We start from the raw sequence: 72,089 nt of genomic DNA, 5'->3' as shown, positions 1-72,089 counted from the left end.
GGCGCGTGGGTTAGTGCGTTGGGTTCCTGGGGGTGCGGTAGGGCTAGTGGTCAAGGTGGCGCGGCCGTTGGGTGGCCGGAGCCTCGTCGGCGACGAGCTCCGCGGCGGCGCGTGCGGGTGAGCTACGTGCAGTCCCTATGGGGCTAGAGAGAGGGAACAGAGAGGATGGGGAGGTAGCTAGGCTCACGGCGGTTGCGACGGAGCTAACGGCGAGGCCGGGGATGAGCCGAAGTGAGCAGGGCGGCGAGGGGGATCTCCGGCGACGGTGGATCGGAACGAGCTCAGTGCAGTGTCTCCGGGGCGAGCGAGCGCTCGGGGATGGGTCAAGGCGAAGCAGTGGACGACGGTGGAGCTTTTTGGCACGGCAAGCAGACGAGTGGATGGCGGTGGCCGCGGCTTTGACGACGATGCGGGCGCGGCTGCGTCGGCCATGGCGTCGGGCGAGCGAGGGAGAGAGCAGGGGGGAGTGTGAGGTGTCCAGGGGGTCGGGGGCGCGACGTGGAGGTCGTCCAGCCCGTCCAGCGGCGAAGTGGAAAGCAGGAGGTGGCGCTCAGCAGTGCGCGCACGTCGGGCACGCGCCCGTGTCCCTCCTCTGCCTACTGGCAGAGGTAGGCGATGACTGGCACGGGCCAGCATAGTGCTAGGCCGGCCAGTGGGCTGGGTGGGCTGCGCCAGGTAAGTTCCTTTCCCTCTCTCTTTTCCTGTTTTTATAAATTTCTATTATTTTTGTAACTTTAGGGCTTTATTAAAAATGCCAGGGCATTTCCAAAAATCATAACATTAATCATGGCTACTGCTTAGAATATATCCAATAGTAAACATTTTAGTTTATGATTATTTGAGCATTCAAAATATTTTATAGCATTTAAATGCCCAAATGCAAATACTATATGAATTAATCCAATGACCTTAAGATGTCCTAGAAAAATGTCCACCATTTTTGTCAAAGGTTTTAACCCAAAACAAAAAGGGTGGGCTTTTCAGAAGGGCATTTCAGGTTCATTGAAAAGTTCTTTTAGTAAACCCTAGTTGTTCCAGGGGGGCTGGGGGTTCTGTCATCCCCATTTCATCTTTCTGGGAAAAATAAACATGATGCAATCACTCTAATGCATGAACTTGCTAGGGTGTGACAACTCACCCCCACTCAAAAGAATCTCGTCCCGAGATTTAGGATCTGTTGGGAAGAAGGTGGGGTACTCGAGTCGAAGACGATCCTCCCTTTCCCAAGTGGCTTCCTTTTCAGAATGGTGTGACCATTGAACCTTGAGAAACTTGATGTTATGGCATCGAGTGGTACGCTCGGCTTGATCAAGGATATGAACGGGATATTCCCGATATGAGAGGTTATCTTGTAGATCAAGCGTTTCGTGGTCCACTCCATGGATAGGATCCGCGAAGCAACGCCTGAGTTGAGAAACGTGGAAGACATTGTGAACTCTGGAAATATGCGGAGGTAGTTCCAATTGGCAGGCAACTTCTCCTCGTTTGGCAAGAATGTGAAAGGGTCCAATGTAACGAGGAGCCAATTTGCCTTTGATACCGAAACGATGGGTTCCCTTTAACGGAGTAACCCGAAGGTAAGCCTTCTCGCCGACTTCATAAGTCATGAGTTTATGTTTATGATCATATTGGCTCTTTTGACGAGATTGGGCTGTTTTCAATTTCTCACGAATAACGCGAACCTGCTCTTCTGCTTCCTGAATCATATCCGGGCCAAAGAGTTGTCTTTCCCCGGTTTCTGACTAGTTAAGAGGCGTTCGACATTTTCGTCCATAAACTTCGAAAGGAGCTTTGCCCAAGCTAGCTTGATAACTATTGTTATAAGCAAACTTCGCGAATGGAAGGCATTTCTCCCAATCCATTTTGAATGAGATGACAGAAGCTCAGAGCATATCTTCCAGAATTTGATTTACTTGCTCTACTTGACCACTTGATTGGGGGTGGAAGGCGGTGCTAAAAGAGAGACGAGTTCCCATAACATTTTGGAAACTTTCCCAAAATCGAGAGGTGAAGAGACTCCCACGGTCTGAGTTAATTTCCAATGGGACACCATGAAGAGACACTATTCGGGAGATGTATAGGTCAGCTAGCTGGCTAGCGGTGATACTCTCACGAACAGGTAGGAAATGGGCTACTTTGGAAAGATGATCGATCACGACGAAGATAGCATTATTCCCTCTCTTGGTCCTGGGGAACCCAGTAATGAAATCCATACTGATTTTATGCCATTCCACTCAGGAATAGCCAAAGGTTGAAGGGTGCTAGCAGGCCATTGATGCTCTGCTTTAACACGACGATAGACGTCGCAACTAGCAATGTATTGAGTAATTTCTCTCTTCATCCTAGTCCACCAAAACCTCTAGCGTAGGTCTTGATACATTTTAGTACTACCGGGATGAATGGTGAGAGGGGATTCATGAGCTTCCTTAAGAATCAACTGACATAGAAGTTGTTTCTTGGGAACCACCAAGCGGTTCTCGAAGAATACAACACCTCGCTCATCCATGGAAAACATTTAGCAACTCCGCTAGCGATGTTTTCCTTGATCCGAGATATCCCCTTGTCATACCGCTGGGCGGTTATGATCTGGTCCATAAGGTTAGGCTTCGCCACCAGGGTGGATAGGAATCCTCGAGGAACTATGTGAAGGTTAAGCTTATGAAATTCCTCGTGGAGAAGTGGTTGACTTTGTTGTAACATCAGGTTGTTACAATAAGATTTATGACTTAGCGCATCAGCCATGACATTGGCTTTGCCCGGGGTGTAAGTTATTCCTAAGTCGTAATCCGAGATCAAATCGACCCAACGTCTTTGCCTGAGATTCAAATCCGGTTGGGTGAACATATATTTCAAACTTTGGTGATCGGTGAAGATCTCGCAACGATTACCGAGAAGGTAATGTCGCCAAGTTTTGAGTGCATGGACTACAACTGCAAGCTCTAGATCATGTGTGGGATAGTTTTCCTCATGGGGGTGTAATTACCATGAAGCATAGGCAATTACCTGACGATCTTGCATGAGTATGCAACCTAGTCCTTGTCGCGAGGCGTCGCAATAGATAATAAAGTCCTTGGAGAAATCTGGTAGTACCAGTACAGGAGCAGATGGCAGGCATCTTTTCAGTTCCTGAAAGCTGAACTCGCACTGTGGGGTCCACTCAAACTTTTTATCTTTCTTGAGGAGTTCAGTTAGGGGTTTAGCGACCTTGGAGAAATTCTCGATGAAGCGACGACAATAACTCGCTAGGCCAAGGAAGCTCCGAACTTGCTTGACTGTCTCAGGTGGAGTCCAATCAAGGATGGCTTGAACTCGCTCGGGATTGACAGCAATACCCTTACCAGAGATTACATGGCCTAGATAGGTCACTTCTGGCAACCAAAATTCACACTTGGAGAATTTGGCATAAAGGCGATGCTCTCGAAGTTTCATCAATACTAGCCTTAGATGTTCGGCATGTTCCTCCTCACTCTTGGAGTAGATGAGTATATCATCGAGGTATACTACGACAAATTTATCCAAATACTCCATGAAGACCGAGTTCATTAACCGAGAGAAGGTGGCTGGGGCATTGGTTAATCCGAAGGACATGACGGTGTACTCATATTGGCCATAGCGGGTAACAAAGGCCATTTTGGGAATGTCCCCGTTTCTGATTTTGATTTGATGGTAGCCCAACCTCAAATCCATCTTGGAAAAGACTGAGGATCCAGCGAGCTGGTCATACAGATCGTTGATCCTGGGAAGCGGATACTTGTTCTTGATAGTGACCAAGTTGACAGGTCGGTAATCTACAACCATCCAATCCGTTCCATCCTTCTTCTTGACGAAGAGGACGGGGCAAGCCCAAGGGGAGGAACTAGGACGGATGAAACCCTTTTTCAAGGACTCGTCGAGTTGGTTCTTAAGCTCGGCTAGTTCTAAGGGTGGCATCTTATAGGGTCTTCTAGAAATTGGAACGGTTCCTGGAACAAGGTCTATCACAAACTCGACATCCCTATCAGGTGGAACACCTGGCAGTTCTTCTGGAAAGACATCCGGAAAGTCCCAGACTACCGGAATATCTCCAAGGTCTGGAAGGGGGTTGGCATTTAGGGAGTAAAGCTGGCACTTGGCCACTCGAGTTAAGACATTGACTGTCTTGCCCGATGGGTGAGTAAGTTGAACGGTTCTAGTGGCACAATCAATCTTAGCATAATGAGCTGACATCCAGTCCATACCCAAGATGATGTTTATGTCCGAGGACTGGAGAGCTATTAAGGATGCAAGGAAGACGAGTCTATCGACAAGAATTTCATTCCCATGGCTTACTCTAGAGGTTTGCCATCTAGAGCCAGCGGTTTCAATTTCCATGGTAGTGGGCATGTCACAGAATGTCGTGTTATGCAATCGAGCATAGCTCTCAGATATGAATGAATGAGATGCTCCAGTATCGAAAAGAACAGATGTCAGATGTCAATTAACAAGGAGCGTACCAAGGACGATGTTCGGATCCTCATGAGCCTCCTCAGCTGAGACATAGTTGACATGGCCACGTGCAGTGGTGGCTGGTTTGGCGTAGAAGGTCTTTCCCGCTGGCTTACCACGGCCAACGGACTTTCCAGACTGATTGGGGTTGTTGTTCTGGGGACACTCTCGACTATAGTGACCCGGCTCTCCACACTTGAAACATGTCACAACATTGGGGCATGGAGCAGCATTAGTAGCGGGGCCACCATAGGGCTTAGACGGTGCAAAGTGTTGGTTCGGGCGAGGCGCCTCAAAGGATGGCCTCGGAATGAACCTGGGTGGCAGCGCTGTGCTTGGGATCCACACCCGGCGCTTCTGAGATCCAGAGCTGTATGAAGAACCAAAAATCACGAGAGTGCTTGCATGAAGCGTCATAGTCAGACTGTCCTGTCTTAGCACTGATGGCTTTATTGACCAACTTCTGAAAGGAGGCGCACTCGTGCAGACAAAGATCGCGGCGAAGCTCGGGGCTAAGTCCCTTGTGGAACCTTGCCTGCTTCTTAGCGTCGGTGGATACCTCTTCAGGAGCATATCATGCTAGATTCCCAAATTCACGACTATATGCATCCACAGTCAGTCTTCCTTGGGTGAAATTGCAGAACTCTTCCCTCTTGCGATCTATGAGACCTTCCAGGATGTGATGCTCATGGAAAGCCTCACTGAATTCAGCCCAAGTAGTGATTTAGCCGACCGGGCGCATAGCCTCAAAGTTTTCCCACCAAAGGCTAGCAGGGCCTTCGAGGTGATAGGCAGCATAGGTAACCTTATTAGCTTCGGCTACGTTGGCAGAACGTAGCTTGTGTGTGATGCTACGGAGCCAGTCATCCGCGTCGAGGGGCTCGACGGAATGATTAAAATTTGGTGGGTACAACTTGATGAAGTCATTGATTGACACCAAGTCGTTTCGTTGATGGCGTGCAGTGTTCTGCTCAATCCGCTCTAGCAAGCGGTTAGTCTCATGCTTGTTTCTTTCCGCCTCCAGCATAACTTCGGCCAGAGAAGGCGGGCGAGGCAGATTTTCACCCCTAGTTGCACTGGCTTCCCCCTGCTCCGGGGCAGCAGGGTTGCTGCGGGTGTTGACCACCCTAGGAAAAAAACAAGACAACGGTTTAGATAAGGATGGCACAAACTTGGCAAGGAAGTGCAGAATGTAATGGATAACATCGAATGCTAAGATGTTCATTGCACGACATGGTAATATAGAAACTGCCATATATATACCATTGGTCATACACACCGTACATAGTTTAGTACAAGCCCATGCTAGAGTACAACTACGGTGAAAGACATTACATCTCATCGGAGGCATTCCAAGCTCCTATACATTATTTTTCTACACCTCTGGAGCGTGATACACACCAAGTCGTATCCCACGGTCACGCAGGACTGTGGAGAATACAACTATTACAATACTAGTGAAACTACTACTAGCTCAGACGGCTCCGTAGTAATCCTCATAAAAGTCGCCACCAAAGCCTGGAAGTGGAACATGATCATCTGGGAACAGACGGTCCTGTGGAGCCTATGGACCATAGGGACTCGGATGTAGCCTTGGTCCCATAGGCGGTGGCAGACGGGGACCACGAGGAGGGGTGATGCCTCCTACATCACGCCACTCCATACAATCTGGCAATCCAGACCGTACAGGGTACACGTCCCTCGTGTCCATGTATCCTGCCTGCACCGCAGGTGCAAACCGAGTCAAAGTGGCCCAATGATCAGAACGAGTGTGGAAAAGCTCCATACGCAAGGCCTGATTTTCGTGGTCCTTATCCTCGAGCATCTCAGCAGTGGTGCGGAGTAATGACTCCTCATGTGTAGAGTCATAGTACAAAGCCTGATAGTACCCCTGTGCTCCAGGGAGTGAGGCTGGCATGTAATGGAAGTCGGTGTTCTGAAGCAAGGCAATCCTGGCTCGAATGATAGTCATCATTGAGTAAGCTGCATCCTGCACAGACATCTCAATAGTGACCCCAAGTCCATAGGAACAGTGAAGGGGATCAGTGGCTACAAGATAAGAGGGATATATCCTGACGGTAAAAGGTACTGGCTCTGGTTGAAGTCTCTGAACTGCTCCTCGACGGTATATTCTGGATACCACCGATAGCCTGACTCAACCATCACTCGAACCAACATGGCCATGTCGCCGGGCACATCGAGGCACCGGGTCAGACGAACCACTTGGTTCTGGGAACGGGTGGCCATCTGAAAGCACAGAATAATGCAAAGGCATTAGAATTTTCTAGGGGAAATCGGACAGCATAACGGCTGTAAATGCTCAGAAAAAGATTTGAGACATCCACAACAGTTTGCAATACCACTCAACAACATCATATCAAGGTTCTGATTCAACTGACAACATACTAAAAGTAATAGAAACTGTACCGAGGCTTGTAACAACAATCATATAAGCTACTACGGATTAGTAACACGTGAACCTGATAGAAAGAAGAGAGCCTAGTCCTTAACCCACGTAGAATGAGAAGAGAATGACTCAGATCAAAGGGCATAAGGTAAAGGAGTAAAAGAGCCTTACGTTCCCTCCCATAATCAATTCCCCTGCATATAACTAAAGCATTTCTAGACTCGACATCGACCAGTTTGGCTCAACAAACCTACATGCAGTCCGACTCTGATGCCAACGCTGTCAGGACCCCGATTCCAAGTCACATCGATCTAGCTGGTAACACCTCATATCACATTGCGGCCTCATGCACGGTATCCTCACGGGTGTCGCCTTACCATGGCCCGGGACCGTTTGCGCCTTTTGGCTCACGTATATGATAGTGTCGCTAGCATCCATATGACAGAGAACCTGGGCCGACATGGCTAGTCGTGAACCCAAAGCGGCACCGACCTATGGAGACAGGCATACATGAATCATATCGAGCATGTAGGTCAACAGCGTGTGAATACGGGCTGTAGCACTGGGCTAACAGGACTCCGGGTAACCTGGGCTGTAGCAGGCTAGGCAGGACTCCGGATGTCACCGCGTGACATTTCCCCGAAGGGACAAACATAGGAACGAAGTGAAACACATGCCGGCCAGTCAAGTGTCCTGAGCAGTAGTGCTGGGCTAGCAGGACTTAGCGGACTACTATGGCTCGAGGAGCACTAGACTACATTTCCCCATAAGAGAGGCTGCCAAGGATAAACAACTAGATTGTCGGATCCCACACATACCAAGCATTTCAATCATACACACAATATGCTCGATATGTGCAAATACAACATGGCATCACAACAAAACTCTACAACTCAAGTACTTTATTTAAAGGCTCCAGAGAGCCATACATAACATGTTCATATAGGTAGGGGTCACATGACCCGACACTCAAGTCATACAAGCGTACAAGCACAAGGGGAAGCAAATAGTCTCAGTACAGACACTAGAAAGAATGAAGGCTTGTCGAAGCCTGTCTATCTACATAGGCCCTCCATGGCCAGGATCACCACCTGGGTGGCAAGTTACCCATCGACGTCGAGGTCTACATAGAACCCATCGGAGGGGGCGGTGTTGTCGTCTGAAAACAGTAATTAAAGCAAACATGAGTACAAAGGTACTCAGCAAGTCTTACAACATAACCTACTATACATGCTCATTCTCAAGAAGGTGGTGGAGTTATTGCAGCAAGCCAGCTTTGACTCTTGGCTAAGCTATCCTACAAGACACCACTAGTAAAATAGTTTTCGCACACGAGTCCACTAATCACCAACACAATACTCCACCGGGATCCTCCCTCGTCATCCTACGAGAGGGCCATCCTCAGTACTCACACTTATCTTGAGTCTTTTAGTAGTAACCATTAACTTGTCTATGAACTGTATAGGCAACCAAGTAGTCCTTTACCGCGGATGCGGCTATTCGAATAGATGATGTTAACCCTGCAGGGGTGTACTTCTTCATACACGCTCTCACCACTTACCGTCATTTACATGACATGTACTCGGCAACCTTCAAGTGGAAGCCCAACGAGGGTGTCGGCCACAGCCTACCTAAACACTCAAGTCTCTAGTCCAGGTTTATCGCCTATCCAGGTTCCATCCGCGGGGAGTCCGGCTGAGGTTTCCACATACGACCCCGAACGATGTGAACAGGGTCCCGAGACGCCAAACGGGCGCCCGGCATACCCGCCCATGATGTATCTACCGCATCATAGCCCACCCCTAGGGTCAGCGCTACGCACGGCCGCCAACACATAACCTACAAACACCAGAAACTAATTGCAACTCCTGGACAGAGTACTAGGGTGATTAAGAAGCCGAGAGGGTCAATTAAGGATCCCAATGCATGGTAGTAGCTGATTCTTAAATCACACATACAGATCTTAGTTCTTAGGGACGGCCTCAATGAAACAACCCACCATGTACTCCTACATGGCCTCTCATCGATACCTTTACCATATCATGTTCAACACATCTCTCACATTACCGACATAATCATTTCACTCTAGCCCATCGCCCAGATGAACCAGACCTGACACAACTCTAAGCATAGCAGGCATAGCAAGGTAGGAAACACATACATGGCTCAATCAACTCCTACACATGCTAGTGGGTTTCATCTAGTTACTGTGGCAATGACAGGTCATGCAGAGGATAAGGGTTCAACTACCGTAGCACACAACAGTTTGAAACGTTGTTGTCTTAATGCAGTAAATGAGAGCAGAGGCGAGAACATGGGATTGTATTGATATGATCAATGGGGCTGCTTGCCTGATGGAGTGGTAGTAGGGTACTGCCCTTCAGCTAGATACTCGGAAATATCCTCGGAGGCAGAACCTACCACGAAGAACACCACGGAACACAATCATCACATGGTAATATGCAACAATATGATGCATGCTATGACATGGCAAAATGAGGTGTCCTGCCTAATGCAATGTGAAACAAGTTGAAATGGGTCCATTTGAATCAAATATTCAAATGGGAGCTTAAGTTCTTATGCATTATAAGTGTATTAGCTTGTTTCACCTAAACATCAAGGTTAAACTGTTTTTTCATGCATGAAACCATTACAGATGGAAAGATTGAATTTTTCTGATCATTTTCAGATATAATTTGTTTGATTTGGAGCTATGGTTGATTTTCTACGATTTTTAGAAGTTTTGGTTATTTTCTGGAATTTCCTATATAAGAATAAATCCAGAAAATAAATAACTGCATCAGCACTATGTCACTGTGACGTCAACGGGTCAAAGGCGCCAGCCTAGGTCAAACCTGACTGGGTGGGCCCCATCTGTCAGTGTCTCAGCTAACTAACAGAGTTAGTTAGTGTTTAGTTAGCACTAAACTAGGTTAGTTAGGCCCTGGGCCCACATGTCAGTGAGAGAGAGTTAGTTAACGGGATCATTAACCTCTAACAGAGTGATTAGCACTAATTAAAAACTAATCTAATTTAGTTAGGAGCCGGCCCCACATGTCATTGACTCAGGCGGGGTCAAACTGGGGTTAACCCGGGTCAAAACTCGCCGGAGTTGACCCGGGGCTCATCGCCGGCAAGGCCAGGGACGGCGGAGGGGTGCGGGTTTCCTCCTTCGGCGACCATTTGGCCGGTGGAGGGCATCTACGTGACGCGGGCACTCGTCCGCGTCGAGTGGGGTAGGTGGTTGGGCCTGGGGTGGCCGGAGTTGTCGCTGACGTCGAGTTTGGCGGCGGCCGGAGCTCGGGTGAGCTCGGACTCATCGCTAGGGGGCACGGAGAGGCGCGTGGATTAGTGTGTTGGGTTCCTGGGGGTGCGGTAGGGCTAGTGGTCAAGGTGGCGCGACCATTGGGTGGCCGGAGCCTCGTCGGCGACAAGCTCCACGGCGGCGCGTGCGGGTGAGCTACGTGCAGTCACTACGGGGCTCAAGAGAGGGAACGGAGAGGGTGGGGAGGTAGCTAGTCTCACGGCGGTTGCGACAGAGCTGACGGCGAGGTCGGGGACGAGCCAGAGCGAGCAGGGCGGCGAGGGGGATCTCCGGCGATGGCGGATCGGAACGAGCTCGGTGCAGTGTCTCCGGGGTGAGCGAGCGCTCGGGGATGGGTCGAGGCGAAGCAGTGGACGATGCCGGAGCTTTTTGGCATGGCGAGGCGACGAGTGGACGGCGGTGGCCGCAGCTTTCACGACGGCGCGGGCGCAGCTGCGTCGGCCATGGCGTCAGGGGAGCGAGGGAGAGAGCAGGAGGGGAGTGTGAGGTGTCCAGGGGGTCGGGGGCGCGACGTGGAGGTCGTCCAGCCCGTCCAGCGGCGAAGCGACAAGTAGGAGGTGGCGCTCGGCGGTGCGCGTGGGTCGGGCACGTGCCCGTGTCCCTCCTCTGCCTACTGGCAGAGGTAGGCGATGACTGGCACGGGCTAGCATAGTGCTAGGCCGGCCAGTGGGCTGGGTGGGCTGTGCCAGGTAAGTTCCTTTCCCTCTCTCTTTTTCTATTTTTATAAATTTTCTATTATTTCTGTAACTTTAGGGCTTTATTAAAAATGCCAGGGCATTTCCAAAAATCATAACATTAATCATGGCTACTGCTTAGAATATATCCAACAGTAAACATTTTAGTTTATGATTATTTGAGCATTCAAAATATTTTATAGCATTTAAATGCCCAAATGCAAATACTATATGAATTAATCCAATGACCTTAAGATGTCCTAGAAAAATGTCCACCATTTTTGTCAAAGGTTTTATCCCAAAACAAAAAGGGTGGGCTTTTTAGAAGGGCATTTCAGGTTTATTGAATTTTTTTTAGCAAACCCTAGTTGTTCCAGGGGGGCTGGGGGTTCTGTCATCCCCATTTCATCTTTCTAGGAAAAATAAACATGATGCAATCACTCTAATGCATGAACTTGCTAGGGTGTGACAAACCGGTACTAGAGTTTCTTAGTAAGCTAACTTTTAGTCCCACCTCGCGAAGAGAGAGACAGTAGGAGCTGTTTATAAGCCGTGAGTGCAGAGACGATGAAGGAGAGGCGCAATGCTCACCTGCAGGTTGCTTAGCTTCAAGCCTTTCGGAATAGCATAGATTGCACGGAGCTATGTGCAGTGTAGTCTACACTATTCTGAAAGGCTTGAAGCTAACTAACGAGCATTGCGCCTCTTTTTTATTTTTAATAAGTTAATTAGAACTCCGGACTTCTTGTGTTACGGCAAAAACTGGATGCATTTCGTGTACAAAATGGACAATCTCTTTCGAAGTATCAGGGCCGGTTTCGGACGAAAACTCATCTGTTACACTGGCACTTCATTTTTTTAAACTTATTACAACTCCAGACTTGTTTGCATTCAGTACGCACCATTCTAAGCCACATCATCAATTTTCAACCCTTTCTGACATCATTTGCTATTTTTCATTCATTTACCGATTTGTTTTGAGAGCTAAATGACCGTGAAATTGAAAATCACTACAAAATGAACTCTGAAAATGTTGAAACTTGGCATGGTATCTTCATTTCACCTGCATAGCATGTGCGAAAGAGTAGAGAGAGTCACGGCAAAAACTGGATGCACTTCGTGTACAAACTGGACAATCTGTTTCGAAGTATCACGACCGGTTTCGGACAAGAACTCATCTGTTACACCGGCACTTCAATATTTTTTAAACTTATTTAAAATCTAGACTTTTTTGCGTTCAGTATGCAGCATTCAAAGCGACATCATCAATCTCCAACAAGTTCTGACATCATTTGCCGTTTTAGTCATTTACCGATTTGTTTAGAGAGCTAAATGACCATGAAATTGAAAATCACTACAAAATGAACTCTCAAAATGTTGAAACTTGGCATGGTATCATCATTTCACCCGCATAGCATGTGCGAAAGAGTGGAGAGGGTCACGGCAAAAACTGGACGCACTTCGTGTACAAACTGGACAATCTCTTTCGGAGTATTAGGGTTTCAGACGAGAACTCATCTGTTACACGGGCACTTCAATGTTTTTTAAACTTATTTGAACTCCAGACTTTTTTTGCGTTCAGTATGCAGCATTCAAAGCGACATCATCAATTTCCAACAAGTTCTGACATCATTTGCTGTTTTCAGTCATTTACCGATTTGTTTGGAGAGCTAAATGACCGTGAAATTGAAAATCACTACAAAATGAACTCTGAAAATGTTGAAACTTGGCATGATATTATCATTTCACCCGCATAGCATGTGCGAAAGAGTAGAGAGGGTCACGGCAAAAACTGGACGCACTTTGTGTATAAACTGGACATTCTCTTTCGGAGTATCAAGGTTTCGGACAAGAACTCATCTTACACGGACACTTCAATGTTTTTTAAACTTATTTGAACTCCAGACTTTTTTGCGTTCAGTATGCAGCATTCAAAGCCACATCATCAATTTCCAACAAGTTCTGACATCATTTGCTGTTTTTCAGTCATTTACCGATTTGCTTAGAGAGCTAAATGATCGTGAAATTAAAAATCACTACAAAATGAACTCTGAAAATGTTGAAACTTGGCATGGTGTCATCATTTCACCCGCATAGCATGTGCGAAAGAGTAGATAGGGTCACGGCAAAAACTGGACGCACTTCGTGTACAAACTGGACATTCTCTTTCGGAGTATCAGGGTTTCGGACAAGAACTCATCTTACACGGGCACTTCAATGTTTTTTAAACTTATTTGAACTCCAGACTTTTTTTGCATTCAGTATGCAGCATTCAAAAGGACGTCATCAATTTCCAACAAGTTCTGACATCATTTGTTGTTTTTCAGTCATTTACCAATTTGTTTAGAGAGCTAAATGACCGTGAAATTGAAAATCACTACAAAATGAACTTTGAAAATGTTTAGAGAGCTAAAGCAAAAATATTCACAAAGAAACTAAATACAGCAAAAAAAACTAATCAGAAATAAATAGAAGAAAATAAATAAAGTAGAAAAGGAAAAAAATTATATAAAAAATTACTCAAAAATAAATAAAAGAAAATAAATAATGCAGAAAAGAAAAACTATATAAAAAATTACTCAAAAATAAATAGAAGAAAATAAATAATGCAGAAAAGAAAAAACTATATAAAAAATTACTCAAAAATAAATAGAACAAAATAAATAATGCAGAAAAGAAAAAACTATAAAAAAATTGTTGGGGCGCTGCCCAGTGGGCCTGCCAGACCTAGGGTCTACAAATTCAGGCCCAGAAAGTCCAGCAGACTCACAGGGCAGCGCGCCATAGTTAGGCCCAGAAGCCTGCTATATAGAGGTGTTCAAAGGAGCAGCCGCGGCTGGGTTTATAAACCAGTGCGGCTGCCCTTCGCTTGGTGAGGTGGGACTAAAAATTGTGCATCGCGGGTGGTAGCGCAACCCCTTTAGTACCGGTTCATGGCTCCAACCGGTACTAATTGGGGGGCCTTTAGTACCGGTTGGAGCCACGAACCAGTACTAAAGGGGGCCGCTTCCCGCCGCTTGACCTGGCCAAAATTGGCCTTTAGTACCGGTTGGTGGCTCCAACCGGCACTAAAGGCCCCTCCTATATATATGACACTTATGAAAAAATCAGTTTCTTCCGCCGCCCGTCTTCTCCAACTTCATCGCGCGACATTGTCGCCGCCGTGCCGTCGCCCATCGCGCGCCGCCCTCGCCGCCCCCGCCGCGCGCCCTCGCCCCCCGCTGCCCGTCGTCGCCATCCCCGTCGTCCTCGTCACCGCCCCATACTACGTCGCCGTCTGATAAGTCTCCGTCGTATCTATAATTTTTGATTGTTCCATGCCAATGTTCTACAACTTCCATATACTTTTTGGCAACTTTTTATACTATTTTTGGGACTAACATATTGATCTAGAGCCCAGTGCCAATTCCTGTCTGTTGCATGTTTTTGGTTTCACAGAATATCCATATCAAACGGAATCCAAACGGGATAAAAACGGACGAAGAATTATTTTGGAATATTTGTGACTTTTGGGAAGAAAATCAACGCGAGACGGTGCCCGAGGTGACCACGAGGGTGGGGCCCACGACCACTACAAGCAGGCGTGCCCCCACCCTCGTGGGCCACCCGTAAGGCGGTTGATGCTCTACTTTGGCCGCAAGAAAGCTAATTTTTGGAAAAAGATCTGGGCGAAGGTTTCAACCCAATCGGAGTTACGGATCTCCGGATTAAAAGAAATGGTGAAAGGGCAGCAGAAGAGAATGCAAAAACAGAGAGAGACAGAGAGACAGATCCAATCTTGGAGGGGCTCTCGCCCCTCCCACGCCATGGAGGCCAAGGATCAGAGGGAAAACCCTTCTCCCATCTAGGGAGGAGGTCAAGGAAGAAGAAGACGAAGGGGCCCCCTCTCCCCTTCTCTTCCGGTGGCGTCGGAACGCCGCCGTGGCCATCATCATCACCGCAATCTTCACCAACAACTTCACCGCCATCATCACCAACTCTCCCCCCTCTATGCAGCGGTGTAACCTCTCTCTTACCCGCTGTAATCTCTACTTAAACATGGTGCCCAACGCTATATATTATTTCCCAATGATGTTTGGCTATCCACTACTAGGAAAAGGGCCTACTAGTGGCGCACCAGTTTTGCCTACTAATGGCGCACTACTGGTGCGCCACTAGTACCACGCCACTAGTATTTTTTACTAATGGCGCACCAGCCATTAGTATACCAGATACTAATGGCGCACCTATAGTGCGCCATTAGTATGCCTAGAGGTGCGGCGTTACTATCTGACTTAGTAATGTCGCACCACATAGAAGTGCGCCATTAGTAATACTTTTTTTCAAATTTTCTATTTTTTTAATTTTTTCTTAATCTCGGGTCACTATGGCTTAATCTCGGGTCAATATGCTTAATCTTAGGTCAAATTGCACTCCATGGTCAAACTTCCCGAAAGGTTACCCATCCTCACACTACTCCAGCCCAAGCACACTTAACTTCAGAGTTCTATCCAACCCCAGCACCAGCTCACTTCACAGGCACTTGTTGATATATCTAGCATATAAATCCTATTAAACCTTGTTGATGTTTAGGACTTTGTTCATGTTCATGAGTGTGATGAAATTTTGAAAAAATATTTCAAACTTCCGTTCATATTACGTATCATATTTTGAAAAAAAATTCCCGAAAAAAATCAAAACTAATTTTTTTCTGTTACTAGTGGCGCACCTAGCATACGGTGCGCCACTAGTAAGTTTGAAATTTTTTGAATTTTTTTGCCTCCAGATCTTAAAAGCCCCATAACTTTTTTTTCTGTTAGGTTTTTGAGGATTTTGAAAATGTTTAACGGAGTTCCCCCAGTTAAATTCGGATGTAACTTTTTGAGTAGATGATTTTTCATATAGAAAACTTTTTAATCCGAGTTCGTATGCAAAAGTTATGCCCACTTTACAAATTCCAGAGAGATTTTGCAAATAAAGTCGAAATTCATATTTGTAAATTTTCCCAACAACTAGACCACATATCACATAGGAAACTTATTTTCTTTTTTTGACATTTTCATCATTTTCTTTTATTTTTTTTAAAACTTAAAAGGCGGTCCACGGGGGGGGGGGGGTGCATGCGAGGGAATTTTTGGGTTATCAAGACCTTTTTCTGTCGCCGTTGCCGGGGAGCAATAGCGTGGGGTGAATATTCTCGTGTTTGCTTGTTTGCTTTATCACTAAGTAATTTTTATTTGCTGTTCTTAGTTGTTCTTTATCTTTAGTTATGGATATGGAACACGAAATACCAAAAAAATTAGGTGTACTTTCTGCTCATGGAGACGGGGAACCTCCTAAAACCCTCGATGCTGGTTATGTGAAAGATATTATGTATTACTTTAATAATCCTGAGAAAACTACATTCAATTATGTAATGGGAGTAACGTTGGATCAACGTGAATACTTTAGGGATTACCGCTTGACACAAAAAGGGAAACTATTATGGGATCAAATTCATATATTGAATTGGTATGCTAGGCAACTATGCTTGAGATATGATTATACTTGTTGCTCTAGGATGAAGGCTCCACACCTTCCCTTTTTATGCGAATTTAATGATAATAAAACCTTAGCTTCTTATGCTAATGGTATATATGATTACTATGATGTGGAACAAATAGAAGAATTTGTTGCTTTTATGGGTGCTTATGAAATTGAATCTATGTTTAAAGAGTTTGAAGATTTTGATGATCCGGTTTATAGACCTGAAAATTTAGCTATCCTTAAATATTGCTATGAGAATTATGAATACAATTCCGATATTAATGCACTTATTGAGAAAGTCTCCGTTGTCCAAGAAGAGACTAATATTTTGCAGGAACCTATGGAAGAAGAAGTTGATGAAACTGTGAGCTCATTGGATGAAAAAGATGAGGAGGAGAGCGAAGAACAAAAGGAGGAAGAGTGGATTGATCACCCATGCCCACCTTCTAATGAGAGTAAGTCTTCAACTCATACATTGTTTAATTTCCCTTTGTGCTTACCGAAGGATGAATGCTATGATAATTGCTATGATCCTGTTGATTCTTTTGAAATATCCCATTTTGATGATGCTTGCTATGCTTGTGGCTAAGATGCCAATATGAATTATGCTTATGAAGATGAACTTCCTATAGTTCCTTATGATAAACATGAAATTGTTGCTATTGCACCCACACATGATAGTCCTATTATCTTTTTGAATTCTCCAAACTACACTATATCGGAGAAGTTTGTGCTTATTAAGGATTATATTGATGGGTTTCCTTTTACTACTACACATGATGACTTTGATGAGTATAATATGCATGTGCTTGCTGCTCCTACTTGTAATTATTATGAGAGAGGAACTATATCTCCACCTCTCTATGTTTCCAATACGATAAAATTGCAAGAAACTGTTTATACTATGCATTGGCCTTTACTTTCTATGCATGAATTGTTCTTTTATGACATGCTGATGCATAGGAAGAGAGTTAGACTTAGTTGTTGCATGATATATGTTACTTTGTGCTCACTACTAAATTACAAATCATTGTTAATTAAAATTGGCTTTGATATACCTTGGGATCCGGGTGGATTCACTACTTGAGCACTATATGCCTAGCTTAATGGCTTTAAAGAAAGCGCTGCCAGGGAGACAACCCGGAAGTTTTAGAGAGTCATTTATTTCTGTTGAGTGCTTTCATATAGTTTAAAAATAACAAAAATAAAGAGGGGAACCCAAAGGTTTTTCAAAAAGGAAAGTGAAAGTGAGTGTCGGTGTCAAAACCGGCGGATCTCGGGTAGGGGGTCCCGAACTGTGTGTCAAGGCCGGATGGTAACAGGAGACAAGGGACACGATGTTTTTACCCAGGTTTGGGCCCTCTCGATGGAGGTAATACCCTACTCCTGCTTGATTAATATTGATGATATGGGTAGTACAAGAGTAGATCTACCACGAGATCAAGGAGGCTAAACCCTAGAAGCTAGCCTATGGTATGATTGTTGTATATGGAGTTGATGTCCTACGGACTGCAACCCTCCGGTTTATATAGACACCGGATAGGGTTAGGGTTACACAGAGTCGGTTACAATGGTAGGAGATCTTGAATATCTGCATCGCCAAGCTTGCCTTCCACGCCAAGGAAAGTCCCATCCGGACACGGGACGAAGTCTTCAATCTTGTATCTTCATAGTCCTGGAGTCCGGCTGAAGGTATAGTCCGGCTACCCGAACACCCCCTAATCCAGGACTCCCTCAGTAGCCCCTGAACCAGGCTTCAATGATGACGAGTCCGGCGCGCAGATTGTCTTTGGCATTGGAAGGCGGGTTCCTCCTCCAAGTCCTTCATAGAAGATTGTAAACACCAAGAGTAGTGTCCGGCTCTGCAAAATAAGTTTCCACATATTGCCATAGAGAGAATAATATTAACACAAATCAAATCTGTTGACGTATTCCGCAGTGCGTCATCACACTACAACCAAGTCCTTTACTTGAATCATTTTTACTTTTCCACCTCAGCACGTTTTGCGAGGCGGATTCCTTGGCACGTCTTGTCGAAGCAGAGATCGTGTACCCCTTTTACGGGATTCTCATCAATACGGACGTGGGTAACCCAACCGCGCCATTTATCATGGCACTTGGGAGGCAAGCGAGTTTTACTAGGCTGGTGGGGACACACAACCGCATCCGCCCATATAAGGGGATAAGGATCCACCTTTTTACCTATGCCTTCTTCCTCCTTTGCCTATCCATCTCCTGCGCACTCGAGCTCCAGCGCCCAAGCCTGCACTTTCCACCTCAACCTTCTCCAGCAATGTCCGGAGCGGGAGGCAAGTGGATGGTCTCCTCCACCACGGAGGGCCAAGTCAAGAAGCTAAGGAAGGCCGGATACCTGTCTAAGGACATCGCGCACCGGCTTCCCGAAAAGGGGCAGCTTCTCCCCACCCCAAGGCCCCATGAGAGGGTAGTATTTCTTCCCCACTTCCTCCGCGGACTAGGTTTTCCACTCCACCCATTTTTCCGGGGGCTCATGTTCTACTACGGCCTGGATTTCCATGATCTGGCCCCGAACTTCATACTCAACATCTCGGTGTTCATCGTCGTGTGCGAGGCTTTCCTCCGCGTCTGCCCTCATTTCGGCCTCTGGCTCAGGACCTTCAACGTCAAGCCCAAGGTGGTGTGCGGCAGCCAGGCGGAGTGCGGAGGCGCCATGGCGGGCAAGATGGCCAACGTCCTATGGTTCAAGGGCTCTTTTGTGGAGACCCTAAAGGGGTGGCAATCCGGGTGGTTTTACATCACCGAGCCACGCGATCCGAAATGGATCGCAGCCCCCGAGTTCCTATCCGGACCCCCCACGCGGCTTATGTCCTGGAAAGAGACGGGCCTGTCGTGGGGTGACAAAAAAGAGGTGACCGGATTGCAAACATGCATCCAGTCCCTGGTGAACAAGCCAATCCATCTTGTTAATGTAATCCAGGTTATGCTCGTCCGCCGGATCCTCCCGTGCCAACAACGGGATTTTAATCTGTGGGAGTTTGACCCGGCGCAGCACCAAACCCTTAGCGGGCTCTTCGACACAATGTACGAAGATGCCTGGAAGGTGCTATTCAAGGGCGCCGAGGCTCCCGCATCCGCTTCCGAGGACCACGGATACAGCTCGCAGCGTCACGCTAGCGAGGTAAGCTATCTTCACCTTTTACAGAATGTTAAGCTTTTTCCATAGTTTGACTCTATGCGGGATCTAAACTCCCTTACCTTTGACAGGCCTGGCGGGCGATATCCAGACCGATTAATTGTCCGGCTCTGCTGCCCGAAGACCCAGCCCCAGCTTTACTAGTGAAGCTGCTGGTTCCGGCGCCTTATGTGGTGCCGGAGAAGAAGGCCAAGAAGAAGAAGACCACGGGGACTCGAAAGAGTGCCCGTAATGTGGTGGTGTCGGACTCGTCATCCGACGAGTCCGAGACGCCCTCTTCCCGTGAAAACAAGGAGGAAGAAGAAAACTCTCCCCCCCCCCAGCAGAGGGAGGAGAGAAGAGGAAGGCCGCCCCAACGGGGGAGGCCGAGGGGTCTAGGAAAAGGAAGACCCCTCCGCCGGACTACACCCCGATGCTGAAGAGGGCGAAGAGGAGTGGCCAAACAGGGCCAAGCATCCGGCGAAATCGTAAGTTCGGATATCAGAGTAACTCATGATGTTCCTTTGTTGCACAGCTTTCCCTAATGTCGAACATAATTATGCAGCCCGCCCCGGGCCGAATTCAATGAATCGTCGGGCGGCTCCCTGGACTCATCGGACGTGAACTCAGTTCTGCCCGCTGTCTCCCCCCGCACTGCAGACGACGCCGAAGTGGCGTCGCGACAAGCTCCGGGGCAGGAGGAGGTGGTCCCGGAGGAGCCGCAAGGCAACCTCCCGGACTCCAGGAGTGAAGGGGATAAGGCCCCCCAGGGCTCCAAGTCTGGCTTTGTGCCGGACGCCGCGCCAGAATCTTCCACAGTTCCGGACCGCGGTAGGCGAACTCCTTCCAAGAGGAGCAAGCCTTCTGAGCCGGCGGCCTCCGTCCAACCGGAGGTGCCGGACAATCTGCTGTAGGCGCTTGACGGCGCCTCCATCGACGAGGGGCACCGTACTATTATGAGTACGGTGATCCAGAAGGTTCGGTCCGCCAAGAGCGGACTGACTGAAGCTTGCGCTAGCCTTGTAACAGGCTTCGAGGTAAGTAAAAATATGTAAAAATATGACCGCATAGACAGTAGCCCCTGATACTCTGTTTGGCGTTCGGAAAGAAAAGCCGAATAGAGGATCTATTAAATTTCGCAGGAGTCTAACAAAAAAAGAGTCAATATGCGTATGCAGGCTTCGCTGCTATCCACCGCTGCACTGACTGCGGAGGTGGGTGTCCTGAAGCAGGACCTCGAGCGGACCAAGCAAGAGCTCGGTCTTGCCAAGCGGCGGCTCGAGGAGAAAGAAGGTAAGAAATACCTTACAGAAAAAGTGCCTATAAAAAGGCGCGATTGCAAAAAAAATAACAGGATTGTACTGCTTATTGTAGGGGCCACGACTGAGGTGGCGACCCTTAAGCAGGCGCTGTCTGAGGCCGAAAAGAAAACAGCCGCGGAGCACACCGAGCGAGACAGACTTGGGGCTCAGGTCGGCGAGGTGCAGCAAGAGCTTCAGGCTCTCATGAAAAAACATGAGAGTTTGGAGCTTGAGTCAAAGGCGCAAGCATCCGAGCTCGCGACGGCCCTTGAGACTGCCAAGTCTGCCAAGGCCGAAGCCCAGAAGGCCCTCCAAGAGTTGGAGGAGATGAGGAAGATAGCAGCGGGTAAGGCATTCTTTATGCAAAGCAGAAATATAAAAGTAAACTACTTGTTACTTACCCGAATCCGGAGCTCTGCAGGGGCATTCGCAGATCTTCCCCGCAGCGTATCCGCCGCCGCCGCATTCTACCGAGCTGAAGAGGGCAGCTCAATGGAGAAGGTGTTCTGTCTCAGTATTCTGAGGCCGGACACCCTGTGCCCTTGAGCGACCAGCTGAAATAGCTGGTCGAGCTCCACAAGGCGGCCGAACAGGCCATGAAAGGCTTCATAGTTCGGCTGTGGCCCGGAGAGGCCCTGCCTGGGAGCTATTTCGGGCTGGTGTGGCGGCTGGTGGAGGCCTGTCCGAGGCTCGAGGTCATCAAGCGCTCCGTCTGCATCGAAGGTGCCCGTCGGGCCCTTGCCCGTGCAAAGGTGCACTGGGGTAAGCTGGATGGTGAGAAGCTTGTGAAGGATGGGCCGCCGCCGAGGAAGGAGCATCGCAAGTCCGAGAACTACTACAAGGATGTTCTTGCAGGTGCCCGCCTTGTGGCGGATGAATGTACCAAGGATGTGATTTTTGAATGAACTCGCTCGTGTTTATCCTGTGCGGTGAAAACTTGTTCATATGCACTAAGCAATGCTTATTGAATTTAAAATATTACTTTCTGTGCGGCCCTTTATCAAAAAATTGAGAGATGGCCAGTCGTCGGCTTCTGCCCCCATGCCACTAGTGCTGGGGTGTTCGGGATAAACCTGAGCGCTCTTTTTTCCATAGTTGGGTCCTTCGAGGGAGGCGCTCAGCACAACGAACCAGGCAATCGTACTATAATTCTTGAACACTCTCACTTAGCCATAGAACTCTATAATTTTAAATTTTGGCGAAAGCCCCTAGTTCAGAAGACCGAGTTCAGGGCGCTATCCACGCCTTGGCCGGACAAAGCCAGCTCCTCGCTCGAAGCGGCATAAGTCTTTAGGGACTCGAAAAACCTCTCGAACAGCGACCGGTCTCTCGCCTCATCATGACAGTCAGTTTTAGCTTTCTCCACTGAGGTGCTTAACCCAGCTAAACCGGGGCACAATCGCAGTGGTTCTCCTAGTGCTACCTTAGCCGATATAGCGGAACGTAAGGCACCAAAACATAGGAGCTGGGCAAACCCAACTATTGACCCAAATCATGATTCGGAGCCGATGCATATAGTGCTATAAGTTCGGGGTGCCGCACTTGTGAAAGTGTACGGACTTCTCACACCATAATGAGGGGTACTGAAGCCCCTGGCGTGTTCGCCGTACCATGGTGTACGGGTGCCATCATGTCATTTGATAAACATATATGTGAAAAGAGGATAATGCAGAAAATAGACAAAAAGCTATGCATTGTTTATAGAGGGGATATTTATCAAAGCCAAACGATACAAATAGTGCGATAAGCAAAAACATATTGGACTATTTAACATGTCCTAACCAGGGGCATGCTGCGGAATTGTATTCAAAACAGGTATACTGCTCGTAACAGAGACCACCTGGGAGTTCCATAATGCGGCATGGCTTAGCTGCCTCCCTAGATCTTGCATTGTTTGTGCGGCAGTCGAATTGCCGAATAGGTCGTCCGAAGTATGGAGTCCTGAAAGTAAGAAAAAATTAAAAAAAGAATCTGGCAGCCCCTAGTACGTTTTAAGCCGTATTTTGGGCGTGCCGTTATTGTGCCCCTTCCCCTGTGCCCGTGGTATTTCAAGGGCATAGTTATGTACGCGAGGCACTGGTTTCGCTATGTCGCAAGAGCTGGGGTTGGGGCCGCATTGCTACGCTTGCTCAGAGCGTGCTAGGCGGTCCTGCTGTGGGTTACTCCGGGCGCGCTTGGCAGTGTCTGGCTTTTTAACGGCCGGACTGGAGAATTGCCTAAGAAGGCTACTTTCTACTTCCGCTGCGAGAGCCGCCGTGTGCTCCTCCATACGGAGGGAGCGTTCGGTGTTTCTGTTGACCGTGATTACTCCTCGAGGGCCTGGCATCTTGAGCTTGAGATATGCGTAGTGCGGCACCGCGTTGAACTTTGCGAATGCGGTTCGTCCGAGCAGGGCGTGATAGCCACTGCGAAACGGGACTATATCGAAGATTAACTCTTCGCTTCAGAAATTGTCCGGGGATCCGAAGACCACGTCAAGTGTTACTGAGCCTGTATAGTTGGCTTCTACACCTGGTATAACGCCTTTAAAGGTCGTTTTTGTGGGCCTAATCCTTGAGGGATCTATGCCCATTTTCCACACTGTATCCTGGTAAAGCAGGTTCAGGCTACTGCCGCCGTCCATGAGGACTCTTGTGAGATGAAATCCGTCGATGATTGGGTCGAGAACCAATGCGGCGAAGCCTCCATGAAGGATGCTAGTGGGATGGTCCCTTCGATCAAAAGTGATCGGGCAGGAGGACCATGGGTTGAACTTTGGGGCGACTGGCTCCATCGCGTATACGTCTCGTAGCGCACGCTTCCGCTCCCTCTTGGGAATGTGGGTTGCGTATATCATGTTCACCGTCCGCACTTGTGGGGGAAAGCCCTTCTGTCCATTGTTGTTCGGCGGCCTGGGCTCCTCCTCGTCGTCGCTGTGCAGCCCCTTGTCTTTGTTTTCGGCTCTTAACTTGCCTGCCTGCTTGAACACCCAACAATCCCTGTTAGTGTGATTGGCTGGCCTTTCGGGGGTGCTATGTATCTGGCACAAGCGGTCGAGTATTCGGTCCAAACTAGACGGGCCCTGAGTATTCTTTTTGAATGGCTTTTTCCGCTGACCGGATTTATAGCCTCTGAATCCGGCATTGACTGCCATGTCTTTATTGCTGTCGCTGCTGATGCGGCGTTTTTGCTTATTCCAACATGTCCTGCCACTTTTGTCCTTGGTATCTGAATTACTAGGGTTCTTTGATAAGTTGTTACTGCGAGCTAGCCAGCTGTCTTCTCCCGCGCAGAAGCGGGTCATGAGTGTCGTGAGGGCTGCCATAGATTTTGGCTTTTCCTGTCCCAGGTGCCGGGCAAGCCACTCGTCGCGGATGTTATGCTTGAAGGCTGCTAGGGCCTCTGCGTCCGGACAGTCGACTATCTGGTTTTTCTCTATTAGGAACCATATGTCGATGAAGACAAGAACAGTCTGCGCTCCAAACACCCGGAGCAGTGCGACGACTGAATTACATGTGAACACATCAGGACTTTCAGTAGTTGGTTGGAAACACGTCTCAGAGGTGACAACACTGTTTGTGATGAGTTGTACTTGTTGTCTAGGGGACCATCTTTGACTGTATTGACTTACAAAGGATACGAGATAAATGGGAATACATTTTACACGATCGCCCAAGATCAAAAGAGCACCCACCAAAACAGCGGTGTCCGCTTTGATGCAGCAACCGAGAGCGGAAAGGACACATATTATGGTTACATAATGGACATATGGGAACTTGACTACGGACCTGATTTTAAGGTCCCTTTGTTTAAGTGCAAATGGGTCAATCTGTTAGGCGGCGGGGTACAGGTAGACCCACGGTACGGAATGACAACAGTGGATCTGAAAAATCTTGGGTACACTGACGAACCGTTCGTCCTAGCCAATGATGTGGCACAGGTTATCTATGTGAAGGACATGTCTACCAAACCGAGAAAAAGAAAAGATAAGGAAGCGAATACATCATACGATGAGCCAAAGCGCCACATAGTTCTTTCAAGAAAAAGGGACATCCTGGGAGTGGACGGCAAGACAGACATGTCTGAAGATTATGAGAAGTTTCATGAAATTCCTCCCTTCAATGTCAAGGCTGACCCAAGCATCCTGATAAACAATGAAGATTATCCATGGTTACGGCGCAATAAGCAAATGACACAAGCGAAGAAAAAGTGAAAACTTTGTCCCGCAACTATTATGATGATACCATGCCAACTTTGTAACACACGAACATGCTACCATTGTCCGTTTTGTACATGCACATGCTATGTGGGTGAAATTATGATACCATGCCAACTTTCAAATTTTTCAGAGTTCATTTGAAATGCTTTCATGTCTTATGGTTCGGCCCTCATAATACCATGACCATTAGTCCCTGGCCCATGCCAACTTTTAACTTTCAACTTTCTAAAACTAATGGCACTAACAGAAAGTTTATAATTTTGCTCCTCGCCCCTGGCCCATGACCATTAGTCCCGGTTTGTGCCACAAACCGGGACTAAAGGGTTGGTCCTCATTGCGGGCAGAGTTTAGTCCCACCTCACCAACCGAAGGGGGCTCACACCGGTTTATAAGCCCTTTCCTCTCTGCCTTGTTGAGCTCCTCTCAAAGTGAAAATAGATGCCCTAATAGAGAAAACTTTAACCTAAATTCATAGTGAATTTCTCTGAAATTCATAGAAATTTACTAGGAATTTAGGTTGAATTTTCTCTATAAGCGCATCTATTCTCATTTTTTTAGTAAGTAAATCACAAACTTGTGATTCAAACAATTTTCAAAGAATTCAAATTTTAACTATTCAAATTTGAAAACTAATGGCACTAACAGAAAGTTTATAATTTTTCTAAAACTAATGGCACGAACAGAAAGTTTATAATTTTGCTAACCTAAAAGCAAACCAAATTAAAAACTAAAGCAAAAAACAAAAGAAAATAAATAATGCAAAAAACAAATCAAAAAAACAGGAAAAAAACTATTTTTATAGTAAAGTTAATCACAAAATAAAATAAACAAAGCAACAAAGAAAACTAAAAACTAACAAAAGTGTTTTCAAATTTGAAAACTAATGGCACTAACATAAAGTTTATAATTTTTCTAAAAATAAAAGCAAAAAGAATAAAAAATAAAGCAAAAAACAAAAGAAAATAAATAATGTAGAAAACAAAACAAAAAAACTAGAAAAAAATAGCAACAATAAGTATTTTGTTGTAAGTAGAAACAAAATAAAATAAATAAAGCAACAGAAAGTTTATAATTTTGCTGACCTAAAAGCAAAAAGAATTACAAAATAAAGCAAAAAACAAAAGAAAATAAATAATACAGAAAACAAAACAAAAAAACTGGAAAATAAAAATAAAAATAGCAACAATAAGTATTTTGTTGTAAGTAGAAACAAAATAAAATAAATAAAGCAACAAAGAAAACAAAAAAACAAAAAAAGTGTTTTCAAATTTGAAAACTAATGGCACTAACAGAAAGTTTATAATTTTTCTAAAACTAAAAGCAAAAAAGAATTAAAAAATATAGCAAAAAACAAAATAAAATAAATAATGTAGAAAACAAAACAAAAAACTGGAAAAAAAATTAAATATAGCAACAATAAGTATTTTGTTGTAAGTAGAAACAAAAAAGTGCCAGCGACTGGGCACCCATGGCCTGAATACGACTAGAAACCCTACCATGGGCCAGCATTCAGGCCCGCGGGAGGCCTAGCAGGCCCACAGGCACACATTGCACGGTTAGGCCCGAAAGCCTGCTTTAGAGAGGAGCTCGAGAGGGAAGGCGCACTGCACCTTATAAACAGGTGCGGCTCCCTCTCAACTAGCGAGGTGGGACTAAACATTTGGGCGCGGGGCAGCACAAGGCCTTTGGTCCCGGTTGGTGGCACCAACCGGGACTAAAGGGGGCATTGGTCACGGTCGCACCAACCGTGACCAATGCCCCCTTTAGTCCCGGTTGGTGCCACCAATCGGGACCAAAGGCCACCAACCGTGACCAATGCCCCCTTTAGTCCCGGTTGGTGCCACCAACCGGGACCATAGGCCGCCGCTTCCCGCCCTTTGGGCTGCTAAAAATTGGCCTTTGGTCCCGGTTGGTGGCACCAACCGGGACTAAAGGTGGCATTAGTCCCGGTTGGTTTCACGAACCGGGACCAATGCTCTTGCTATATATACAGCACTTAGCAGTTTTCGACCAAATCACCCACTTCTCCCCTGATGCCCCCTGCTCCTCCTCGTCGCCGTCGCCACCCGACGCCCCTGCTCCTCCTCGTCGCCATCGCCACCGACGCCGTCAGGCTGCTCGCCTTCGCCGTCGCTGCAGCCACCGACGCCGTCAGGCTAATCGCCTTCGCCGTCGCCACCGTTGTCGAGGCCACCCCAAACCCTAGAGAAGCAGCGTCGAGGCCACCCCAAACCCTAGAGAAGCAGCGTCGAGGCCACTAATTAATATTAGTTCTACGTTTGCCACTAATATATCCATCTGTCATGTTTGAATAATAATTGCCATGTTGTCAACATTTGTAGAAACTATGGACACCGCCTGAGACGAAGTACAAGAAGAGTTGTTGGGGGACATAATCGCACGAGGAAGTGATGCCGTCTGCTCGTTGTTTCTCAACGACACCGATGGTCTGGAAGCAGCTGGCTATGATTATGATGGCTCCGGTGACCTAATGCCGGTGCAAGAAGGAGATCGTGAGGACGGCTCCGGTGACCCAATGCTGGTGCAAGAAGGAGACCGTGATGACGTCTCCGGTGACCGAACCGAGTCCGGCCAGGTATATATATTAGTTAAGCTTCTGCTGACTAGCTAATTGATGCATTCATTGATTTGGTATGTACACATATTAATTAAGTCTTTGTTCTTTTTTCTAGCCCTCTGGATCGAGCACAACTTCGGTAAAGAGACGAGGCCCGAGCTCGGATGAAAAGTTTGAGATCATAGCAATTGCGCCCGACGGCCAACCGATTGAACCCCTCCGGACAAAGAGCGCATTTGTTGCTCAGTGCGGGGTTTTGTTTAGGGATAAGATCCCGATCAGCATCCAGCAATGGTTTAAGCCGGCTACAGAAGACCCTGAGGTGTCTTATGTCAATGATATGCAGAAAAATGATCTTTGGACTGAGCTGAAGTCAAATTTCACCCTACCGCCAGAGGATAATCCAGAGAAGCCAGTTAAAGAGCAATTAATCAAGTCTTTTGCTCTTAAGAGGATGGCAGAACTATTCAGGAGGTGGAAGAAAGAGCTGAATAAGTTTGTCGAAAATAATGAGACACCAGAATTCAAGGGCAGATATGAGAAGATCAGAGATCACTGGCCCGCATTTCTGGCCCACAAGACATCGGAAAAGAGTAAGAAGATGTCGGCGACAAACAAGCAAAATGCTGCAAAGAAGAAGCATCACCATCGCACGGGGTCAGGTGGCTACCTCGTAGCCTGGCCTAAGTGGGCCAAGACTGAGAATGATCTGGTTGATAAAGGGATCGAACCAGAGACAATTAACTGGCCAGACCGTTGCCAGACTTGGTTCTTCGGGGCTGGCGGAACCTTGGACCCTGTAACAGGGAAGTGCATTTGGACAAACGATCAAATGGACATACCAATCAGGAAGCTTCAGCAGTATATCGAAGCAGCGCAGTAAGGGACGTTCTTTCCAGACAGAGAGAACGACGAGCTCACAATGGCCCTCGGAAATCCTGAGCACCCTGGACGGACATGAGGCACGCTAGGCTCCATTCCGTGGAAGGTTGGGTTTCCGGACGCAGGCGGTTACAAATCCCATGAGAGGAGGAAAAAAGTTCCACAGACCCAAATGCAGGCGCTGCAAGCAAGGGTACAAGCGATAGAGGAACGAGAAGCAAATCACAGCAAACGTACTCTCGAAGCTTTCCCCGAAGCTACCCCGCCATCTCAGCAGAGAAGCAGCGTGGCTTCCACCGAGCTGCTTTAGCCGGAGCATGCCTTGACGGCTCCTGCCAGCTATCCCGTGGATGCTATCACGGAGTCTCAAAATTGCCACCTTATGACGCAATGGATGAATTTGAAGGTCAAGGCGGCTGTTGGCTCTGTTTATCCTACTGAACCCGGCGCAACTTTTCATTGTCGGCCAATTCCAGAAGGATATGCTAGGGTGATGGTGGATGAAATAACGGAGGGATTTGAGGACCTCCAGCTTGACCACCCTACCGGTGAAGGAGAGACTAGGCTGGGGTCTGCTCTGAAGACTCCATGCCTATGGCGGAAGGAGCTCATCAACCGTCCGAACTGGACGCCTCCGCCTCCTCCTCCTCCTCCGGCAAGTCAGGGCACTCTGCCTCCTCCACCGCCTCCTCCTCTGGCGAGTTAGGGCACTTTGCCTCCTCCACCGCCTCCTCCTCCGGCGAGTGACGATCAGGGCACTCGACCGGCTCCTTCTCCAGCGCGTGGCGGCACTCCGCCTACTTCTCCGCCTGCGCCGACGCGCCCGAGCAGTCAGCCTCCTCCTTCTCCGCCTCGTCAGCAAGGGCGGAAGAGACCTGCCGCCGCTCCGGCTACTCCGGTGCGTCGTAGTCCTTCTCCTCCGCCTCGTAAGCAAGTAAAGAAGACAACCGCTTCGTCTGCTCGGCCGGCGTCTAGCAGTACAGCCAGAGGCGGGAGGACATACAGATTCGGTCCTTCTTTGAAGACTCCAGAGAAGTTACCATACGAGAGGACCCCGGAGGAGAACGCCGAGATCGCGCGAACCGAAGTGGATGACTGGTTTCAAGGGTTGAAATCAAAGAGACATCCACCTCCGGAGGAGAAGGTAGATCCGGTGAAAGCGAAGCGCACTCTGGCTGCCCTGACAAAACCACCCAAGTCTCCGCCGAAAGGAAACTATGAGCGCAATATTGGAAAGGAATTTGCCGAAGCGGAGCGGTCGGGAAGTACTGTCAGTGATCAAAGGCTGAAAGAACGATGAGCTGGGAAACAAATTGCCCAGCTCGGCGAACAAGCGAAGCAATCGTGCCCCCCGCTCAAGGTGCCTAGCGACAACGTCGCTAATGATCCGAGGATGGTGTCCGGTTATAGCAATCTTGTCGATTACCTGCCCGACGATGTACATTATGAATCCATGGAGGTGCAGATACAAAGATACGAGTACGGGAAGCCTCTCATCAAAGATGAAAGATCTCTATCAACGATGATGCGAAGATTGCATGATTGATACTTGAAAATCTGCAGAGACTCTGGGGGGAGGAATACTTTGTATGTGAAAGTTAAAAAGGAGCATGACCTCGTTGGAATTGAACTGTTGCATGTTCCATTTGAGGAGTTCTTTCAGTTTTTCAATCAATTGGCCCTCGATAAAACAACGGTCACCTGCTACTGTCTGTAAGTAGTACTACTTCTGTCATTAAGTCTCTCTATATAGCTCAGCTCTTTCATTGCATGTATTTATAATCATCCTCACTATATTATGCAGATTGAAGATCGTCGAATTGAAGAAAAGACAAGTCGGTGATATTGGGTTCATTAACACATATCTCATAGATGCAACTCAGGTTAAATTTCATGTCGCAGATACCGAGGCCAACTTGCTACGATGGTTGGTAATAAATGAAAACAAAGATATAATACTCTTTCCTTACAACTTCAAGTGAGTGTTACTGTCTTGTGCGTATTCGGTTTCCCTTATATATATATATATATATATATATATATATATATATATATATATATTAGTCAAGGTTATAATAATGTAATTGATGAGTTATGCATGTGTGTGCAGTTACCACTATATTCTCCTAGAGATTAAGCTTGAGCAGGGACTAGTAAGTGTCTTAGACTCAAAACGAAAAGATCCCCAGGACTATGCGGACATGACTCAAATGCTCGAGAAGTAAGTTAAATCGATCATTATCCACCATATCAGCAACTTTGTTCATTTCCTGATACATCAAGTAATTGTTTTCTTTGTCTGGCAGGGTTTGGAAAAAATTCTCCAAAAAAGCTCCAGGACTACCGAAGAAGCTGCAATTTAGACACCCGAAAGTAAGTACTATAGTGGCATATTTCGCGCATCTCCTATTGATTTGGCACTCTTGCTTATCAGTTTGATTGACCTCTATTTCTTGTAAAGTGGTTGTGGCAGGAAAAAGGGAATGATTTCTGTGGATACTACGTTTGCGAGTCCATCCGCCACACAACCTGTGAGCGGGGCTACACTGACGAACAATATGAAGTACGTAAATAACAACATTCACAATTTTATTTTATTACCAACATTTGTGTTGAGTTTCATTCATTCATATATATATATATATATATATATATATATATTGACCCCCTTCTTCAAATTAGATGTTTCGGAAGCGGGATGAACTCCTAGCACCAGCTCGCATGCGAGCAATTCAAGAGGAATTGGCGGCATTCTTTCTTGACCACGTGATCGCTGAAGACGGAGAATACTATGTGGGCCATGAGTCCGTATGACTATATTTGTAAGAGATAATTATTGTATATATGTAGCCGGTAGTGTTGGATAGATATACGAGAACTTGTTGTTCGACCAATCTCTTGGAGAAGGAGAGGTGGTCGATATCACTTCTCTCTGTATGCATTTATGTTCATGATGATTTTCTGTTTCCTTCGTTTGCTTACTAGCTAGCTAGCGTGTCTAGTCCTCTCTATACGTATGTATAGTACGTAGCGTCGACCAAGCACAGACATAAGAGATGACACTTCTCTTTATTAATTATAGCTAGCTAATATAATATATGAAACACCTAAATTAACCCCCCAAAAACCCCCAAACCCTCCCCCCCCTTAAAAAAACAAAAACCCCAGCCATAGAAATGCTGACGCGTGGATGCCTATTGGTCCCGGTTGATGCCACCAACCGAGACCAAAGGGTCTCCTGGCTGGGCTTCGTGCACAGGCCACGTGGAGGCCCATCAGTCCCGGTTCTGGATTGAACCGGGACTAAAGGGACAGGGCATTAGTACCGACCCTTTAGTCCCGGTTCAGAAACCGGGACAAAAGGCCCTTACAAACCGGGACAATAGGCCCTTTTTTCTCTCGGTGATAAGTTATGGCCGTGAAAGCTGCGTGGTACTTGCAGCAGCTAAACGGAACTAATTAGCGGCGCGGCGAGTAAGCCAGCCATGGGGAAGACGCCGGAGAAGGAGAATCCAAAGGAGAAGAAGAAGCTGGAGAAGCTGCGGAGCGCGGCGCAGCGGCAGAAGGCGAAGCTGTACATCGTCGCGGCCTGCATCACCCTGCTCATCTGCGGCTGCCGGAGCAACAACAAGCAACCAACACAAAAGCGTACGTGTGTGCATTATACTATACTTATCCAGCCTGACAGTATATAATGAAGAGCCATGCATGCATACGTACGCACGTACAACACATGAACATCACATCAGAACTCCACAAGCATCAGTGCTATGATAGCTTTATCGAAAAAGGCTTTCGTCCCGCTTTATATTATAAAGCACATGTCCAAGCCAACAATCCACATAGGTTCAAACACACACACACGCCAAGTTCATACAAAACACAGGATCCATAAGCGTTAATGCTGAGGGCACAGCTCAACAAGCCCTAGAACAGAGATAAACGACTGCATCTAGTCGGGCTCCGGGGAGGGAGGGGACGGAAGCGGTGGCGCCAGGCGGAAGGCGAGCGATCGAAGGTCGGCGAGGAAAGTGTTGATGACGTCCCGATCCTGAGGAGCCGCCAAAGCTGCAGGTACCCACACATTTTAAAAATGGCGTCAGTAGCACGTCTGAGAGTGACCTTTTGGATGACAAGCTTATTGCGGACAGTCCACAGCGTCCAGGCGAGGACCCCTACGCAGAGCCAACGGATATGTCGGTAGCAAGGGGGGGAGGCATGGATCTCTGCGAGAAGGTCGGGGAAATTGGAATTGCACCACTGTCCACCAACCGTCTCGCGGAAACTGGACCAAAGAAACTGGGCCGTGGAGCACGCGAAGAAGATGTGGTTAGCGTCCTCCACCGTGCCGCACAGGGGGCAAAGCCCATCTCCAGGTCCGTTACGCTTGAGGACTTCGACTCCGGAGGGGAGGCGTCCACGGATCCATTGCCAAAGGAAGATCCTAATCTTCAGTGGCAGGCGGATATCCCAGATCAAACTGAAGGGCTCGGGGGCGGGCGAAGGCGCGATGGCCGCGTATAGGGACTTAGTAGAGAAGCGTCCGGAAGATTCTAGGCGCCAAGAGATGGCGTCCGGGGTGTCGATGACGTTCATCGGGAGAAGGGCGATGTCCTCAAGGAGGGCATCCCAGGCGGCCACTTCGGGCGGGACAAAAGGGCGGCGAAACGCGAGGTGCCCTAAGTCAATAAGGGCCGTCTCAACAGAGACCCGCGGGTCAACAGCAATGGCAAAGAGCTCAGGAAAGCGGGCGGCCAGAGGGGTGTCGCTGATCCACCGATCAAACCAGAACAGGGTCATGGACCCAGACCCAACCAAGATGGACGTGCCAATGCGAAGCACAGGGAGCAGCTGAATGACGGCCTGCCAAAACTGGGATCCGCCCGAACGCTGACAGAAAGCCAGAGGCTGTCCACGGAGGTACTTGTTCCGGATGATGGTGAGCCAAAGCCCTCCGTTACCATTAGCAATACGCCATATCCACCGGGTCAGGAGGGCGATGTTCATGCGTCGGGAGGACAAAATCCCCAGACCCCCCCTGGTCCTTGGGTTTACATATGTCCGGCCAACTGACCATATGGTACTTCTGTCTGTCATCCTCGCCAGCCCAGTAGAACCTGGATTGGTACTTGGCAATTTCCGTGTGCAGCGTTTCATGGAGGCTATAAAAGCTCATGAGGTACCAAAGAAGGCTGGCGAGAGAGGAGTTGATGAGAATCACACGCGCAGCCTTCGATAGCCAGCGCCCTTTCCAAGGCTTGACGCGATGTTGCATACGGGTCACCGTGAGGCGGAGGTCCGCCACGGTGAGGCGCGAATCACTAATGGGGATCCCCAGGTAGGTCGTGGGGAAAGTACCCAGCCAACAGTTAAGTCAGTCAGCGATAGCCTGAGCTTCCACCAGAGGGTAACCAAGAACCATCACTTCGCTCTTATCGAAGTTGATCGTTAGGCCCGACATCTGCTGGAAGCACAGGAGGAGGAACTTCAGGTTAGCCACGTCCTGAGTAGAACCTTCAACCATTATTATGGTGTCATCCGCGTATTGAAGGAGGGAGACCCCTCCCCCTCCGACTAGGTGGGGGACAATGCCGTGAATATGGCCGGCACCCTTGGCTTTGTCCAGGATGGCGGCTAGAGCATCGACCACCATGTTGAACAGGAACGGCGAGAACGGGTCCCCCTGACGCACCCCACAGAGAGTGGGGAAGTATGGCCCAATCTCGCCGTTGATGTTCACCGCGGTCCGCCCACAGGAGACTAATTGCATCACGCGAGTCACCCATCGGTCGTCAAAGCCCTTACGCAGCAACACTTCCCGAAGGAAAGGCCAGTGCACAGTATCATAAGCTTTATGAAAGTCCAGCTTCAGGAAGACAGTGCGATGTTGTTTCACCCGAACTTCATGAAGGACTTCATGGAAGACCAACACGCCATCTAAAATAAACCGGCCTTGGATGAAGGCCGATTGGTTCGGGTGAGTGATCGAGTTAGCAAGCAGGGTCACCCTATTGGCGTACCCTTTGGCCAGGATCCGGAATATCACGTTAATCACGATGATGGAACGGAACTGGCGAATATCAGAGACGCCCGGAACCTTTGGGATGAGGGTAATGATCCCATAATTGAGGCGTCCAAGGTCCATAGAGCCCGAATAGAACTCCTCGAAGAAGGTCATGACCTCAGGTTTGACTGTCTGCCAGAACGTAACGGGCAAGCCATCCGGACCCGGGGCCGAGGAGGGGTTCATTCCTTTAATGGCCGCGAGTACCTCTTCTTCGGTGAAGGGGGCAACAAGGGCCGCGTTGGCCTCGTCGGAAACCAACTCCACCCCCGTCCAAGTGTTGGGGGCGACACTAGCCCCACCCCGAGGGGTGGGGGTAAAGAGGGCTTTGTAGAAGCCGTCTACATGAGCCCGAATGGCCGCGGGGCGGACAAGGGGGGCGTCATCCTCCCACAAGCAGTGGATGGAATTTCTACGGCGTCGGCCATTCGCAACCGCCTGGAAATATGCAGTGTTCGCATCGCCGCGGAGCACCCATCTTTGGGTACCACGCAACCTCCAGTATGCCTCCTCATCTGTGTAGATGGAGGAGAGTTGATCCTCAAGATCATATCTCAGCATCCACTCATCTGGGGAGAGCCCGGAGGAGTCGGCCCGGGCGTCCAGAGCCTGAATAGCCAACAGGAGAAATCTTTTACGTTCGCGGAGGTCACGGCCAAGATTAGCGCCCCAGCCCTTCATGAATTGGTGGGCAAGCTTGGCGTAGAAGTGCCACGAGTCAACGGCGGACATGGAGCGATGGGGAGAGGCGCGAGCAAGAGTCCAACGAGCAAAGACCGCATGCCGAAAGCCGGCCTGGTTGAGCCAAAAGGACTCAAACCTAAACCGCGGCGGGAGGGGGGGGGGCTCGTCCGTAGAGGATAGGAGGAGAGGGACGTGGTCAGAACCAATTCGGGTAATCGCCCAGAGCGAGGTCAGGGGGCACCTCAATTCCCACTCCCGGGAAACTAGGACACGATCCAAGACGGATCGCGTCGGGTCGGCCTGGCGGTTAGTCCAGGTGAATCGCGCCCCCGTCCGCTCGATCTCCCGGAGGCCGAGCTCCACGATCCAGTCGTTGAACAACTGCATCCGGGGGAGGTTAATCCTATCATTATTCTTCTCGTCCGGAGAACAGATGAGGTTAAAATCTCCGCCCACAACTACTGGGAGGAGGGAGGCGGAGATCTTTTGGTGGAGCTCCGCAAGGAAGGTCGGGGAACGGCGGTGATCCGCCGGACCATAGACAATCACGACCTCCCATTTGAAGTTCAGAGCTCACTCAAGAATCTCCATACTAACGAAGAATTCGTCCCGGTCCAGAGATAGCTTTAGCAGCCTGAAAGTACATTTTTCTTCAGTTCAGAGATTTAATTATTTGGTGACAACAGTTCATGAGCTTCAACCAGTTAGGGGTGTGAGTCTAGTGATCTGTTGTATCTCGGTATCCAGCAAGGCCAGTTGCTCAGTTCAACCTGCATTTTTTTTTTGTACCGACATTTCAGTTGTAAACTCGTCCGACTCCTGCGATTATGAAATGCGCTCGAAAGCTGCTATCATCGATCTGCATAGCGGTCACGGACTGATCGATTCAATTTAATCATGGAGCTACAGGCTTTACTTATTACATTACATGATTGCAGGTCAGAAACGGGATAGGAAGAAGTAGCGGGCAGAAAACCGCAAATCGGCAAAAAAATAATACCACCATCATAATATATCTACTGAACTTGATTGGTATACCACAGTTTGAAGTTTGAACACGCCAATACAGTTGGTACTTGCCAATTAATTTGTTCCGCGCTCTGGGTCGCTCGTGGCTCGTGAGACAAAACGAAGAGAAGAGTCGGATGATTCAGGTCATCTCTTGTCTCCGTTCCGTTTCAAGTGACGAACAATGGAACAAAAACGAGAAGAAAAACATGACGAAGTCAGTAATAAGTAACCAAACGTGTGGAAGCCTTGGTTTGCACATGTAAATATACGATGGTGGTGCCTTTTTGCTAGTGTGACGAAATTTGAAGCTAGGCTGGAAGGCCCAAGAAGAGCCAAGACGCACACAATCCAGAATAAGACCATATTTTGCTTTCCCAGGTGATGATGCAGAACCCTACTAGTACTTTTCAAGGATTTGATCGGGGTTAAACGAAAACCACGAATCAGAATAAGATTACTATGTACTGCCCACTATTGGACTGTGAAATGAGTCGACCATTGTAGATTCGCCATGATGTCGATAAACTATCTATGCATGTAGAAGGCCAGCTCTGCCTGCGGCCCCTGAGATTGCCAGCGTTTAAAACTGATCGCTCACAGAGCTCCCTCGTATCGCTCCCTCCAGGGCGATCAGGAAGCCAACCCCAGCGCCCCAGCCGCCGCCCCCTCCCCCCCCTCTCCTCCACCTTGTCGTCTCTAGAGATGTGTGCCAGTTAAGCCCGGGCGCCGCCGGTGATGGGGACGGCGGGGATCTAGGCTGCAGCCCTGCGGTCTGGAGGGACCGGCGGCGCGAGATGGCCCTTCGGTCTTCGTCTTTCCCAGTGGTTCGACGCTGCTCCTATGACTTCATGGGGAGGGCGGATCAGGAGGGGATGTGGCCATGGTTGACTGGTCGGCGGCGCCTACGGTCATATCTGATCTGGCCCGTGCCGCTGGCGGTGGTGGCCATCTCCTCCGTCGGAGGTGGTCAACCTGAGGCTGGATGGTTAGATCTTGAGATCCACCATCTAGTTAGTTTCAGCTGCGAGTCGGGAAGACATAGTTGCCGGTGAAAACCGAGCCGATGACAGGCGATGGCGGCGTTCTGCGTCGTTACCTTGATGAAGGCATCATCGTGTAACTACTGTTGACCCACTCGTGCTGCTCCGGGGGAAACTCTAGGATCTAGTCTTTCAGATCGGACGATGACGGTACTACAGTGTCGTTTTCTCTCTTGGGACACCGTTTGTGAAGCAAAGCTAGAAGACAGAGGTGGAGGTGGAGCAGCTTCATCTTACACTAAGCTTTCAGTGAAGATGTTAAGTCATACCTGGCCGACAGGTGGTGATGCTGTTTTAGGCACCAAAATAAGGCACTGTTTTTCAGAAATTTGCCATGAAAAAAGTTTGATTTGACATGGTCAAATCTGACCTCAGATTTGTGGTGGAGTTATTGTTATTTTGAGATAGCAGATGATGTTAAAGATGGCACTAGGAAAATTTTCTGCCGTACCTGATGATGTAATAGAGCATCCAAATAGGTTTTCTTCTCCACAATTGCATACTATTAAAACTAGTAATATCATACTCATCTCAAATGAATCCAAAACAAATATAGCACAAATACGAATACTTAATTAGTATCTTACAGTTCATCAATCAACAACATCAAATTCAATCGGAACCACCATGCTTTGGCCTCTTGTTCTTGTGCATCATAAGATCAAAGCAATGTCATCCTCTTCGTCCATGTCATATTCCCCTTTGGACGAGGAATTATCCCACTGAGAAGATTCAAATGAGCTCATCTACAACACAATATGTTTCATCACAACTGTCGCACCAACAAAATAAAGAAATGATTTTTTTTATCTTTGAGTCTTTTCCTCGAAAACCCAATGAACACATAGAAGAGATGAATCGTATGTAATGTGATGGAGTAAGCCATCGAAAAAAACGTATAAATTGAATATAGATGGTGTTCTCTTTAATAATGGGTCGGGAGGCGCTGACGTTGTTCTCGAAAATGATAAGGTGGAAGCCTTTGCGGGAGTTTGTTTGCCCCTCCAAAACTTTTTTTATAGAAAATATGCTTGTACTCAAATCACAAATAATACAAAGTCCTTGATCTTTACAAGCACACCGTAACACACACACAAAGAATCGGAATAACAAAGAACACCCTAAAACAACCAATAAAACACAAAGATTTCGGAAGCTTCGTGTCATCATTCCTAAACCTTACGAGAAGACCCCTGCAATACAAGAATCCGTAACCATACCCAAGCAAGTCATCATCTTCAACCATGGTATAATCATCGCCACATTGCTTCCCCTTTTCTTCGCTCTGGCACCGAAAAGACAAGGACACACATGCAGTGGCGGAGCTAGCGAATTGCTAAAGCCCGGGCACATTGTGAGCTAAAGTATATTTTTGGCTTTCCAAAAATCCCAAGTATCACATATCTCACAATATGCTCAATTCTGAAATTTGAACAAATTAATCTAATTTGAATCGACACAACCAATGTTAAATTGCATATTTTTTCATTAAATTGCAGAGAATGACTCACATAATAGTCGCGTGCCGTGATAGCCCTCTCTTACAGTATGGTGCTAGCTGCCTCTTGGTGATCGTGGCTTTGTGTGGCAGTGCTGTTGGCACGCCTGAAGAGCCACCGCCCGCCCGAGCTGGAATGAAATTTCCACGAGGAGCCGCTGCCTGGGCGCTTGCACTTTGGATCGTACATGACCCTCGCCCACCTTGCCCGACGGAGTAGTGGCCCTGCCGCGCGCCAACACTATTGCGGCTCACCCTTCATCTATGCCCTCCGGCAATCCGTCTTCGAGAACGGAGTACCGAGCTAGGGTTTGGGCGTGCCGCGCGAGCGCCCGCTCCCATCTCCCTGATTTCCTCGTCTCTGCTTGACAGGCAACAAATCGATCGAGTGGTCTCCTGATTTTCTCGAGTTTGTTGTAGCCCACGATAGGATAGGGTGCATGACCCCCTCCCTTCTGGTTGTTCTAATAAAAGCCCAATAGACAACAAAATGACCACGCTGGCCGAGTTATAGAGCAGTTTTCCTGTTTGCAACGTATCTTCACGAGTTTTCAGCGTATACGAGCAAGTTTTGCAATTCTTGCGGCTTCCGGAGCTCGCGGACGTTTTGAAAAGTGGTGGCGTCGAGCCCGGGCACGTGCCCAGGGTGCCCGGACGGTAAAATTGCCCCTGCACACATGTGCATCCAATATGCATGCACCAGGCTTCGTCATCTATGACTTTGAGTACCGCTATATGCGCCCCTTCCAGATGGAAGAAAACTAGGATCCGACTCCGGCTCCACGATCAGGCCAACTGCCCGGGCAAAGCAGAATATCCTTCCAGTAGCAACACAAAGAAGGACTATCCGTCTGCACACAACCACCACCCATCCGAGGACCAACCCGGCTAGTCGGTCGACCTCTGGACACCAAGCCTGTGACCTCAACAAGATCTGAGGATTCGCCACCCCGCTTGCTCCTAGACGAACGCAAGAGCTCAGCCTGACCATGAACGACGCTCGAGGAAACTTATTCAGACGCGTCGCCGCCGCAACGGCGTCGATAGTGACTCACGCAACCCTAACCCTACTGAGAACCCACCTGATGCACAGATCCGACGTTCCCCCTCCCTCCCACCGCCGGAGCGGCCGATGGAGGGAGAGGGAACCTGCTGCGGCGCCAGCAGCTCGCAAAGGAAAGCAGTGGTTGCCTCCTTTCTGCCTCGCTACGATCCACTCTTTTCGGAGGCAGTTGGTTCGTCAGGGCAGGTAATAGAAGGCCTTGGGTGTGTTCCTGTTCATTGAATTTGATTCTTTGGAACTTGTTCAAGCTTTCAACGAAATTATCCAATTTTGGAGCCCATACTTAGCAATTCTTGTAGATTATCTCGATTCTTTGGAACTTGTTCAAGCTTTCAACGGAATTATCCAGGTTTGGAGACCATACTCATCAATTCTTGCAGATTGCGTCGATTCTTTGAAAGTTGTTCAAGCTTTCACCGGAATTACCCAAGTTTGGAGCCCATACATACTCATCAATTCTTGCCATTGTTGAGGAAATCGTTAACTGGTAACTGCTCGGTTGGCTGGCGAGTAGGGGATTAATAGGCTAATCGGCAAGTTAATCGGCCATTTAATCAATTAATCGGACGATTTATCAGTTTATCGGCTACTCGGTGACCCTATGAGTAGAGATTAATCGGCAAGTTAACTGGTTAATCGGATGAATTCTTAAACAGGGATTCTTGCAGATTGTTTTCAGCTAGCATAAGCCCATACTCAGTGGTTCTTCCAGATTGTTTTCAGATAGCATACAACATTGGCAAAATATCATTGCACCACTGCAATCTGGAGGCTATTGTATGGCGCACAATTTAGATAGACATATATCTTTTTTGAACTCTTCTATATTTTGGGACAATGACCCCCTAGTTTTATCGTTCCGGATGTAAACGATCTATCTGTATTTAAGTTGCAATAAAGTGCGACATGAAGGCTTTCCCTTAAAAAAAGCAGAATCATTCTTTTTCACATGTAAATGGGCTGCTACATTAGCTGCCCTATGAACAAAACTGAACTGAAAACCAGTAAACCTGCTACTGCTGAGGTCCTCAACTTCCTTCAGGACTGTGCAACTTCCCATATGTCATCACCATCATTGCTCCATAAGTCCAAAGGGACACGGGCATCACTCTCAAGCATTACCTCGGTCATTTTTACATCAACCTCTATCTGAACACCACATCGCAAAGACATTGGCAGCAGTCTTCAGTCTTCCATTTCCATCCGTCATCAGACACCCTGTAGTAGCCTCATAGCCAACTTGTTGAAAACTAGCATCAACATTGATTTTCACATAGTCCGCATCAAGAGGCTTCCACACTACACAAGTACACTAATCTTCTCTGTGTCTTATATATTCTCGACTCCGGCGACCTGTATCTGTTATTTTCCTGAATTTATGAGCGGCATAACTCCAGTGAATAGACACAAAGTTAGTAGGTGATGCATTCCCGTCTTGTTATTCTCTTGTTCTCACAAGGGTTTATCATCTTGTGAAGTTTTAGGTCCAGATTCAGAGCGCAGCTCATGAAACAAAACAGCAAATTCAGTTGCGATAGTTTTATCCACAACCTGGTTTGAATTAACTACTATCCATACTATGTTTTGTAACTTCTTTCCTATCAAGCTAGGGTTTTAAATGGCATCTGAATTTCCGTGATATGACAAAAAATCACAACCATGTCTAAAGAAACAGATTTCCAGAGTGAGGCCACAAGATAGTCTTCTATGCCTACAGGGATGCACTCAGTCAAAGCACGGAAAGAAAAACACATATATTTCTAGTATTATGTCACTTTAATTGAAATCCCTTTAAAATTCAACAGTATTGAAAAGCTAAAGTAAAGGAATATTCCGAAGCGGTTGCACTCAATGCACAAAGCAATAGTGTAAACTAATTGTGCAAATGGATCCGTACGAAAATAATTCTATAGGCTGCAAAACCCCGCAAATAAAAAAAAGGTTCATCCATATAGAAAAAATTAATAGATTTCTTCGGACAGAGAGACAGGAGCAGGACCGACAATAGGTACAAGGCTTTCTTTCTAGATCAGCAAGGGTCGAGCTGTAGCCAATACAGGAAAGGAAATAACAGAAGTTCGTGAGATTACATAGTGAAGTGCATATACAGAAGTAAAAGCAATCAGATCAGCTACAGAGTTATAGCCTCATGAGAAGTACTCCCTCCGTCCCATGGTTGTTGCCCTCTACCAACAGTCTGATCAAAAGAACACTTTACAGCAGTGTATAATATCAACAAAAACTTAACATGATTTGTATTAACTGGCGTTTACTTTTCCTTCAAAATATGGCACCTTAAGATCAAGCTAGAGCCTGAAGTGTCCACATACCTGTCATGTTGTGATGGCGAATACTTTGATCTCATAAGGTCACACCCACGCATTTTTCTTTGTTCAGCCCAGTCATCTCCACTCTCCAGTCTCCACCACGCAACCCAGTCTAAGCAAGTTTTTCGTTGCTGTCAAAGTAAAAAAGGAGTCCAGAATAAGACTGTTGATGCTACACAGTTTTCCACCGGTTTGTATGGTTGTCATGAACTCTTTGACTTTTGGCTCCACCGTGCCTTTTACTGCTATGACCAGGCCATTGAGGCTTGAGCATTTATATCTGCAGTATCTGCATCTTCAGGTTTGCCATCCACTTCAGTTCATCATGCATCTCCTCATAGATTTCACCTTGCTCCTCTTCCTGTGCACCCAAGCAAATTCTGCCGCGACGGACGCCATCTTGGCCGGCCAAGCACTTACTGTCAACGACAAGCTCGTCTCCAAAAATGGCAGGTACGCGCTTGGTTTCTTCAGCACAAGCAGCAGCAAACCCTCCCAAGACACCACCAACTGGTACCTTGGCATATGGTTCAATACAGTCCCCAAGTTTACTTCTGCATGGGTCGCAAATAGGGATACACCAATCAAGAGCACCACCGCACTAGAGCTCACAATCTCCCATGATGGCAACCTTGTCATCTTAAAGCGGTCCACCAAGTCTATAATCTGGAGCACACAAGCAAACATCACAAGAAATAGCACCACTGCTATGCTTTTGAGTAGTGGAAATCTCATCCTGACAGACTCTCCAAACTCAGCAGAGGTTCTGTGGCAGAGCTTTGATCACCCCACAGATACACTTTTCCCTGGGGCAAAGCTTGGATGGGATAAGGTCACTGGCCTGAACCGTAAGCTCGTCTCTTGGAAGAACTTGATTGACCCAGCTACCGGTGTGTACTGTCATAGGTTAGACCCCAGTGGTGTCAATCAGTTATTGCTTACACCATTGAACTCCTCCATACCATATTGGTCGAGCGGTGTATGGAACGGCAAATACTTTCTCTCAATAGCAGAGATGACAAGCAGCAACCAAGTTTCGAACACAACATTTGTCCACAACGACCAAGAGAAGTACACGGTATTTAACTTAGTCGATGAATCTTTGGTTACTCATTTTGCAGTTGACATCTCAGGTCGATTAAAACAATCCATTTGGTTGGAGAGTTCACAGGATTGGACAATGATCTATGCCCAACCAAAACTTCAGTGTGATGTCTATGCAATCTGTGGACCTTTCACAATTTGCAATGATAATGAGCTTCCATATTGCAATTGTATGGAGGGCTTCACCATAACATCCCCCGAGGATTGGGAGCTAGAAGATCGAACCAGTGGCTGCTCAAGAATTACTCCGTTAGAATGCATTAGCAATAAAAGCACAAGTCATACCACAGACAAGTTCTACTCTGTGCCATATGTTGAGTTGCTGCAGAATGCCCCAAAGTCGAAGCTGCTGCAAGCCCGAATGAGTGCGCTCAAATTTGCCTGAATAATTGCTCTTGCACCGCATATTCCTTCAATGATGAAAAATGTTCTATCTGGCATAATGAATTGCTCAACATAAGAGCACTACAATGTAGTGGTAGTACATGTTCAACCGGAGAAACTCTTAATCTTCGTGTTTCTGCTAAAGATTTCCACAGATTGACAAACAACAGAAAGGGGATTGTTATTGGAGTTGCAACTGGTGCAGGCATTTCTGCTCTAGGTTTATGTGCACTTTTTCTCCTGGTAATGATTTGGAGAAACAGACGTAAGAGCTCTAGCCATACACTGGATGGTGTTCAAGGTTGTAACAGAATCATTGCATTTAGATACACTGATTTACAGCGCGCCACAGCAAAATTCAAAGATAAGTTGGGGGCAGGCAGTTTTGGTTCTGTATTTAAGGGTTTTTTAAATGACTCAGTAGCTATAGCAGTGAAAAGGCTTGACGGTGCTTATCAAGGAGAGAAGCAATTCAGAGCTGAAGTGAGCTCAATTGGAGCTATCCAGCACATCAATTTAGTTAAGCTTGTCGGTTTCTGTTGTGAGGGTTCCAAGAGGTTGCTTGTTTATGAACACATGTCAAATCGCTCTCTTGATGTCCATTTATTTCGAAACAATTCGACGATATTGAGTTGGACTATTAGATATCAGATAGCCATAGGGGTTGCTCGAGGTTTAGCCTACTTGCATGAGGGATGTCGAGACTGCATCATGCACTGTGATATTAAGCCAGAAAACATACTTCTCGATGATTCATTCATTCCCAAAGTTGCAGACTTTGGGATGGCAAAGCTTTTGGGAAGGGAATTCAGCCGAGTACTGACTACAATGAGAGGAACTGCAGGGTACCTTGCACCTGAATGGATCAGTGGTGTTGCTGTTACACCAAAAGTCGATGTGTATAGCTATGGGATGATGTTGCTGGAAATTATATCCGGAAAAAGGAACTCAAGTGCATCATGTTCTAGTGGTGGCAATTTTGATGTTTATTTCCCTGTTCATGCCGCACACAAGCTTCTTGAAGGAGATCTTGGGAGTTTGGTAGATCAAATGCTACATGGTGATGTCAATCTGGATGAGGCTGAACTGGCTTGCAAGGTTGCATGTTGGTGCATCCAAGACAATGAGCTTGATAGACCAACAATGGGACAGGTAGTTCAGATTCTTCAAGGACTAGTTGAGATCAGGATGCCCCCGATACCAAGACACCTCGAAGCCATGGCTTAAAGCTCAAATTCAATGTGCTCCTAATCTTTTTGTTTAAGGGAATCTAGATGGATTGCATGTTTAAGAGGTCATGACACAGATGTTTATATTTTAAAATTACAGTTATATTTGCGAATTGTTAGAATGGCAAAGTTCTGTAGGAGTGTGTTGAGTACGGGTGTGTTCACGATGATGTCCTGTCCTGCGTGAGGGACTTGCTCAATTCAACATGCTCCTAATCCTTTTGTTTAAAAGGAATCTACATGGACTGCATATGAGAGATATTATGATATATATATATATATATATATATATATATATATATATATATATGTTTATATCTGAAATCATAGATATATTTGCGCATTGTTAAGATTATCAGGTTTCACAATGTAAGAGTGTAAATTTCTGTAAGAGTGTGTTGAGTATGTGTGTCGAATTATATAAACAGGTTAAAAAAGAGTAAATTACACTTTTTACCCCTATGTTTCATGACAGATTTTACCCATTTTTTGAAAAAAAATCTCAATTTATAGAACCCCGATTGATGCACTTTGTAGTTTCATCCTTCTGGGTGATAGCAAGCTAGGCTCAGCGAAGAGGTTGCAGAAATACTCACCTGAGCACGCGAGACGGCGACGATCTCAATCTCCGATGCGGGGACCTGGAAAATTAAATGAGGAAAGAATTAGATTGAGTCGAATGCGGCACACTGTGACACGACTAGAAATGGGCGAGGCTCACCGGCGGGGAGGGGGGGGGGGGGGGGGGACGGGGGGACGGGACGGACGAGGCGAGTCGGCAGGCTCGTCTGCGGGCGCTGGGCCGGAGCGTCTGTGCAGGCGGCGGCTCGGGTAGATGGGGCAGAGGGGTCGAGCGCGACGGCGCGGGGAGAACTGAAGGAGGCTGCTGGATTTTGAGAAAGAAGCTGACAACTGAAGAAACGGGCAGCTTTCTCAACAGCTAGCTGAAGAACAACAGTGCAGAATATGTAAAACCCAATTGCTTGAATCCAGGTCTTTGATATCTCAGGTTTTATATCCAAACCTGAGCCAAAAGTGTTAGCAGTTTAATTAGGATTACATTAACCACTTGTTCCTTATAAACGGGAATTACATGTGAAACCGTAAAAATCAACACATAGCCCACACTCTGAAGTAGTAACTGAACAAGCGTTCGACTAGTGAATGAAGAATCCAGGTTCCTCACAAGGAGGGTGCGGGCTCTCATCCCGCTGTGCTGCTGACCAGGGCAGGGCGTCGCAGCTTTAAAATGTTCTACTCCCTCCGATCCGTATTAATTGTCGCTGATTTAGTACATTATATTTTTACATTGCTATCTTGACCATATGCCATTTTAGTTCTACATATACGATCTTCTCGTGTGAGCCGGAAAATTTTGTAGCCTTCCAAAAGAGAGAAATTATATACGACTTTGATTGATGTGATATCATAAACTGTATTATGTACTTATAAGGCAGCTTAAGAAAAGAGCACCCCAAGTGTGACATGCCTTTGTTGGTCATACCTTGATGTGAGCCGGCAACCAATTGCCTGGAGCTCATGCTCTCATTCACTCCTCTGCTCTGCACCACACAAACCCAGTCCACAACAAGACCAGACTGCCCTGCCGTGGGTAGCATGCACTAGATCATCACCACATGATAGTATTCGTTCAGCTAATTTGGCTGCTGTGCTTGACTGTTGACTCCACGGTGCTTATCTACTGCCATCACCACTGAGCACCCAACTTAATTACATCTGTGGTCTCTTCTGCAGCTGCAAGCTTGCCCTCCTCTTTAGAACACCATGCCTTTCCTCCCCATTGTTTTCACCTTGCTCTTCTTCCTACGCGCCCCAGCAAGTTCTGCCGCGACGGACACCATCTTCGCCGGCCAAGCACTTGGTGTCAACGAGAACCTCGTCTCCAAGAATGGCAGGTACGCGCTTGGCTTCTTCAACACAAGCAGCAGCAAACCCTCCCAAGACACCACCAACTGGTACCTTGGCATATGGTTCAATACAGTCCCCAAATTTACTTCTGCATGGGTTGCAAATAGGGACACACCAATCAAGAACACCACCTCACTGGAGCTCACAATCTCCCACGATGGGAATCTGGTCATCTTAAACCGGTCCACCAAGTCCATAATCTGGTCTACACAAGCAAACATCACAAGAAATAGCACTACTGCCATGCTGCTGAGTAGTGGAAATTTCATCCTAGTAGACTCTTCAAACTCATCAGAGGTTCTGTGGCAGAGTTTTGATCACCCCACAAATACACTTTTCCCTGGGGCGAAGCTTGGATGGGACAAGCTCACTGGCCTAAACCGTCGTCTAATTTCTTGGAAGAACTTGAACGACCCAACTACTGGTGTGTATTGTGATGGGTTAGACCCCAGTGGTCTCAATCAGTTCTTGCTTACACAATTGAACTTCTCCATACCATATTGGTCGACCGGTGTATGGAATGGCAAATACTTTGCCTCACTTCCAGAGATGACAGCCAGCAACCCAGTTTTCACTGCAACATTTGTCAGCAATGACCAAGAGAAGTATTCGACTGTTAATGTAGTCGATGAATCTATGGTTACTCGTAATGTAATTGACGTCTCAGGTCAAAGAAAAGCGTTCATTTTGTTGGAGGGCTCACAGGATTGGACAATGATCTATGCCCAACCGAAACTTCAGTGTGATGTCTATGCAATATGTGGACCTTTCACAATTTGCAATGATAATGCCCTTCCACATTGCAATTGCATGGAGGGCTTCACCATAACCTCCCCAAAGGATTGGGAGCAAGAAGATCGAACCAGTGGGTGCTTGAGAAATACTCCGTTAGACTGCATTAGCAACAAAAGCACAACTCATACCACAGATAAGTTCTACCCTGTGCCATGTGTTCAGTTGCCCCAGAAAGCCCTAAAAGTAGAAGCTGTGGCAAGTGCGAGTGAGTGCGGACAAGTTTGCCTGAGCAACTGCTCTTGCACTGCATATTCCTTCAGTGACAAAAAATGTTCTATGTGGCGTAATGAATTGCTCAACATAAGAGCACTACAATGTAGTGGCACTACCAATTCAACAGGGGAAACTCTTTACCTTCGTGTTTCAGCAAATGATTTCCACAGACTGAGAAACAACAGAAAGGGGATTGTTATTGGAGTGGCAACTGGTACAGGCGTTTCTGTTCTATGTTTATTTGCACTCATTCTCCTGGTAATGATTCTGAGAAACAAAAGTAAGAGGTCTAGTCATATACTGGATGATGTTCAAGGTTGTAACAGAATCACTGTATTTAGATACACTGATTTACAGCGTGCCACAACAAAATTCACCGATAAGTTAGGGGCAGGCAGTTTTGGTTCTGTATTCAAGGGGGTTTTAACTGACTCGACTGCCGTAGCAGTGAAAAGGCTTGATGGTGCTTATCAAGGAGAGAAGCAATTCAGAGCCGAAGTGAGCTCGATTGGAGCTGTCCGGCACATCAATTTAGTTAAGCTTGTTGGTTTCTGTTGTGAGGGTTCTAAGAGGTTGCTTGTTTACGAACACATGCCAAATCGCTCACTTGATGTGCATCTATTTAGAAACAACTCTACAACGCTGAATTGGTTTGTCAGGTATCACATAGCCGTGGGAGTTGCGAGAGGGTTAGCTTACTTGCATGAGAGCTGTCGAGACTGCATCATACACTGTGATATCAAGCCAGAAAACATACTTCTTGATGCTTCATTCATTCCAAAAGTTGCAGACTTTGGGATGGCAAAGCTCTTAGGAAGAATGTTTAGCCGAGTCTTGACTACAATGAGAGGAACTGCAGGGTACCTTGCACCTGAATGGATTACTGGAGTTGCTATTACACCAAAAGTCGATGTTTATAGCTACGGGATGGTGCTGCTGGAAATTATATCTGGAAAGAGGAACTCATGCGCACCATGTACTAGCGGTGGCAACCTTGATGTTTATTTCCCTCTGTATGCTGCACATAAGCTTCTTGAAGGAGAAGTCGGGAGTTTGGTAGATGAAATGTTACATGGTGATGTTAATCTGGACGAGGCTGAACTGGCTTGCAAGGTTGCATGTTGGTGTATCCAAGATGATGAGTTTGATCGACCAACAATGGGAGAGGTAGTTCGGATTCTCGAAGGGCAAATTGAAATCGGGATGCCCCCGATACCAAGACTGCTTCAAGCTATGGCTGGGAACTCGGATATAGCATGATCCTAATCCTTTTGTGTAAGGTGTTATAGTACATTTGTCTACATTACAAAATTTAGATGTTATATTTGTTACTGTTCAAATGTAGTGCCTACCGCTGGAGACGCAGTTGTATTTCATAAAATAAAATTGTAAAGTTTGAATGTACTCTGTACTATTATACTTTCATGTATGGATCCATATCGAAATAGGTGCCATAGATATTTCGGTTTTTTTTTCTTCCGATTGAAAATTTCTCAATTTTAAGATCCAGTGTCAAAGCTTATTTAAACCTTATTTTTGTAACTAGCATTGTGTGGTATGCGGACATCATCTTCATATATAATGGTAGCTATGCTGCCATCGGGAAAGCTCAGCCATACTGGCATGCTACTGCCAAAATAACGTGTGCAGTTAAATGGTCCAACAGCCTATAGTTAGCAGAAACTAGCAAACCGAAACGCCGAGGCATATGCAGGCGTCGAATTCGACGGCAGCAGTAATCCTTTTCTATACTAGCAAACTAAGATGCACAAAAATGGCAACAGGGTCAATGACAGGGAGTACAACTGTACAAGAGTTCGAGCGAAAAGGTTGCTCCAAAACTTACCAGAGCACGAGAAACATACGGTAGCGGCAGATTGCGCCGGACGTGACGAAGACGGCGACGATGCCGATCACCGGTGAGAGGTCCTGGAAAAATCAAATGTGAGAAAAGAAAATTATATGTAGGCTGATGGCGCACTGTGACGCTAATTGAATCGCCAGGCGCTCGACCGCGGGAGATGGGTCCGAGGCAGCACCATGCCCGCGTGCAGGCGGACAGATCACGCGGGAGGGCGAGAGGAAGCCCTTTCATACTCGGGCGCGTGTAGAGCCGGTAGATCGGGGTCGAGCGCCGGGGAGGGGAGGCGGCCGGGGTGGAGGCACTGGGTGGGACGCGTGGGAGGCTAGGTAGGTCGATGCGACGAGGAACGGAGGAGGGCTACCATCGCGCCGTGATGTTGGTGATTGGCGAGAGCGGCTCTGCTTCGCTGGCGCGGGCAACAGAGAAGGCGAAGCCCGAGGTTGCGGATAGATCTGACGAGCGGGCCCCCGGTGGCAGCGGCGTTGACTCGGCCTCATTAGTTAATAAACTACCTAAAACCTAAAAAGTGTGCGCGCACTAACTAACCGAACCGGGCGGCCGCTTCCTGGCCCGGGTGCACCAGGCGCCACCTGGTCTGGATTGGCCCCGCGCCGCGGGCGTGGGCGGTTTGTCCATATCCAGACGTGGGGAGGCCCACATGTAAGCCGTGGAGGAGGGAGGAGAGGGGGTCGTGGGTGACGGTTTCGAAATCTGTGCCTGAAATCCCTCGCCCACAACGGTGCTCTCTCCCTATTCCATCTTTGTCTTCGTCCTTGCCAGCCTCTCCACCGAACGGGCGCGATACGGGGGAGTCGCGGTAGAGTCTGTATTTACAAGAAAAAGTGAGTAGGAGCTCTGTAGCATTTCCGATATTATATGTGCATGACATATTGTTGATTGGAAATAATATAAATTTTTTAGATAGTATAAAAGGATAGTTGAATAAGAATTTTTTAATGAAAGATCTCGGTGAAGCTGCTTACATATTAGGCATCAAGATCAATAAAGATAGATCAAGACGCTTGATAAGATTTCAATAAGTACATACCTTGACAAGATTTTGAAAAAGTTTAGAATGGGTCAGTCAAAGAAAGAGTTCTTGCCTGTGTAACAAGGTGTGAAGTTGAGTAAGACTCAAAACCTGACCACGGTAGAATATGGAGAGAGAATGAAAGTCATTCCGTATGCCTCAGCCAATGCTAAACAGTAAAAAGGAGCTACTCACGCCCCTCCACAGCGTTTTGAACTCGTCAGCTGTTGGATCCTTATACGTACGCTCCAGATCTACAGATCGCTGAACCTCCCCCACGCATTGCTTTTTTTACCACGTCACAGGCGCAACCAGCTCACCCAACCGTAACCGGGCCGCTGCTCCGCAGGCCGACCTGGACGGTTGCTCCTTAATCGGGCCGAATGGGAAAAGCGTAAACAGGCCCAGATAAGTGGGTACACGAGGCCATTCATGTTTTCCTTCTCTCTTGATTTTCTTCATACAATGGATGCGGTCATCTTCATCCTGGCGGCGGCTGCGCCGGCGGAATAATGGCGAGGCAGCTCGGTTGTCCCCTTTCTGTTAGTTCTGTTCGGCGTGGAGCTGCAGTACTACTCTTTTCACTTGGTTCCTCTATATATGTGTTAGGGTTCCATATCAAAAAAAGAAGTGTTAGGGTTCCATGTTGTTTTCCTTTGATTTCCTTGGCCGCTATTTATTTATCTTTCCTGATTTCCTCGGTCTGGATAGGAACACTTTCTGGGCGGGTTCCAGTTGGGATGGCAGCGGTGTTCTTGTTATTAGATAGTTTCTTTTTACCTCTGTTTCATTGATGGAAAGGTGAGTTCAGTTTTAAATCCCGTGTGAGAAGATCCTTATGAGGATGGCCAAGAACGGGTACTAAAATTACGAATATTCATAGCTATGTGATTTTAGAATTCATGTTTGGATTCATAGAAATATTATGTGATTTTTCTAATCACCTGTTTGCATGAAATTGTCCAAGTGATCATGGATATGATTCCAGTTGTGTGAGATTTATGCCTCATTTGGACCATCTTGGAATTAATTTTTGCGTTGATCAAGTGATGCCGATGTTTTATCCTTTACGGGACTCTCATAAATGTGAACCAAGGTTTGTTTCCATCGCTATTTTTAAGGATTTTTTTAAAGTATCTACTTATTACTTCAGAAAGTATTTATACACACAATTGATTTGTGCAAGTGTTTGTCCCTTTGTTGAGAGTATATATGCACAAGTAATTCCCAAGAATAGATGTTTGTGTTGCTGAGCAAAGTATTGCTGAAAGTACTATATTACGTGGAGCTTTCTTTTTTGCAGATTGCGAACCACTCATGCCAAGCGGTATATTACGTGGAGTTACAAGATGAGTTCCCATGTCTTGGCAATCTTCTTCTTTTCTGCAAGATTTAGGGTTTAATTTTGTTAAGAAAACATGACTGAAGTGTAGATTGCTTGATCCATTGTTTTTTAAGCTTTTGAGCGTCAACGCCGTTTTAGACAAACACTGTAGGACACTGGTGAAGTTGAAATTGGTGGTGATTAGTTCGTTAATGAGGGCCATGTAGATACCTGCAGTACTTAACAAAATGTTGCTTTTGTGTTTGGAGCTAATAATGCCATTAACGTTCTCTGACCAAATTGGAAGGCAAGCATGATGCAATGATTTGGAGCTAAGAATGTATGTTATACTCGCTTCGTCTCAAAATAAGTGTAGGTGATTTAGTATAACTTCAGTACAAAGTTGTACTAAATCACCTGCACTTATTTTGGGACGGAGGGCGTAGTTCATATATCATAGTGGATGATTTTCTTCACTTTAATTTCCAATACCATGGGCCCATGATCATCAAATTTTCTTAACCTTTTGAGTGCTACAGCATAGCAGGTACCGACTCCGGCACTAGATTGAAGAGGAAGACGAAATAAATGGTAGCCATGACATTTCTTTTTGGCAACGACCTTGATCTACATGGTGTGCTAGGTTTTGGTTTGTTTGGTTATTTGATGGAATAATATGCTAGATAAGTATGCCTCGTGATTTTATGAGAGGTTGTAATTTTGAGCTGAACGAGTTGTCCATGATTCCACATTTGTACCTAATCTTACCTTTACCTCTCGAGATGTCCAGATCCTCTCTATGCTCAAATTAGGGTTACCACGGCAGAATAAATCCATATCACGACATTTCGACCTGACTTCCGTTGTGTGGCTGATGCAGTGTGAGGATTAATGTTGTGCTTATATGAGGCGCCAATTAACTCAAAATTTGTTTTTAGTTGATCTATTTTGTTTACTAGTCGGCGGCCCAAATATCAACATTCTGCTTAATAGAATTCAGCTTAGTTGTCCATCTGTGTCGCCTTTGGTATTGTGATTTGTCATGGTCTTACTGCACGAGTGAGGTGCACTGTTAACAACCATTGCTTGCTTGTAAGAACTCGAATTCAAACTGCTATCTTGGAAACATGTATCCCCTATATCTCTAAGATGATTGTTCTCCATCCGGTTTACTTCTAAATAATTTAATTATTTGTGGTCAATGTTGGGCGGGCGCGGCAAAGCGTGCCATCATGTTCTAGTAGGTTCTATAAAGTATGTCATGCTGTGTATCAGACCTGTTGTGTGCCTTGCCATGAGTTTGGTAAGGGGGTACAATATGTTGGGGAACGCAGTATTTCAAAAAAAAATCCTACGATCACGCAAGATCTATCCAGGGGGATGCATAGTAACGAGAGGGAAGAGTGTGTCTACGTACCCTCGTAGACCGAAAGCAGAAGCGTTAAGTAACACGGTTGATGTAGTCGAACGTCTTCGCGATCCAACCGATCAAGTACCGAACGCACGGCATCTTCGCGATCTGCACATGTTCTGCTCGGTGATGTCCCTCGAACTCTAGATCCAGCTGAGGCCGGGGGAGAGTTTCTTCAGCACGATGGCGTGTTGACAGTGATGATGAAGTTACCAACGCAGGGTTCGCCTAAGCTCTACGACAATATGACCGAGGTGGAAATCTATGGAGAGGAGCACCGCACACGGCTAAGAGATCAACTTGTGTGTCTATGGGGTGCCCCCTCCCCCGTATATAAAGGAGTGGAGGAGGGGAGGGCCGACCTCTCTATGTCGCGCCCAAGAGGGTGATTCCTACTCCTAGTAGGAGTAGGTTTTCCCCTTCCCTAGTTGAAGTAGGAGAAGAAGGAAGAGGAAGAGGGAGAGAAGGAAAGGGGGCCCGGCCCCCTCCCAATTCGGATTGGGCTTGGGGGGCGCGCGCCTCCCACTTGGCTGCCTCCTCCTCTCCCCCACCATGGCCCATTAAGGCCCATTAACTTTTCGGGGGGTTCCGATAACCCCCCCCCCCCCGGTATTTCGAAAAAATGCACAAACCTATTCGAAACATTTCTGATGTCTAAACATAGCCTTCCAATATATCAATCTTTATGTCTCTACCATTTCAAGACTCCTCGTCATGTCCGTGATCACATTCGGGACTCCGAACTATCTTCAGTACATCAAATCACATAACTCATAATACATATCATCATCGAACGTTAAGCGTGCGGACCCTACGGGTTCGAGAACTATGTAGACATGCCCGAGACTCATCTCCGGTCAATAACCAATAGTGGAACCTGGATGCTCATATTGGTCCCTACATATTCTACGAAGATCTTGCAACATCCCGCAACTAACTCATTAGTCACATTGCTTGCAAGGCTTATAGTGATGTGCATTACCAAGAGGGCCCAGAGATACCTCTCCGACAATCAGAGTGACAAATCCTAATCTTGATCTATGCCAACTCAACAAACACCATCGGAGACACTTGTAGAGCATCTTCATAATCACCCAGTTATGTTGTGACGTTTGATAGCACACTAAGTGTTCCTCCGGTATTCGGGAGTTGCATAATCTCATAGTCATAGGAACATGTATAAGTTATGGAGAAATCAATAGCAATAAACTAAACGATTATAGTGCTAAGCTAACGGATGGGTCAAGTCAATCACATCATTCTCTAATGATGTGACCCCGTTCATCAAATGACAACTCATGTCTATGGCTAGGAAACTTAACCATCTTTGTTTAACGAGCTAGTCAAGTAGAGGCATACTAGTGACACTCTGTTTGTCTATGTATTCACACATGTACTAAGTTTCCGGTTAATACAATTCTAGCATGAATAATAAACATTTATCACGATATAAGGAAATATAAATAACAACTTTATTATTGCCTCTAGGGCATATTTCCTCCAGTCTCCCATTTGCACTAGAGTCAATAATCTAGATTACATTGTAATGATTCTAACACCCATGGAGTCTTGGTGTTGATCATGTTTTGTTCGTGAGAGAGGCTTAGTCAACGGGTCTGCAACATTCAGATTCATATGTATCTTGCAAATCTCTATGTCTCCCTCCTTGACTTGATCGTGGATGGAATTGAAGCATCTTTTGATGTTCTTGGTTCTCTTGTGAAATCTGGATTTCTTTGCCAAGGCAATTGCTCCCAGATTTTCATTGGACCCGACGCACTAGGTATGACACCTAGATCGGATATGAACTCCTTCATCCAGACTCCTTCATTTGCTGCTTCCGAAGCAGCTATGTATTCCGCTTCACACGTAGATCCCGCCACAACGCTTTGCTTAGAATTGCACCAACTGACAGCTCCACCATTCAATAAAAATACGTATCTGGTTTGTGACTTAGAGTCATCCGGATCAGTGTCAAAGCTTGCATCGACGTAACCGTTTACGACGAGCTCTTTGTCACCTTCATAAACGAGAAACATATCCTTAGTCCTTTTTAGGTATTCCAGGATATTCTTGACCGCTGTCCAGTGATCCACTCCTAGGTTACTTTGGTACCGCCCTACTAAACTAATAGCAAGGTACACATCAGGTCTAGTACACAGCATTGCATACATGATAGAACCTATGGCTGAAGCATAGGGAATGACTTTCATTTTTCTCTCTATCTTCTGCAGTGGTCGGGCATTGAGTCTGACTCAACTTCACACCTTGTTACACATGCAAGAACCCTTTCTTTTCTTGATCCATTGAACTTCTTCAAAACTTTATCAAGGTATGTGCTTTGTGAAAGTCCAATTAAGTGTCTTAATCTATCTCTATAGATCTTGATGCCCAATATATAAGTAGCTTCACCATGGTCTTTCATTGAAAAATTCTTATTCAAGTATCCTTTATGCTATTCAGAAATTTAGTATCATTTCCAATCAAAAATATGTCATCCACATATAATATCAGAAATGCTACAGAGATCCCACTCACTTTCTTGTAAATACAGGCTTCTCCAAAAGTCTGTATAAAACCATATGCTTTGATCACACTATCAAAGCGTATATTTCAACTCCGAGATGCTTGCACCAGTCCATAAATGGATCGCTGGAGTTTACACACTTTGTTAGCACCTTTTGGATCGACAAAACCTTTTGGTTGCATCATATACAACTCTTCTTTAAGATATCCATTAAGGAATGCAATTTTGACCTCCATTTGCCAAATTTCATAATCATAAAATACGGCAATTGCTAACATGATTCGGACGGACTTAAGCATCGCTGCGGGTGAGAAGGTCTCATCGTAGTCAACTCCTTGAACTTGTTGAAAACCTTTCGCAACAAGTCAAGCTTTGTAGACAGTAATATTACCATCAGCGTCAGTCTTCTTTTTGAATATCCATTTATTCTCTATGGCTTGCCGATCATCGGGCAAGTCAACCAAAGTCCACACTTTGTTCTCATACATGGATCCCATCTCAGATTTCATGGCTTCAAGCCATTTTGCGGAATCTGGGCTCATCATCGCTCCCTCATAGTTCATAGGTTCATCATGGTCAAGTAACATGACCTCCAGAACAGGATTACAATACCACTCTGGTGCGGATCTTACTCTGGTTGACCTACGAGGTTCCGTAGTAACTTGATCAGAAGTTTCATGATCATCATCATTAGCTTCCCCACTAATTGGTGTAGGAAATCACTAGAACTAATTTCTGTGATGAACTACTTTCCAATAAGGGAGCAGGTACAATTACCTCATCGAGTTCTACTTTCCTCTCACTCACTTCTTTTGAGAGAAACCCATTCTCTAGAAGGATCCATTCTTAGCAACGAATATCTTGCCTTCGGATCTGTGATAGAAGGTGTACCCAACAGTCTCCTTTGGGTATCCTATGAAGACACATTTATCTGAGTTGGGTTTGAGCTTATCATGTTGAAGCTTTTTCACATAAGCATCGCAGCCCCAAACTTTAAGAAACGACAACTTGGGTTTCTTGCCAAACCATAGTTCACATGGTGTCGTCTCAACGGATTTCGATAGTGCCCTATTTAACGTGATTGCAGCCGTCTCTAAAGCATAACCCCAAAATGATAGCGGTAAATCAGTAAGAGACATCATAGGTCGCACCATATCTAATAAAGTGCGATTACGACGTTCGGACACACCATTACGATGTGGTGTTCTAGGTGGCGTGAGTTGCGAAATTATTCCGCATTGTTTCAAATGAAGACCAAACTCGTAACTCAAATATTCTCCTCCACGATCAGATCATAGAAACTTTATTTTCTTGTTACGATGATTTTCCACTTCACTCTGAAATTCTTTGAACTTTTCAAATGTTTCAGACTTATATTTCATCAAGTAGATATACCCATATCTGCTTAAATCATCTGTGAAGGTCAGAAAATAACGATACCCGCCACGAGCATCAACACTCATTGGACCGCATACATCAGTATGTATTATTTCCAATAAGTTTGTTGCTCGTTCCATTGTTTCGGAGAATGGAATCTTAGTCATCTTGCCCATGAGGCATGGTTCGCAAGAATCAAGTGATTCATAATCAAGTGATTCCAAAAGCCCATCAGCATGGAGTTTCTTCATGCGCTTTACACCAATATGACCTAAACGACAGTGCCATAAATAAGTTGCACTATTATTATTAAATTTATATATTTTGGCTTCAATATTATGAATATGTGTATCACTACTATCAAGATTTAGTAAAAATAGACCACTCATCAAGGGTGCATGACCATAAAAGATATTACTCATATAAATAGAACAACCATTATTCTCTGATTTAAATGAATAACCATCTCGCATCAAACAAGATCCAGATATAATGTTTATGTTTAACGCTGGCACCAAATAACAATTATTCAGGTCTAAAACTAATCCCGAAGGTATATGTAGAGGTAGTGTGCCGACGACGATCACATCGACTTTGGAGCCATTTCCCACGCGCATCGTCACCTCGTCCTTAGCCAATATTCGCTTAATTCGTAACCCTTGTTTCGAGTTGCAAATATTAGCAACAGAACCAGTATCAAATACTCAGGCGCTACTGTGAGCATTAGTAAGGTACACATCAATAACATGTATATCAAATTGAAATATGTATTTGGCAACCCTGTGCCCGATTGCAAAATCGCCACACCACCTGGATGCCGTCCATTTCAAATCCGACGCACGCGACACGTTCCAGCGAGTAGTTTTGTTTTTTCTGTCGCTGGTGTGTGGGCCATTGCTCCACCCCCGCTTTGCTCGAACCGTCTCCCCCGTCGTGCGCGACTTAACTCCCCCCTCCCCCACCACTCGCCTCAATTCCTCTGGTAACGGCGAGCCCGCTTATTTGTCGCTCCGCGCCCGCTCTCTCTCCGTCGACGGCAAGTGGCGGCGCCTTCTCCGGCCGATTCTCGGCGCTGGTCTTCTGTTCCACCGGTGAGTATCGACTCAATCGCCCTCACATCCGCCCCCAGTAGTTCGTGCACCTCAATTCATCTGGTAACCGCGCACCCACTCCTCTGTCGCTCTGCCCCCGCTCTCTCTTTGTCGAGGCAAGCGGCGGCGCCTTCTCCGGCCGATTCTCGATGCTAGTATTCTGTTCCACCGGTGAGTATCGACTCAATCGCCCTCACATCCGCCCCCAATAGTTAGTGCTTTGTTTCTCGACGCCATTAGTGGCGAGATGTTTGTCGGGATGGTCACGTGATAGAACAGACGAGAAATGCGCCCAATGCATTCAATTCATGGTACAGATGCTATTTGTTAGCCCCTGTTTCGCATGCAAATCGTTCCAGTGATTTTTTTGCTGTTTTCGATTTCGTGGCTAATTGCCGTAATTTTTGAACTGATCCCCTCTGCTACACGGCTCGATTCTGAATTCTAGGGTTTTCTCTAGATGCAAAACTATTATGTATCCAATCATGATTCTCCATCAGTGATGTATCCATTCATGATTCCGATTTCTAGGGTTTTCTCTAAATGCTACATGGCTCAATTTCCCTGATTTTTGTTAGCACTATCAGTGGTGTCTCATTTCATGATGCATTTTGTGTTTCTAACTGATGGATGTGCCATCATTTAACTCACATGAACTTTAATTGTGAATATTACCATCAGTGATGTGAATAATTTATCAGGAGTCCACTGTAAAATTTATCATGTCACTGATTTTTTAGTACTTAGTTCTGTGATGTCCAATATATGTGTTTGTGTGTAAGTTGTTGCCATCCCTAATTTGCATAAGTTATCGTGCCCGATACATACATTTTATCGGTGTATTATAAGCAAACAAAAATTCAGGTATTCAATATCTATTAGAAGCACACATGACCTTGTCCTTCTCTGTTGTGGATGAGTTATCTTGTTGTATGTTCACAAGTTACCAATGTATCATAAGAATATGTGTGTGAATATTAATTCAACAGTTGTGCATCCTTTATGCTCACTTTTTTCTCTTTGTTATTCTTGTGTGTCAGGTCACAATGCGAAGGAAGCGCAAATTAGATGATGACTTTGAGGAGGTGAACCCCTTAAAGAAGCATAAGCCTCCCACAGATCGGAACAGGGCTTCTCCTAGTGCTCTTGTGACTGCCTGTAAAGATATGTCAGATGAGAGAATGCCCGCGATCGATGACATGGATTTCACTAGTCTGTGGAATATCAAGTGTGATAATCTGTTCAATCGGCTTTCTCAATGGCTTGCTAGTCTATACGACCTTGATTCCCGTGAGGTTGTTGTACCTGGTCGCGGAAGGTTACCGGTCAGTGAAGAGTTTGTGCATCGTATAATGGGTGTGCCCCGAGGTGATATCGCGGTGGATTTCAAGGTTCCTACAGATGCACAGCTTGAGCTTGCGGGAGATATTTTTGGTGATCTTGGACATGCTCCTTAAACTGTGGATGTATTAAACCTTATCTTGAGCACTAACCGGCATGACGACAATTTCAAGCGCTTGTGGCTTGTGCTTGTTGCCAGCACTGTGATGGCGCCGACGACTTCCAACAAGATCATCACCAGATGGTATCCTGTGTTGGTAAGCACATCTGGCTATCTTTCTAGTTCACGCTTTTTATCTCTTTTCTTTTCTGTTTTCTTACCTGGTAACTTTTTTGCTTCTTAGTCTGATGATTATGCACATATTCACTTTGATAACTTCCCCTGATTTTTGGAGTGTGGTAATTTCTGTCCCTTTGATTTTTCTACGATCTGAAGTGTGGTATTTATGTAGTAATGCACCTGATAACTTTTTATGAAGGTGTAGTAATTATATAGTAATGCACCTGATAACTTTTTATGAAGGTGTAGTAATTACATAGTGATGCACCTGATAACTTTTTCTGAAAGTGTGGTAATTATGAAGTAATGCGCCTGATAACTTTTTCTGAAAGTGTGGTAATTATGTAGTAATGCAGCTAATAATTTATTTATGCCTTGCAATATGGTAATTTTGACTTACTTCTCAATAATGTGGTAATTGTGTGCTTATGTACTTGGTGATTCAATGCTTTAACAGTGTTATAAGTGTCTACTTATGTCCCCTGCTAACTTGTGTGCATACATTCCTCTATGTTTCATGTGTTTTCATTTTTTTCGCAGCAAAATATTGGCAATGTAAAAAACCACAACTGGTGTAAATTTATTGCGGATCAACTTCACAAAGGCCTTTCAAAAGGAAAGCCTACGACGGGCTGCCTCCTATTCTACAATGTTAGTCCCCTATTCTTTTTTTGTTCCCATGATTTTTGGATTGTACATCTTATTCCACCAAATAGCTAGATTGTAATGACCTTTTCTGTTTTTCCAGCTTATGTATATAGATGCTATTGACTTAACTAGCCTTGGTATCATCTTGCCTAATGGTCCTTTTGCAATTAATGTGTGGACGAATGAGTTGGCATCGAAAGTTCTTCGGATGGATGTCCAAAGGGACAAGCTTTCTTATGGGAAACTACCGGTAATTTCCCATTCGTCATTTTTCTTACCTTCTATGTATTGCCATCTTTTTTATCAAGATTTTAATTTGTTTTTTATCATATTTTTTCAGCTTAAGCCCCAATATGGTCAAGATTATTGCTTGTTTGGTGGCTTACAAGGTCTAGATAAATTCATGCGTGTTCATGCACCGCAAAACTGTTCTGAACAGGTATTTTAATCTTTTTTGTGCGTTTGGATATTTTTGTTTTCCTTTTCCTGGTAAATATTGTTATAAAGACCTGGTAACTTGTACTATTTTTAGGATGGTAACTTTTTTTATTTTTTAGATTCTCACTTTGGAATAACTTCATTTGAACTTATCTTTGTGTGGTATTTTTAGTTGTTTTTGCATGGTAATTAATGTCTCTCACAACCTGATTATTTGTTTTTTCATTCATGATTTTCTATTAGAAACTTGCTAAAGCTTCTGCTATTGTGGGTCGCTTTTCGTATGGCATGGTTGGCCTCCTGGGTGGTCTTGTTAATGAGTTCATGTCCTTGGATGATGAAGACAGCTCATGGATGTCCCATGTGTTAGAGATCCAACTAAAGGGTTTATCTTCTACTGCCGGGAAGACTGCAAGCACCCGTCCTGCATCCCGCTCCCGTGAAGTAAAAGTTATTGGCAAGCAAACTGTTGAAGGTTCAGATTCTGATCATGAGGATAGTGATGGTGGCGGTGATGGTCACTCTGACGAAGATCTAGATTTTCACGTTCATTACCATGGTTCTTCAGGTGGACCGAACGCCCATGAGGCTTCAGGTAGTGGGGGTAGTGCTGGACCGAATGCCTATGATGCTTCAGGTAGTGGCGCAGCGAATGCAGATGTGGGTGCAACCATGTTTGCAACTGCCAATGTGTCGGTAAGGTCAGCCGGAATTGATGGAACTGCTACTGCAGGAACTGATCAGCCTCTCGAGTCTTAGATTATGCTTACTGCACGTTCCGGGAATGTATCTAGTGATGGATTGCATAACCAGCCAGATATGACGGATACTCAAAACGAGGCTGCTGTTGATGCTTCTATGAAGAGGTGCGGTTCTTCTCTCGTCCATAACTTGGATAAGAAATATTCTAGGCATCGCAAGAAATTACGCCTACCTTCTCCGCCCATGGCCACTGGTACAACTGTTTCGGACCAGCCGTTGTTGGATGACACACATCGTTGTATCAAGGCAATAGTCATCAATGAGCTTGGCATTGTAGGCCCTGATAAGGGCACTAACTCAGTAATTGCCAATCCCATGCGGAAGAAGCAACATCCTCGCAAGTGAGTTTCTTATCATTTGCTAGTTGATTTCTTTTTATTTTCATTTTTTATATTGCATTTTTGTACATACTTAGTTATCGTTACTCTTTTTGTGTTATAACTTTTCCTAGCACCTAGCTTCTGATAATTAGAAGTAACTATGTCTGGATAGTTTCTATTCCTTAATAAGCCTGTGTTTTTGTCTATAATGAATAGTAATTGTATCATGGTAAGGCTGATAACTTTTAGTAGTTATTTTCACGATAATAACTTTAGTTTTTTATTTGAACAATATGTAGTTTAACTTTTTTGCAAGATAATTGTAGTAATTATATGCTAGTAAGCATGTGTTATTTGTCTACGGTAACATTTTTCTCACGTGCACTATATCCTTTTCAAATAATAATTTGTCAGGTGTTCGAATGCTCCATCTATTAGTGTTTCCGACCTTCAGCAGACGCGGTCTACCAGTGTGGGTGTCACGTCTGAGGAGATACCTAGTAATTCTGCACGTTCTTCGGCAGATGTTGACTCGTCTGAGATGTCACACAGGTGATTATGAATGTTATTTTCCCTCACTATATGATATCTAAATGATTTTCTCTATTTGTTTATTTTTCTTTTGTAAATTAGGTGAATATATACCGGTAATTTAGCTCTTTTATGCGTGGCATCATAATCTGTATGGGAATGACTAGTAGTTTTTATAGTCAAAGCTCTTATAATATTACTGTTATTTTTATCATGATAAATTTGTTGGTAACTTTGTTATCTTCATAGTTACCATCTTCATTAATGATTCATGACGATGTTGATTTTTTGCATTATGTGGATAACCAAGTTGGCCATAAGCTGACAAATAATTTGAATACAAGCTGATAACTAAAGTTATTTTTTAGCTGGTAACTTCTGTCAATATAAGCTGGTAACTAATGTTATATTTAGCTGTTGTATGCAAATATAATCTGATAACTAATGTTAATATAAGCTGGTAACTAATGTTATTATAAGCTGGTAATGTCCATGTTTATTTTTCTTTGTGTGCAGCAAGAAGACCAAGATTATTGTGAGGAAGGTTACGAAGTCTTCTAAAGTTGCAGTTGCAACTAGGTCTTCTCCTCGTGTTGCTTCCAAGGACGCGAAAGATGATTTTAAAGACTCCCCCATGGTCACTTCTCCAATGGCTGTTGTGCAAGATAATGCCCCTGCGAGGAATTCACCAGATGCTGGTTTTGGAGCTGTGGATGAGCTCACGGCAGCAGCCACTATTACTCAAGTGGTAGAAGAAATTGCCAATGTTGTTATTGGCACTAAAGCTGAAACTTCTGCTGATCAACCTAAAGGAATTGCTCCTCCAATGAGTGTTGTTGTAGTTGAAACTTCTGCTGATCAACCTCAAGGAATTGCTCCTTCAATGAGCGTTGCCGTAGCTGAAACTTGTGCTGATCAAGATCAAGGAATTGTTCCTCCAATGAGCGCTATCGTAGCTGAAGATGACCAAGCTCCTGTCAAAATACCATGTGTTGTTCAAGCTCAAGTTGAATCTGCCCAATCCAATTTGGCAGAACCAGTTGAAACTGAAGATGCATTGTTTGTTGAAGCTCAACCTAGGGATGACCAAGTCGCCGCCCAAGAATTCAGCATTAATGCACATGTAGAAGATGTTGTTGCTGATAGGGCCTACTGGGGTTTCACCCCACCATCTTGCTCTCTTGGCCTAGATTTTGGCCCCACACCGCCCGGACCAGATATTAATACGACGGCCGCAGTCCTAGTTGCAGTTCCAACACCGCCCCTAGCGGTTGTTTCGACAACTCAAGCACCAGCAGTGGTCCCAGCGATCAACAATGCTTCGCAAGACTGAGCAGCAGCATCCCAAATTGATCATATGGCGGCAGCACCACGAGATTTAAAGAACGCAGAAGATAATCCTATCGACTCCAATCCGTTTTCATGCTCTCAGCCTGATGGCCTTGGTAAGTGAAGGCATATACGTGTCTTCGCTTTATCACAAAAGAGTGATGGGATGGATGCCTACTTTTCGAAGACCTTTTTTATGCTTTTAGTCTGATCCTTGTGTGCATATTTATGCTCTTTTTATCCTATGTATGGACAACCCCCCCTCTCACATGTAATGACTTCTGCTTTTGTGTGTGTGCTATGTAATGAACTATGTGTTTTCGTTTCACATTCGCGCTCTTTTATTTTTTATGTTGTCTAGTGTGTGGATGTATTATATGTGATTGTTATTGTTCATTATTCCTGGTAACTTTCACTAACATCCGACTGATAATTATTTGCACTCTACTTTTCACTGATAATTATAGCGCTCTATATGAAAGACATTGCACCTTGTTTTCTAGCTTACCATTTTATTTTATGGTAACTTTCACCATGATAACCTTTGCGAATGTTGCGCTGGTATTTTTTGTTCTAACTAGATACCTACATGTTTTCATTTTTTTGCTAACTAGTTACTTAAATGGTAACATTTGTGATCATACCCTGATAACTTCTGCTATCACCATGCTGATAACTTCAACCCTTTGTTTCTTTTTTTCCTGGTAACTTTTACTAGCATCTGACTGATAATTGTAGCGCTCTACTTTTAACTGATAAATACAACACTCTACATGAAAGATATTTGTACCTTGTTTTCCAGCTTACCATTTTATCGTATGGTAACTTTCACCATGATAACTTTTTGTGAATGTTGTGCTAGTATTTTTTGTTATAACTAGATACCTACATGTTTTCATTTTTTTGCTAACTAGTTACTTAAATGGTAACATTTGTGATCATACCCTGGTAACTTCTGCTATCACCATGCTGATAACTTCAACCCTTTGTTTCCCTTATTGATGCTGTAAATACACCCCTCCCCCTTCTTTCCCTGCACGCACACACAAACCATTCTAATACATTTATGCTGCCCCTTTAACTATCCTGACCCCCCTCATTTTCTTCCCTTTTTCTCTCTACAGTAATTATATCATCATTCTGTACTATCTATCACTTTTTTCTTTAGCTGTTTTTCCACATATTTGACATTCCTTTTTTCGGTTCGCAAACTGACCTGATCGCAACTTTTTGAAGAGCGACGATTTCGAGTTTATGATGCGGATGTTGAAGACAATGATGTAATTATTTGGGTTGAAGAAGTTGAACGTTCCACTGTTAGAGCAAAAGCAAATTACGCTTCTGTAAAAGGTACTGATAGGAAGATTTTATTTAACAAACTTTTTCCTACTGCCAACCTTGATAACATCATTATCTTCATGTTGATAATTTAATGTTCTAAACTCTGATAACTTCTTTTCTTTTTGTTTCCCCATAATATTTCTTTCCATCATTCCCAACTCTGATAACTCCCTTCACTTTTCTTCCAGACCACCCCACCAGCCCTGAATTTGCTACACTAGTTATTCAACCTCCCTATGGTAATCATTTAGCCAGTGTGACTCCTAAATCGTACATTCAGAAAGTTAGGGTAAGACGCCCATCGCAGTTCCTTCTGCCTCCATATTGTGGCCTCACAGCATCTGCACTCGAAAAGGTTATTTACGCAGAAGTTATCAAGCACACCACTGGTTCAGCTGACTCCAGGATAAAATAGTAATGACATTTACTATTTTCCTTTTCTCTAGTATTTTGACCCCTCACTGGCAAAACATTGGCTTATATACTTTTTTTCTTTGTTTGCTTTTTATTATTAGGGTTATTGACACCGATGGGCGATGGGTCACATTGGAGGAGCTCGCTATTAGTGTGATAGAAGGTGGTCAAGTTTCGAATAATATTGCAGAGCTCCACCTCCGAACTCTTTGTGATTCTGTACCCCCAGGGAAGATCATCTTTCCATGGTTGCTGTCAGTATATCTTCTCATACATATGATATGACGAGCAAGTTCCTAATCAAACATATCCGTCGTGATGCAAACTACATACTTAGTCACCAAAATCAGGTACAATTTTTTACGTAAACTACATACTTTTCTTCTTTTAAATCCTACAAGCTGTTTTTTAGTTGGTATAATAGGAAATTTTATCAGGCTCTTATTTTGGTTTTGTCAGACATCGTACCACTAAATTTTAGATGGTACCTAGTTATGTTACTTTTCTGTGGTAACTTTCATGTATGCCTACTGGTAACATATGTTGTCAGTGTTCTGATAACTTTGCCTTTTTAACTATAAATGCATTGGTAACTTCTTATGTTCATGTGTTCACATTTTTTTAACAGCTACTGTTTCCAACACTGCAAAAGTTGGGACCTCTACCAAAGGACGGGCATTGGTATGTCTTGTGCCTTAATCTCAAGGGAAAACGATTTGAAGATCTTGATTCTCTTCGTCCACAAGATAGCCCTTCGCTCATCACACATGCGACGAAGCTTATGAATGGCATTAAAAAAGCCTAGTTGATCGCGTACAAGGACTCGAGTAAGCAGATCCAAGACTATGATCTTGTGTACATCGATGCGTTCAAACAGGACAATGGGTTAGTTTTTTTGCTAGTACTCCTTCATTGTTTTCCATCTAAATACCAGGTAACTTAGTAGTGTAGCATTTTAAAAGTTCGTTCACCTTTTTGCATATCTTATTTAGCTTTTTAACACATTTTTTGTTTTTTTCCTTACAACACTGATTGCGGTTTCTTCGCGTTCAAGATCTTGGAGTTCTGGGATGGTAAAATATCCCGAAAATAACTAAGGAGCAGATCCCGGTGCTGAGGAAGATATTGACAAGCATGTGGCTGGACCGTCCTCTTAACAAATGCACGCAATGACGCTATCACTTGCTCAACAAGGAGTAATTGATGTGAGAAATTTGCACCAATATAAGTTTTGATTTTATGTTTAAGAACTATGATAGTTTTATACATTTTTTCTAGGCTAATTACTATCTTTTTTATACATTTTTGTTGATAACTTATGTTAGTCAATGCTGATAACATACTTTATCAGGTGCTGATAACTTTCTATTTCATGGCGTCATAACATTTTGCTCACAAACAAAGAACGATAACTAATCTCATTCTCATTTCTGAAAATCCCCATTACATTCTGGACGATAACTTACATGTTTCAGTGCTGATAACTTTTCATTACATGGTGTCTCGACACCGTTTACACAATAAAATGGGTAAAATTGATAAGTAAAATCGATAACTTGCATTTCAATGCCCATCTAACTTTTTTACGCTTCAAGTTTCTCAGTGTTGGATGGCTGAGGTACATTTGCGTTTATCATGATCTGTCGACCCGCAACTCTACATTTCCTCTCTTTTTTTGGTTTTGCAATGTCAAATGGGTGCTGGAATCTTTTCACTCTTGGACGCACTTTCGTAGTAGACTTTGGTGGGTCTAGTATCACTCTTTTGTTTGATGATTGGGATCCCTCGGCACGTGAGCCCTAGAACTAGAAAATATTGCCAGACACATGCGTGACAGGAATGCTTCCTTGATGCGCTACTGAGATACCTTCAGTGGCACTAGTCCCTGGTGGTGAAGAAAACATTTGTGCTTCTTTTCCCTCATCTTTTTCCTTTCTTGCTTTCTTTATCTGCCTCTTTTTTAGTGCATCCATGTCGTCTCTGAAAAGCATTAACGTGTTTACTTGCCAATGCCATCCCTTCATCAGTAGTGCAAGCGTCTATTGCTTGTTCCTTGAAATCATTTAGAATAGATGTATATCTCATGATATTTTTTCCTTCCTCTGTCATACCCTTCTTAACTGTTGACTATTGGTAATCAGGCTTAACAAGATCCTCTTCTGGATCCCATGTGCACCTATCTAGGATATACCTCCTCAGTATCTCGTAGACTCCAATCTGTTCCATTACTCGTAGTATATGTGCACACAATAGCCCATCGCGATCAAACTTGCAGCAAGTGCATGAGTATACCCCTTCATCCTTGCTCGCCTGCACATGGTAGTCCCTATCCCCATACTTTGGTATTATGCCTCAGAGCGACCACATCCTGAAGGTTCCATCTTGCAAAGTGTCGCATCCGTAAGGAGTCTTTAGCTTCATATCTAACTAGAACTTGGAGAACAGATTTTGTGTGTATATCCCTCGCATCTGTAACTCGATTGGGTTTAATGAATACATGTCTGCCTCTTTGTAAATTGTGTCCACTTTCTCTTTTGCCACAACCACCATTACTTTCTCCTGGATTGCAGTGTATTGAGTTGCGAATTCAATCAATGAGTTGTTGGGGTTCACATACTTCTTCAGCACAGCATTGAATCCCTCGCTCCTTGCAGTTGTCTGCAAGAATGGAAAGAAATACTTCATGTAGTACACTGGGGCCCAACATTTCCTATTTTCCCACAGCCAGTGAAAATGTTCGTTGTCGATCTGGCCATATTCATCCATCATTGCCCACCATTTGTTTTCAAACTCTTCCTTTGTGATACACAAAACATGAGACAATTACAACATCATACACAATCATTGGTAATTAAAGTACAAGTATGCCGGTAACTTTTCTTAGTTGTTAGATGGTAACTTCATTGAACAATTTTTCCAGATCTTTTTTGTTCTTTTTGATATGTGAAAGTTTTCTTTTCATTTTTTTGTTTGTCATACACCTAGTCTGGTAACTTTTCTAAACCAATAGTTGGTATCAACATATGTAGTTTTTCCGGTACAAAATAACCAGACCCATTTTTTGCTATTATCAAATGTAAAAATGTTTTTGTTTGTTATTTTTCTTTTGTTCCCAGACGGTGATTACATGTCCACACATTGTTTCCATTCTAATTTGATGTTGGTCCAATGAAACTGCCCCTGGTAATATAACCAACAAGATCATGGTAACTTGTGTAGACCCACACATGGTAACTTGTGCATCACATATATTCATATGGCTTCTCAAGTTTGCTATATGGTAATTAAAATGGGTCAACAGATTAGGTACGTACCAGTCAAGCTGTTGTCGACACAGTCTTTGAACGCTTTGTTTAGTGGTTTATCATCAGCCATAAGTTTTCCAAGTTTCTCCAGCGCCTTCTTCATTATATGACAGCGACAATTTCTGTGTATTATGTTCAAGAAGACCTCGTCGATCGCACTCCTCATTGCAAAGTCCTGGTCTGTGATGATGTTTTTTGGGGCAACACCACCCATTGCATGGAGGAATGTGTTAAACAGCCACACACAGTTTTCCTTTAGTTTGTTTCGAACGAAGCCACACCCAAACTAGATGGATTGACCATGGTTATTAATTCCAATGAATGGTGCACATGGCATTTTGTACATGTTTGTCACGTATGTCGTGTCAAACGACAAACAGTCATTATACTTTGCATATGCCCTGCGTGATGCTCCAGAACAAGTTCTCAACCCTGTCCTCGTCATCAAGTTTGATTCTCTAGTAGAAATATGAATCTTTGGCCCTCATCTCTTGGAAGTATGCAACTGTGCTCCCAACGTCCTTGTGGCGGTGCGCTAAGCGAAACTTAGCTCGTTGATTAGCAATGTCTTGTGTCGTGTAGGGTACGTCTTTAGTGCTCCCATAGAACCATGACATCAGCTGCATCTGCCTCGCAGTCTCAATGTTGCATCCGTGCAGAACCCTCAAGAAGTCCTGCTCCTCCTTCGGAATGTACTGATGTGATGGTAAGAATTTTGTTAGGGATGGCTTTTTGATCAGGGGGTGATTGTGGGTGTCCTCGAAACGGTCAACAGTCCACCATGCATCATCGTGGGATAGGTACATGTGCGCTTCACATTCAGTCCTAACAACTTCCTTTTTTTCCTCTTCTTGACAATGCTGGTTGGGTTTTCCACATCTTGCAACTCATCCCTGACCTTGCGTCGTTTGCCATATTTTGTACAAACTAGTAGCACCCTTCTTATAGTTCCATCAACCCTCTCTTTCTTGAATTGCTGCCTAATTGCAAAGCCAGTCCTGCGCGCATAGGTGTTGTAGTGGTCACGTGCACTCTCCATGGTGTCAAATTTTGTCCCTTGTAAAGGTTGCTTAGGTGTGGAATATGCCTCCATGTTGTTGCCTTCCATATCAGCATCGATCCCAGCAGAATCTGGAGTTGCTGGTTCTCTTATTGTCTGCTCTCCAAGGCTCCCAGCTCCTGTGCTTGCATTTGTTCCAGCACTATGTGCATTTGTTCCACCACTAGGCAAGCTGTTGTTTGCGCTGACTGCCCGAGCACCTGCAATTTGGCCTGGTAGATTAGTGGAATATTACATGATAAATAACAGTTTTCCATCATGGTAGTTTTCTGAAGATTCGGTGAATGTATCTTTCTTTTCTGCCTAAACAACCCTGGTAATTTGCATACTTTGAACCTGGTAATATGAGTGCACCAATGCTGGTAATTTTCAAACCCACCTCAATAGTAAAGTATTCTTTCTGCCTAAAAAACCCTGGTAATTTGCATTTTTGGACCTGGTAATATGTGTGCACCAATGCTGGTAATTTTCAAACCCACTTCAATAATAAAGTATAAAACTGGGTTTTTCATTCCATGATGATATGTAAACAATACTGTTGGTAATTTTTATCTGTTCCCATGATGTTTGGGTATGCAGAATTGCTGCTTGGTATGCGCGCTGCATCGTCCTCTTCATGCATTCTCCCTCCTCCTCCATCTTCTGCATTATCTCCTCTGCTAGCATCCATTTATCTACTCCTGCTTGATTTGTTTTTACGTTTGCACGTTAGTATACATTTATACGTGTTGACTCTTTTTTTGAAACTCATTGTTTTGTTTACTCTTTACACAGTTGTTTGAAGGAAAGAATCGCATGGGTGATTGGGAAGAACACTAAACATGACAATTACAGTACAACATGAGCATCTCCATTAAAAGGCACCACTTTTCTTTATCCAATGTTAGTACTTAGCTAAAGTGGATGATAACTTTTACTATGTACAGATTGATAACTTGTTTACTTCATGCAGTATAACATTCTTGTCGACTAAAAAATGAACCTTTTTTGCAATGCATCTTCCATTGTATGAGAGAATGATTTTTGTGATCAATAAAGGTTCCTCTTTCCTTTATCTGTCTTTATTTTTCCATGGTAGACACAAAATCTATGTTTTTTGTAGCAAGGGAATGGGGTATTTTTTGGGGTACTCTGTTATGTTTCATAACGTTGGTAACAAAAACTACAAGGGGCTGATAATTTTGCACTTAGTTGATTGGTAAGTCACTGCAATAGGCAGAGTTATGAGAGAAGTTTGCTTATTCTGTTTCCATGAGGTGGAAGGATGGTAATTTTTGCACAGATTGGGAGGGGGTGGGGTAAGTCTTTGTATTAAGCAGAATTTTTTGGAGATTTTGGATGAGTCTTGATTCTTACCAGGGTGAGGTGATGTTGCCTGGTGATTTCTTCGCCGTATCCCTGGTAATTTACGCCGCTTGCCTGATGATCTGCTCTGATTTGATCTAGATCTGGAGGAGGGGTAGGTCTTTGGTGTTGATTTTGAGCAGCTATGTAGGGGGGAGGGGCGTGTGGGTGGTGGGGAGGGTGAGAGAGGGTATACTTGCGTGGGAGGTAAGGGGTGTGTAGGAAAGTTGCGATCTGGAAAGTGCGTCGTGGGAGGGATGGCATTTTCTGTTGGGCCTTGTACAGCGATCAGCCTGGTTAGGTGGCGGGGTGATCGGCCTGGTTAGCTGGCGGGTGATCGACAAGTATGGTAAGGTAATTTTCCTATCGGGCACACTATTGCCAAATATCACTGTCCATATCAAATATACATTTCACTTTGCCATCCTTCTTATCTGCCAAATACTTGGGGCAGTTCCACTTCCAGTGACTAGTCCCTTTGCAGTAGAAGCACTAAGTCTCAGGCTTAGGTCCAGACCTGGGCTTC

At 45.3% G+C, this 72,089-nt stretch overlaps 2 protein-coding genes and 1 pseudogene across 3 annotated transcripts; 2 read left to right on the top strand and 1 right to left on the bottom strand.

The window, feature by feature from the left end:
• The first annotated feature begins 41,858 nt into the window (after positions 1 to 41,858).
• On the top strand, positions 41,859 to 44,911 carry LOC123148784 (G-type lectin S-receptor-like serine/threonine-protein kinase At2g19130; annotated as a pseudogene).
• A 599-nt stretch (positions 44,912 to 45,510) lies between these two features.
• On the bottom strand, positions 45,511 to 50,152 carry LOC123153598 (uncharacterized). The gene is made up of 4 exons (XM_044572643.1): positions 49,840 to 50,152; positions 49,673 to 49,755; positions 45,611 to 45,833; positions 45,511 to 45,530 (listed from the first exon to the last, which is right to left on the bottom strand). The coding sequence occupies exons 1-4, from the start codon at positions 49,919 to 49,921 to the stop codon at positions 45,511 to 45,513; spliced, it is 408 nt and encodes a 135-aa protein (XP_044428578.1). The 5' UTR covers positions 49,922 to 50,152.
• LOC123148783 (G-type lectin S-receptor-like serine/threonine-protein kinase At2g19130) lies at positions 46,569 to 49,273 on the top strand. 2 transcript variants are annotated; one of them, XM_044568268.1, is made up of 2 exons: positions 46,569 to 46,805; positions 46,926 to 49,273. In XM_044568268.1, exons 1-2 carry the CDS (start codon positions 46,675 to 46,677, stop codon positions 49,084 to 49,086), a joined length of 2,292 nt encoding a protein of 763 aa, XP_044424203.1. In that variant the 5' UTR covers positions 46,569 to 46,674; the 3' UTR covers positions 49,087 to 49,273. The 2 variants fall into 2 exon arrangements, with proteins under 2 accessions (XP_044424203.1, XP_044424202.1); XM_044568267.1 differs by having other exon boundaries at positions 46,575 to 49,273.
• Positions 50,153 to 72,089: the final 21,937 nt, after the last annotated feature.

This window comes from Triticum aestivum, chromosome 7A (assembly GCF_018294505.1).
Source record: "Triticum aestivum cultivar Chinese Spring chromosome 7A, IWGSC CS RefSeq v2.1, whole genome shotgun sequence".
Taxonomy (NCBI): domain Eukaryota; kingdom Viridiplantae; phylum Streptophyta; class Magnoliopsida; order Poales; family Poaceae; genus Triticum; species Triticum aestivum.
Note: the sequence above shows the minus strand (reverse complement) of the source record. Positions and strands in the feature narration are given on the sequence as shown.

What these genes read in the sequence shown, in the direction of transcription:
- LOC123148783 (XM_044568267.1), top strand. Translation starts at nt 46,675, where the DNA reads ATGCCTTTCCTCCCCATTGTTTTCACCTTGCTCTTCTTCCTACGCGCC.
- LOC123153598 (XM_044572643.1), bottom strand. Translation starts at nt 49,921, where the DNA reads ATGAAAGGGCTTCCTCTCGCCCTCCCGCGTGATCTGTCCGCCTGCACG. An exon ending in CGTATGTTTCTCGTGCTCTG is followed by an intron (nt 45,834 to 49,672) that starts GTAAGTTTTGGA and finishes GTTGTTCTTCAG; the next exon opens with CTAGCTGTTGAGAAAGCTGC. An exon ending in CCCCCCCCCCCTCCCCGCCG is followed by an intron (nt 45,531 to 45,610) that starts GTGAGCCTCGCC and finishes TTAATTTTCCAG; the next exon opens with GTCCCCGCATCGGAGATTGA.